At 38.7% G+C, this 66,632-nt stretch overlaps 5 protein-coding genes across 5 annotated transcripts; 3 read left to right on the forward strand and 2 right to left on the reverse strand.

Annotated features, from left to right (window-relative positions):
- Positions 1 to 6,153: 6,153 nt before the first annotated feature.
- Positions 6,154 to 7,606, reverse strand: LOC131011212 (probable F-box protein At4g22030). Its single transcript, XM_057939002.1, has one exon. The coding sequence runs from the start codon at positions 7,491 to 7,493 to the stop codon at positions 6,258 to 6,260; it is 1,236 nt and encodes a 411-aa protein (XP_057794985.1). The 5' UTR covers positions 7,494 to 7,606; the 3' UTR covers positions 6,154 to 6,257.
- A 26,119-nt stretch (positions 7,607 to 33,725) lies between these two features.
- LOC131011213 (probable F-box protein At4g22030) lies at positions 33,726 to 35,154 on the forward strand. The gene has a single exon (XM_057939003.1). It carries the CDS (start codon positions 33,815 to 33,817, stop codon positions 35,048 to 35,050), a length of 1,236 nt encoding a protein of 411 aa, XP_057794986.1. The 5' UTR covers positions 33,726 to 33,814; the 3' UTR covers positions 35,051 to 35,154.
- A 6,544-nt stretch (positions 35,155 to 41,698) lies between these two features.
- LOC131011214 (probable F-box protein At4g22030) lies at positions 41,699 to 43,127 on the forward strand. The gene has a single exon (XM_057939004.1). The coding sequence runs from the start codon at positions 41,779 to 41,781 to the stop codon at positions 43,012 to 43,014; it is 1,236 nt and encodes a 411-aa protein (XP_057794987.1). The 5' UTR covers positions 41,699 to 41,778; the 3' UTR covers positions 43,015 to 43,127.
- Positions 43,128 to 47,810: 4,683 nt separating this feature from the next.
- Positions 47,811 to 49,304, reverse strand: LOC131007996 (uncharacterized). The gene is made up of 5 exons (XM_057934903.1): positions 49,098 to 49,304; positions 48,741 to 49,016; positions 48,331 to 48,477; positions 47,893 to 48,199; positions 47,811 to 47,818 (listed from the first exon to the last, which is right to left on the reverse strand). Exons 1-5 carry the CDS (start codon positions 49,302 to 49,304, stop codon positions 47,811 to 47,813), a joined length of 945 nt encoding a protein of 314 aa, XP_057790886.1.
- A 4,575-nt stretch (positions 49,305 to 53,879) lies between these two features.
- On the forward strand, positions 53,880 to 55,314 carry LOC131011215 (probable F-box protein At4g22030). The gene has a single exon (XM_057939005.1). It carries the CDS (start codon positions 53,969 to 53,971, stop codon positions 55,199 to 55,201), a length of 1,233 nt encoding a protein of 410 aa, XP_057794988.1. The 5' UTR covers positions 53,880 to 53,968; the 3' UTR covers positions 55,202 to 55,314.
- Positions 55,315 to 66,632: the final 11,318 nt, after the last annotated feature.

The following is a 66,632-nucleotide window of genomic DNA, read 5'->3' on the forward strand; positions in this document are numbered from 1 at the left end:
CGACACTTCTCCGACGAATGGCCAGTAATCTTACAATGTGACAGAAAAATGGCATTGTCTCAAAGCCAAACTCAATATAAAAAGAAGTATTACCATCATCAATGTACATAGAGTTCAAAATCGGGCGAGCCATATCCACTTCGACAAGAATCCGGGCAAAATGCCCTACTTCGGCATTAGCCGAAGCATGATCAATGCGAATAGGAGTGCCCAACGCTCTTCCAATTCCTGAAATCACCTCCGGTTTCCAAAATTCCCAAGGCAGATAATATATACGGACCCATATTTGAGCTAACGACGATGATTCTTTATATGGGTCAAAATAGCGAACCCATTCACGGAGACGGATATGGCTCGTAGGCAACTCCTGAATCGGATTGTTTTTAACTCTAAGTTTATCCTCCATCGTCATGAATTTAACCGTGAAATAGCCCTTCGCCATAGGAACGAACTTACAGTTGTGGCAATCCCAGATACCCTGTAAATCGTGGGTAAATTCCGCAAACGGACGTGGTTTGCATCCCTTACGGAGTATAAGGCGACCAATGAGTACATATTTCTTGAAATCATCCAGTTGCTCCTGAGAAGAAGGAGGAACAGACAAAGTAACCACCTTACCCTCAATAGTTGGGTTCAGCGCCCGGAACCTGTGAGCTGGAACATCGGGCATCTTCACCCCAAAAGGCTTAACAGCTGCTGCATAATTAACAGCAGCGGCGCCAGCACCCGCTGGGTTATGTCCATCTACAGAACCAGCCGCTAACGCAACCGGCCCCGCGGCCATCGCATCTGAACGCGCAGGATTAGGAGGGAGGTATAAACCTCCCTGAACCTGATCAACTCCCTCTTTCGTGACAGGCGCCGAACCAGCCCCCTTAGCAGCCAACCCAGCAGCCTTGCCCAAGCCCGAAGCCGAACTATTCGAATGCTGTAACTCCTGAGAAGCAGCCTCCTTCTCGATTAAACCAGGGGAAAGCGCGTGATCCCGCTGTTGAGCAGCCCTCTCGAGTGAACGAGGAGAGAAATTGCTTGAAATCATGGGGAGATTTAGACCACCCCTATCAGACGGACCGAAAGGAGGAGTGCCGCCGGAAACCATCGACGACGGTGCAGGCGGCGCAGGGATTCTTAGCGCTAGGACGGCGCTAGGGTTTCTCCGCTCTCTCTCATATATGTCAATATTCTTTGTTTTTCATGGTTTCCATTATTTAGCAATCACTCACTCTTTTGGTTGAAGCGTGACAAATTTTTATGTAAGGGAAATTCTTGAAAAAATGTATTCATGTCTACATATGTTTGTGAATATTATGTGTAAATTGCAAAAAAATATTTTAAGGTTTTCTAGGCTATTGTTCGCAATAATCCAAAAAAAATGCTTGATCGAAGAATTTTTGCCTTTTCATGCTAAGATGCGCATTTTAATCTGTGTATGCTGTCAAACATAATTTGTTTATTTTTTAATACATATGTTAATTTTTTTAGGGAAAATTGCACCTAAATACACAAACTTTGCCAAAAATCCATATTTGACGCGAAGTTAGGATTTTACATTTTAATACACCAACTTTCGTTGTTGTCCAAATTTGACACGACTTAATTCTTAAAAATTCAAAAAACAACCCGTTTTTGTAAATAATTATACAAAGACCCACTTATGTTATAATTTGGGACATTTAAACCAAAACAAGATATTTCCTTATAATGTTTTCTTTTAAACCATTTTAGGCGCGGATCAAAGATTAAAAGAAAACATCATAAGGAAATATCTTGTTTTGGTTTAAATGTCCCAAATAATAACATAAGTGGGTCTTTGTATAATTATGTATAAAAAGGGGTTATTTTTTGAATTTTTAAGAATTAAGTCGTGTCAAATTTGGACAACAACGAAAGTTGATGTATTAAAATGTAAAATCCTAACTTTGCGTCAAATATGGATTTTTGACAAAGTTTGTGTATTTTCACGCAATTATCCCATTTTTTTAATACACAGTTTTTTAACGCATGTGTGGCTTCAATTTTGCTGGACGAAGATTTGATATAATGTTTGCTAGCTTATTGTATTTCTTTTTTCAGGTAAAAGACCTTACTAATAATTGAAGACCTTACTGGTTGATGTCCCCAAGGGGACACCAAGCGGTGCGACCTCCTGTGTGTGAACAGTGAGGTCCCGGGTTCAAACCCCACTGCTCCCCCTCCCCAACTTCCCCAAGTCAAAAAAAAAAAAAGACCTTACAGGTTGATGCAAACTTTATTCATTTTTCTTTATCTCCAGACTCCAAATAGAGAGGATTAAAATTGTGATAAAGTAATAAAATTTGATACTCCAAATAGAGAGGATTAAAATTGTGATAAAGTAATAAAATTTGATTTTTTCAATCTGAGCAACATGTTTCTGAGGAGTTACACAATGAAGATAGATTTATAGAGAAATGCATCAATATATAGTATAGAAGACTTAACAATTGAAATTATTCTTGAAAATATTTATTTAGGTATCCATATTAATCATATACTCCCTCCGTCCACGAAAGAACTTCATATCTTTCCTTTTTGGAACGTCCACAAAAAAACTTCCTACCTATTTTTGGACTATACCCCACCACTTATAACTACTCTTACTTTTCACTTTTCACAACTCCAAATATTAATTATAACACATTTTCACCACTCCCAATACACTCAACTACCTTTTATTCACTCTCAATACACTCAATGATATTTTTTTTCTTAAAACCCGTGTCACTCCCTCCTAGGAAGTTCTTTCATGGACGGAGGGAGTATATTTTACTATTATAGATAATGATAATATTTGTAAGTATCTTTTATGCGTTAAAGTATTTTTACAATTTTAAATTTATGGTCTTACATTGTGTATGATTGATTATATGTGTTGTATATAAAAAAGTAGTCTGTATTTTAAAATTCGTACAACTCTGTTTCTCTCATGCACAGAGAACGATATTGTTTTATTTCAATCCACGCTGGCAATGAGATGCCATGTCATCTTTTTGGCTGCTTGAAATATAAGTCGAAGCCCCAATTGTAAAAATTGAAAATAATGTGTACTTAGTTGCAAAGATTTAAAATTGTGTTGAAATTAAGACAAGAAGGGTTAAGTATCAATTTCACTCCTAACGTGGAGGCCCTTGGAACGTTTAGCACCCTATGGGCAGGGGTGTGTCAACTAAGCCCATGAAGTACCTATTTTCCTCCAATTAGGCCCTCCGACTTAAACGGAGAATTAACACTGTTAACTATTTTTTTTTGTTGGTGGTGGGACCCACACCTTCTTCTTCACCAAACTTGCTGGAAACGTAATCCACGGGGCTGATTAACTTGATTTCCGTAACCGCTCTCTTCATCAAACCCTAAATTCCCGAAATTCGAATGTCTTGGGCTCACATTCTTCCCATTCACCAGCTAGAAAACTACCATGTTCAGTCGAGTATGCAGCGGCGCGGAAAACCTCGCCGGCCCTCAATGGCAACGGAGGAGGCGGGCTTGGATAGTGGAAGCTAGGGCCCAGGCATTGATTGGTCGGGGTGGAGACCACTCCATTCGTGACCTTTCCGAGCTAGCTTGACACCTGATTTGTTGATCCACCGCCGGTCTTGGAAGGGAGATGAACTGTGGTGCCTAGTCCTAATTTCGTGAGATTCCGAGGACTCTTGTCTGCTTTGCAATCATGTACCTGCACATTTTCATTCAGAACAAAAAAGGAAAATCAAAACCCTCAAATTGATGGGAACAACCATGGAAATTTATTGATATTTATGAAATTGAGAATAAGGGTTGGGTGGGAGGATTTGTCTCAGAAGCAGGTGATTTGCGGGTCTGTGGATTTGATCTCGCGGCGTATCTCTCTGATTGCTTTGGCTATGAAGGCGGGCTCTGTACCCGGCTGGATGAGGCGTCGGGACGCGCTTGACAGGCCTACTTCATGGATTTGTAGGAAACCATAGAGAATTGTCTGGATTTACTAGGAGTTGTCGGAAATCGCTAGGCAACGCGGAAGATTCTCACGTGTCTCCAAATTTGGTCAACTCCTTTCGGTTTTACCCTTGTCGGAATCTGGGCTGGAGATTTCGTCGTGTCACAGAGAAAGGGGTGTTGCCGTAATCGGCGAAGACAGCGATCTTAACCGGCACCTGCACTGTTTGCGGCGGTGGCTTGTGCTATGATTGTTGGCGAAAACAGAGACAACAGAGCGAGGACGATGATAAAATAAAAATAAAAATAGTTAACAGTGTTAACTCCCGTTAAGTCGGAGGGCTTAATTGGAGGAAAATAGGTACTTCAGGGGGCTTAGTTGACACACCCCTACCCATAGAGTGCTAAACGTTCCAAGGGCCTTCACGTTAGGGGTGAAATTGATACTTAACCCATTAAAAAATGAGGCAAAGTTCTTGCTTTATTTTACTACAATTTACCCTTTCTGAGAGACTACACTTTATATAAAGTTGAAAGTTTATATATTTTCATATTTGAGTTATTTATCGAGTGATTGGTGTAGATTAATTTATTTATTTTTAAATATTTTACACTTGCTTATATTATAATTCTGTTTCATATTTATATTTATTTATTTATATATAGCATTCAATTGTCGGTACTCGCCGTGCATCGCACGGGCGGAAAATGAGGCAAAGTTCTTGCTTTATTTTACTACAATTTACCCTTTTTGAGAGACTGCACTTTATATAAAGTTGAAAGTTTATATATTTTCATATTTGAGTTATTTATCGAGTGATTGATGTAGATTAATTTATTTTTAAAAAATATTTTACACTTGCTTATATTATAATTCTATTTCATATTTATATTTATTTATAGGGTTAATTGCCGCTAAATTCAAAAGCTTTCTAAAATTTCGCGATTTTCTCACCAACTTCAAAATCGGCGTATGAATACACGAATTGAGAATCCGTTCTTAATGTTCCCAAAATTAAAAAATCCCCAAAATTTGAAGCTGACATGGATGACCGTAGTTACAGCGTGGCATAGTCGGCGGCGTAAGGAAACGACGTCGTTTTTAAAAATCAAAACGACGTCGTTTTGATTTCCAACAACATTAAAAAAAAAGAAAAAAAAATGCAGAATTCTCTCTCTCTCGAACACCACCACCGCCGCCGAGTTCTGGACTTCCAGCCATCGTCGCCGCCGAGTTCTGGACTTCCAGCCACCACCATCGCCGAGATCTGAACTTCCAACCACCAGACCACCACCGCCGCCGAGCTCTGGACTCCCACCGTCTCCCTTACTCATCTCTGCCAGAGTTCTGGACTTCCACCAGACCACCACCACCACCACCGCCCATCTCCGCCTGCTCTCAACTGTCAACAACAACACACACACTCACCTACAACTGCCGCCGGTCCATCTCTCTCTCGCCTTTCACCGCCGCTCTGCAAATCGCCTCACCAAATCGCGGCCTCCCTCCTTCAAATCGTCACCCCAAATCCCTCTGCAAATCGCAGCTCTGGGTGTTTGGGGATGGGGTAGATGGAGGAGTCGAAGGGTGAGAAAATCTGTGTACTGATTTGGGCGGCCTTCTTCTTCTCGCGGTGTTGGTCGGGGTGGCGCCGGGGGTTTGGGAGGTGGTGGACGGGGTGGCGCCGAGGGTTTGGATTTGGGAGGTGGTGGTCGGGGGGGTTGGGGAAGGGGGTGTTTGGGGTTGGGGGTAGGTATTTTCTATTTTTTTTTATAAATTCATTTATTAACATTTTATTAAAATAAGATTAATTAAAAAAATTAAAAAATGACATGTCATATCTATTTGGCATTTAATTGACATGTCACAGATGTTTTCCATGTCAACTCGCCGGATTTTTTAATTTTGGGAACATTAAGAACGAATTCTCAATTCGTGTATTTATACGCCGATTTTGAAGTTGGTGAGAAAATCGCGAAATTTTAGAAAGCTTTTGAATTTAGCGGCAATTAACCCTTATTTATATATGGCGTTCAATTGGCGGTACTCACCGTGCATCGCGCACGGGCGAACGTACGTACTAGTTGATTTATAATAGTTAGTTGTTTCGATTTCATATTTGTAAGAAAATTCAGAAAATTAAAAGAGTAAAAAGTTGGAGAATTTATTTGTGTGCAAAATGAAAAATAGTTAGTTAACTTGTGGTAGTATATGAAAATGAATAAAAGAATAATTGGTATATATTAACAGACGTAATTAACCCTAATCAATTAGGGAAGACTAGCTACGTTAACTTTACAAGAGTGGTACGTACGATGAAAATATATCAGAAAAGCTTGCTTGCAAACTCGTTAATGGCTTCCCCTTTGAGAGAAGAATCCTTTGCCAGATTTCTGAGGTCTGATAAACTCCTTCCCAACTGCAAAGCCACCTTCATTTCCAGCATTTCTCCATTCTCTCTTCGCTCAAAATCATCTTCGTCCAAGTTGGATTGGATGGATTCTTGCATGAGTTTAAAGAATCCGGCATTGCTTCTATACATCTCAAACACCATTCCCACTTGGCCTCCATGCTCGAAGGAGTTTGCGACGGTGGCCAAGGCACCGCCGCCAACGGCCAAGGCGGCAGCCCAACCACCGTGAGAATGCAGCGAAGAGGCAACGGCGGCCATAGCCGTGAGTAGAGGAGCGCTCTTGGCTAATAATTTGTTGAGGTTGAGTGCTTTTCCAGCCAACCTCAAGTAATCTTCCTCGTCTTTGAGCTTCATCACCTTTACTATTTCTCTCATTTCTTCCTCCAGCTTACCATTCCAGCCGTTGTAGCCTTGATTTGTAGTTTTGGGGTGGTGTTTTCTTATGTTTTGGGGCCACCAAACCGCGGGCTCTAGAGTGGCCGGGAATTTATCGAGCATGGACCCGCCGAGGAGAGGGAGCGGGAAGGCCTTGTCGAGCGCCAAGACTTTGTCGATGATTTGGTTGACATGAATGGGAGTTGGATTTCCAATAGATAGAATGGTTTGGATTTGAGTGTGGAGCTGTTTGAACAACCTGGTTGCGTTGCGTTGCTCTTCTGCAAGCTGAGATGGTTGGATCTTATTGACAATGGAAAGCATCCCCGTGGCTGCTACGTACATGGCTGTGGAAGAAATGGTCATGGCGGTGGCATCGCCGTGGCTGGTGGAGGCGATGCCGGCCATGGTGGCGGCGGCGAGAGTGAGAGCGTTGATAGATGAGAGAAGAAGACTGTTCCACTCTTTTCTCTGATCTCCAATATTCTTGTGCATTTCAACTCTATCTGCAACTGCTTCCATAATCGCGTGAAGCTTAGCTACCACTAATGCATCGCCATCGTCTTTTTCGATCAGAGCTTCCACATTAGGGCTCAGCTGCTTTTCGAGTTGTTCAAAACTAGTAGTGTTGCCTCTCAGCTGTGGGAGACTTATTTTTGTCACTCTTTTTGGGAGATTGATCATTGCCGCCTTTGTAATTCCTCCTCTTCCATGGGAACTCATCTTTATTGATGATGATTGTAATATTATGCTTGATGATTTCATCGCTGCCATTTTCTTTTTCTTTTTTCCCCCCTTTCTAAAGATTGTGAATGACTTATGAATTGGCTTGTCTGTTTTGGCGATATGTTTGGGTTTGTGTTTGTTGTGTATATTTCTGGTGTCAGTTGTGAAGATGAATGTATGAATCGTTGTTGGTTCTGAGTGTATATATATAGCCTTTGAGAGAGAGAGATGAGATGGTGTTGACCGCATGAATTGAAATTGTTTGAATGGAAAAATTCAACCGTTGATATTTTGAAGAGGTTATTAATGCGACTGTTTCAATGTCTGACACTTCAAATATGGTGGTGTACGTGGTTGGTATTTTAACATGATATAATACAATTCTCTTATCTCCTTCAAACAAGAGGGATATTATTATATTTTAGAAGAAAACAAAAAGTAGTATACTAATCTTCAAATTGAAATAATGAAAACAAGTATTATTCATCAAAATAAAAAAAATTAAATAACCACATTTACCATTCCACCCTTAATATTAAAAAAAAAATTATTCATTTATTCTTTTGTCGTGAATTCGAGTTTTTGAACTCGAATTCATAACTAAGATTATTCCTAGTTGCGAATTCTAATTTTAAAATTCGATTTCACAACTAAGAGAATTCCTAATTGTGAGTTGTAATTTTAAAATTTAAATTCACAATCAAGATTATTCCTAGTTGTGAATTCAAGTTTTAAAATTCGAATTCATAATCAAGATCATTTTGAGTTGTGAATTCTAACTTTAAAACTCGAATTCACAACCAACCTATTCGAGTTGTGAATTCTAGTATTAAAATTCGAATTCACAACTAATCAAGTTGTGCATTCATCGTTATTTTAAAACTACTTGTGAATTCAAAAACATTAGCCATACAAACACCAAAAAACTCTTAATTCAAAGCAGCAACGAGAGTAGTGAAGAAGAGACAGACTCCACTCGATCTGCAAGTAGATCAACCGCACCCTGATTGCCATGTAAATCACCAGAAAATATTGGTGCTCATAGTAGTAATTAATCGATGTCGAAGTCGATCAATGCGATTCCATTGCTAGCCAAGATCATCAAATCTAAAAAAACGAAGACGATCAGCCCGATTATATATGATCTCGACAGCTAGAGTGGTTGTGAGGGCGGCGATGAGCCCTACGAGACATTGAAGGTGTCGTAGGCAATCGAAGCAGCAACGAGAGTAGTGAAGAAGAGAGAGATAAGGGGAAAGATGAGCTGGGATGCTCCGACGACAAGAATTTGGTTGTCCGCAGTAGAAAAGATGGTTAGAAGTCGAGGCACACCTTCTGTCGGGCACAGAGAGAGAGAGAGAGAAGGAAAGTGCATTGAAAAATTAATGGTAAGGGCAAAATTGTCTTCTTACACAAAAATTGATAAATTTTTAAGTTTTTTATCTTAATAGACATTTTTTATTTTTGTTATATGAAAATGGATAGTTTTATATATTGCCTCTAAATGACTACATTTATTATTCTAAAGCTTTTTTATTTTTGTTATATAAAAATAGATATCTTTTATTATTCTTTTAGTGATTCACAATTCTTTAAATTCATTTTCTGGAAAAGTTGTATATGAATTAGTCAATTACTCTTTTCCTTTTTCATTTTGAGATCTTACAAAAGCACTTTATAATACCATAATTTTTAAATTTTAATTGATTTAAAGTGCATTAATAATTTCTAAATTATTTGTATATATATATTAGTGCATCTGTAGTGGAGAGTTCATATGAGCTCTTAAAAGTGATCCCCACCATTTAAGGGCACACCCTCCGTAGTGGGAGAGCCTCCACTCTAGCTCTTAAATTTTCCTTTTCTTTTTATCGTTATTTTAATATTGTTTTCAATTAATTTTAATATTAAATTTAACAACATAAAATTTAATACTCGATTGATTGAAAATTTAAATTTAAATCAATGTAGTGTGGAAAATAATTGTAGAAAATATTGGATAAGATGTAATTAAGTAATCAAGGATCAATCAAGATCCTTGATTATAGTAGTTTTATTCTTTCCTTGTATATTGTTTCTTCACCCTATAAAAGGGTGCTTTGTACACAATGAAGAATATCAAGAAAGACAATAAAAATCCCAATGTTTACAGCCCTACAAATATGAATTCTTTATACAAATGTTTACAGATCCTTGGAACTCGGAAAAAAAAATTCCTCATTATTCCATTACCTTTCCTCAACCTCTCTCGACCCAAATCAAGGCAGCCAACTGCCGTGTTTTTCCCTTCCTCCTTCCTGCAAAAATTAGGTCAAAATGTCGAGAGAAATACAAACCACAGAACCAAAAACAGATACAAACGAGGTAACCCAACAAATTTCCAATTTGATGCGAAACTCCGAAAACGTCGTGCTCGGATTCAAATTAGATGGCAACAATTATCCCCTATAGGCCCGCCTCATGAAGGTAGCCATAGGCAGCAGAGGCAGGTCCGGACACATCACCAGACAACCACCACCACCAAAAGCCACATATCCGAATTACTACAAATGGGAAGAAACAGATCTGGCCGTTTTTTCTTGGTTACTACAGAACATGGAAGGGAAACTAGTGATGAATTTCACCCAACATCAGACGGCTAAGGCCGTTTGGGACAGTTTAGCAGTGACATATGGGAGTGGAGCTACAGATCCGCTCCAAATTTATGACTTGGAGGTGAAAGCAAATAAGGTGAACCAAGGACAACTTACTCTAGAGGACTACTGGAATGAACTACAGGCCATATGGCTCAACATCGACAGATGGGAGCCGAATCCGCTGGGCTGCTGCGAAGAGGGCATCGCCAAATACCGAAAACTCATCGGAAGTCGGCGGCTATACCAGTTTCTCTCCGGGTTGGACTCAAAATATGACCACGTTCGACAGGATATCCTCAAGGAAATCCCGGCTCCCTTAGCGGAGTCGGTGTTCTCGAAAGTGAGAAGAGAGGCCGCCTGACTACAAATCTTACAGCCGGCAACCAACCATGCCGACATCAACGCCTCATCATCATCGGGAGGGGTCGGAGCCGGACTCGCCGCCGTCCACCGCCCTACTCAACGGCCGGAGGTCCGACCGCCACACACCGCCGCCGGCAGAAGCAACCCACCGCGCTCAGGGAACCCTCAAAATTGGAAAAATGAAGATAAATCAAAGCTCTACTGTACTCATTGTGGCATGAACAAACACACCAAAGAGATGTGCTTTCAACTCGTTGGTTACCCGGAGTGGTGGGAAGACAACCACAAAATCGCCAAAGGGAAAATGGCGAGTGGAAGTGGAGACAAATAGGAGCAGATCGGAGCGGCGGCGTTGGCCGCGAGGGCAGCGGCGGTGGCCGTGGACCGGTCGCCAGAGTTTGGGTAGAATGGAGGAGGCCGAATTGAGGAGGTGACTGGCGTGAATGGGGGAGGCGTGAATGAGGGAGGCGCCTATTCTCAAGATTCAGGTATAGAGTTTGGTGTTTTTACACCAAGCCCTCCTAATTTCGCCTATTTCCATAAAGAACCCCATGTCTTGCCCATAAGTCCCCCAAATTCTCGTTTATTACAAATGCCTCCCTTAAGTTGTTCTAAACTGCAAATATCACCCCATGTTATACAATCTGCCCCTCTAGATTCCCAAAAATTACATAAGTACCCTAGTTTTCTACACAATACTAAAAGCATCTCTCAATTATGTAGAAAGTCACTAAATACTTCCGCTGCATATCAAATCTCTAGTGATAAACAGGATAGAGATAAAAGGTGGATTTTTTTACTGTGGGGCTACTGATACTATGACTTTTGAGAAAATTGATATTCTTGAGTCGTCACCATCATACCGAACACATGTTCAAAGTGCAAACGGTAACTTGACCCGTGTTGAAGGAGCCGGAACTATAGAAATCTCCCCTACTCTTCGTCTTTCAAACTGTCTATATGTTCCATCTCTTTCTCATAAACTCTTGTCTATTAACCATGTTACAAAATATCTCAATTGTACCATGCTTAAGCATCCTCACTTCTGTCTTCTTCAGCATATCAGGACGGGGAAGATTATTGGGCGTGGCACTGAGTAGGATGGATTGTACTATGTGGATGAGATAGCTCAACAAGGCAAGGTGATGCTGGCTCACGGGTGTAAAAGATCTAGGCTATTACTTGTAATTTTCTGAAATTATAATGTGATTTGAAGGAATTTTGGATAAAAATCGATAGAACAGAGAAGTAGATAGAAATAGGAAGACGGAGAAAGAGAGAGAAAAGATAATTTCATTGCTTAGGTTTTTCATTTCATGCACGTACACTTTATATGCTAAGGTTTAAAGGTGGTGGGACCCTTGGGCTAAAGTTGCTAAATACAATAACATAAGTACTGAAAAACAAATAAAGATAAATGGTAACAATTGTGCCACATGTCACCAGATCTTGCATTTGGACCATTGACCTCTTAGCCACTTTTGATGTTCCCCCCTTCAGCCAAATCCTCCTCACACGAACCAATCTCTCTCCCTTGCATAGTCAAACTCAATTCTTCTTCTTCTTCCCTCTTCTCAATCTTCTCCGACTTTCCAACATTTTTCCGCTGCCGCCGTCTCTCTCTTCGACATCACAACTTTCCCAACTTCCATTTCCTCTCATTTAATCTCGAAATTTCCTAAGTTCAATACAATACTCCCCGGATTTTCAGATCCTTGACCGCAAGGATCGTCAACTTCGAATTTCCAGCGGAGAACCTTCAGATCCACCCATTCCGCCACATCTGCTCCTCCTTCGATCCACTGGACAAGGCCTTGCTGAACCTTCTTCCCGTCACGAGAGATAGAACGGTAATCAAGAACTAAAAAAGGTACCGCCTTGAAATGACCGTGGACATCGACTGCCGGAAGCGCAGTAGAAGGTATGATATTCTTACCCAAACATTTCTTAAGCAAAGATACGTGGAACACTGGATGAATCTTTGAGGAATCTGGCAATTGAAGTTTGTATGCCACTTCACCAATTTTCTCTTGAACCTTGTAGGGACCGTAATACTTGGCAGCGAGTTTCAGATTCTTCCTCAGGACCACCGAATTCTGTCTGTATGGCTGCAGCTTAAGGTAAACGAGATCCCCAACTTTAAAGATCATTTCAATGCGGTGCTTGTTAGCATATAATCTCATCATTTCCTAGGCCAATGTCAATTTTTTTTTCAACATATGGATCATATCCTGCCTTTGAGTAACCCATTCCTTCATTTCTTGATTAGGAGAGCTTAGATAAGCTCCTAATCCAGTGTGTGGGGGTGGAATTCCATATAGATCCTGATAGGGAGAACACTTCAAACTGTTGTGGAAGCTAGTATTGTACCAATATTCTGCTAAAGATAGCCACTTTACCCATTGTTTAGGAGTAGCTCCAGCCATACACCGCAAATAACCTTCCAAACATTGGTTGACCCTTTCTGATTGCCCATCCGACTGTGGGTGATATGCAGTGGTCATGTCTAGTCTAGTTCCTCCAAAACTGGCTGGTGAATACCTTATCCCTATCAGACACAATACTGACAGGTGGCCCATGAAGCTTATAGACATTGTCTAAGAACAGTTTGGCTACGGTCTGAGCAGTGAAGGGATGAGATAAGGCCAGAAAATGGGCATATTTACTGAGCCTATCAATCACCACCATAATCACGTCCTTTCCAAAAGATTTAGGTAACCCCTCTATAAAATCCATTGTAATATAAGTCCAAAACTTGTCAGGTATAGGCAGTGGTTGCAATAACCCGGGGTAAGGTACATGCTCAGATTTGTTTCTCTGGCAGACATCACACTGCTGCACTAGTTCTTCAACATCCTTCTTCATGTGTGGCCAGAAAAAGAAAGATTTCAGCCTAGCATAAGTACCCCACACTCCTGAGTGCCCACCAAAAGATGTATTGTGCACCTCTTCCAAAATAGTTTGCCGAAGGCCATTGCCTGAACCAACAACCACTCTTCCTTTATACTGAATAATTCCAGATACTACTGTGTAGTCTGCATAAGAAGTAGGATCAATAGGTTTAGAAAGTAGTACTTGTGAAAAATAAGCATCACCATCGTAGCTTTGTTTCACCCTTTTCATCCACAAGGGGGTGAATGTAGTGAGTGACTGACAATCCTCCTCAACTGTGGGATATCTTGATAAGGCATCAACAGCCTTGTTCTCAGCCCCCTTTTTATACTGTATCTCATAATCCAGTCCTAATAACTTTGTTATCCATTTCTGTTGCACAGGGTTCATGACCTTCTGATCCAGTAGATGCTTGAGAGCTTGTTGATCAGTTTTCATGAAGAACTTGTGCCCTTGTAAGTAAGATTTCCATCTTTGCACAGCTATGATTACAGCTAAAAACTCTCTTTCATAAACTGATAGTAATTGGTTCTTAGGGCAGAGGGCCTTACTCATAAATGCTATAGGTTTGTCATTCTGCATTAACACAGCTCCCACCCCAACACCACTTGCATCAGTCTCTACTGTGAAGGGTTGGTTAAAATCTGGTAGAGCCAAAACTGGAGCAGACACCATGGCATTTTTCAATTCTTCAAATGCCTTAGTAGCTTCCTCACCCCACTTGAAATTGTCCATTCTCAATAATTCAGTAAGGGGTCTGCTGATCAGCCCATAGTGTTTGATGAACTTCCTATAGTAGCCAGTCAACCCCTCAATTGCTTAATGTTCTTAGGAGTAGGCCATTCCCTCATACAAGCTACCTTTTGAGGATCAGTAGCCACACCATCTTTGGATATAATATGCCCCAAATATTCAATGTTCTGCACCCCAAACTGGCATTTGCTCATCTTAGCAAATAGAGTGTTGGCCCTTAAAACATCCAGTACTGCTCTCAAGTGAATTAAGTGGTCATTCCAGCTCTTACTATACACCAATATATCATCAAAGAATACTAGCACACTTTTTCTTAAATAAGGCTGAAAAACCTGATTCATCAGGGATTGGAATGTGGCAGGAGCATTGCACAATCCAAAAGGCATCACCAGGAATTCATAGTGTCCATAGTGAGTTCTAAAGGCTGTCAAATACCTGTCTTCCTCCTTCATAAGTATTTGAAAATAGCCTGACCTCAAATCCAGTTTGGAAAAATAACTTGCACCATATAGCTCATCCAACAGTTCTTCAATTAGGGGAATAGGGTAGTCATGCTTGACTGTGAGAGAATTTAGATACCTGTAATCTATGCACATTCGCCAAGAACCATCCTTCTTTTTAACCAGAATTGCTGGGGAGGCAAAATGGCTCCTGCTATATTGAATTGTGCCAGCTTCCAGCAATTCCTTAACAATTTTCTCTATTTCATCTTTATTCTTGTGTGTAGTTCTGTAGGGATATTGGTGCTTAGGCTCACTTCCAGCTTTAAGCACAATCTGATGCTCAATTCCCCTGATAGGTGGCAGGCCCAGAGGTTCTTCAAACACATCCTTGTACTCTTCCAACAAGGCTGGGATAGCTGAATTAGTGAGAATGGATACATCACTCTGCTGAGATTGAATCAGGTACAACTCAGCTACCTCATCTAAATGGTGATGGATTAGATGAAACAACCTGTGAACAGAAATCATTTAAAACTGAGTCTGGTCAGTTATGGCCCTCAACTTGACCCTCTTTCCCCTAGTAAATACAGTAAAAGTCATATTCTCATAATCCAAACTAATAAGGGTGGAAAACTTCAACCAGTCGCCCCCTAGAATCATATCATACCCTTCGTTCTTCAATATCCTAGGTGAGAAGGTGAACTGGTGGCCTTGGATTGTCCAAGTGAAGTCCTGAACTCTCCACTTACTTATCAGTTTATGTCCAGTAGCCCCCTTGACCATGATCGGTTTGTCCTTCTCTAGTGGAATATTCAATTCTGTTGCCAACCCTTCTCTTAAGAAGCTGAGGGTGCTTCCAGTGTCTAAAAGTATCTTCAACTCTCTTCCCCCAAACTCACCAATGACCCTCATCGTAGTGGAGTTAGGATTTCCTAGCAGTGATTCCATTGCCATGTAAACCTCATCCAGCTGTCCCCCATCCTCACATATCTGTTCAGCCTCTTCCTCATCTTGTTGGAGATGAGCCAACTCTTGCTCTTCATCCATGGCCATATAGAACACCCTGTGCTTGCATTTATGACCAAAGACATATTTCTCATCACAATTATAACACAGCCCCTTCTCTCTTCTTGCAACCATTTCAGCACCAGTCAAAAGCTTGATGGGGGTCTTGGCACTGTTAAGTGCATTTGGTTTGTAGGTCAAGGAAACATCAGGCCTTCTGGGATTATGAACTTGATTTGGGGAGGGCTTTGGAGGTGGCCGAACCCTCTTAGATAGGGCTTCTAAGGTAAACAACTGTTGCTTCCCTATTTCAATAGCCTCATGTAGTGTTTTAGGTTTAAACAATAACATAAGTCCCTGCATTTCCTCTGATAAACCACTTATAAAACTTGCCACAAAATATTCTTCAGAATAATTCATGCTGTTACTGAGTAGTAAGCAAGCTCTAAGTTCTTCAAACTTCTCAACATACTCCTCATAACTGCCAGCCTGTTTGAGATTTTTGAATTCCATAACCATTTTTCCCTCATTTAAGTCATCAAATTTCAAAGCTACTTCCTCCATAAACTGCTGCCAATTGATAGTAAATAAGTTTTCACAACCAAAGTTCTGCAACCAGTGTAATGCCTTACCTTCAAAATTATGCACAGCCAACTGCACCATATTTTCATCACTCATAGAAGCAGATAATTTAAAGTAGGTGTTGCATTTAATAATCCAGGCCCTAGGATTAGTGCCATCAAACTTAGGAAAATCAATCCTATGGTTTGAATATCCAGAATTTGAACCAGACTGCTGAGAATAGTCAGTGTTAAATCCAGGGGTGAAGGGAGAAACTCTAGAGCTGGAGTTACCTTCCTTCCTTGCAGTGAATGGGGACGGACCCAATAGAGATGAGCTTGTGTTTTCCTTGCCCTTACCAGATCCCATCATAAGTAGCTTAAGCTCCTCCACAGATTTTGCTAGCTGATCATATTTTGTATCAATTTTCTGATCCAAATTCTTGAATTGCTCATTGATCTGATTTTCTAACATAGATCTGTTTCTTGCTTCAGCAATTAGCTGCTGCTCCAACTTTTTGTGTGACTCCTGCAACTCCTTAGCTCGTGTGCCATCAGCCATTTCCACTCGGATCTTTGCCAGAAGGAAGCAAAAGAACCCAAGCTCTGAGATACCAATGTAATAGATCTAGGCTTGACAAACATGGTTTTCGTACCTCAATTCCACATGTTTTGTTGTCATTTCCCTTCATGTTTTGCTTGTGAATGCTTGTTTGTGCCCGAATATTTAGTTTTATGAAGATTTGATATCTTGGTGTAGTTTTGGAGTAATTTCAGGAACCATCAATGATTAATTGGAGGATTTTGAAGATATGAGATTGAAGTACGTCTCGAGAGGAATCCGTGAGCGCAAACGGCGACCAAATCCGAGTCCGGACGAGGGAGAACGGAGCAAAACGAGCGGCCTGCGCAATACGCCCAGTACCCCGCGGTCACCACCCGCGGCCGCGGGGTGGGACCGCGGGTCAGCTGCCCCGACTCCAGCAGACACCCGCGGTCACCACCCGCGGCCGCGGGGCGGGACCGCGGGTCCCCTGACTCTCCCCCACGTTTGAAGGCCGCGGACGCGGGCCGTGACCGCGGGAAAAGAGCGGAGCATCCCCAGGTGGGCCCCAATCGCGTTTTTCACCCCTTAAACCCCTTTCTTCCCCTTTTCCTCACATTATTCATCATCCCCAACATTCAACACACCCATTTCCATCTTCCCCAATTCCTCCACACCAAACCCTAGCCTCCATTACCACATCTTTTTACCAAGATTGAATGCATTGAAGAGGAGAGAAGATTGAAGAAAGCTCATTAATAGGATTTGTCACTTCTTACTCTCTCTTTCATTTATGTATTTCTTTGATTTAGGTTTGTTGTTTGTGAACATGTTTGAATAAATCCCCCATTGGTTTGGGGATTAGGCTAGTTGATTATGTGATGGATTGATTATTATGCTTAATATATGTCTTGATTATTTCCTTATTATTATCTTTTCAAGCCCTAGCTTTAATTCTTGTATGGATTGTTGGCCACTTTCTATGCATTTCTAATTTGTGATTTGAATTGGGAGAGGATAATCATAATAGATTAGGAGCTTGAAACATATTGACTCAATAAACCGGGAGGTTGAGAGTTGGGTGAGAGTTTACCGATCCTTTGTGCTTTTGGGAGTTATAGGTTAGAAGTTGACCGGGGACGGCAACTATGACCCGTAATCTACCGTTTTAGTCGTCCGGGAGGGGGCTAGAACTAGTGGGGAGATCACTCTAGATAAATAGGAATATCAAGACTAATATTGAGCTAATTTGAAGTCCATTGCTAATCCATCGATGCCTAATCCCTAAACCACCTTCATCACTTAATTAATCCACTTTGTTTGATTGTTCTTATTTTGTCTTTGAATTTGTTAGTTAATCAAACCACTCACCTCCTTGTTTAGTCTAAATAGCTCTAGCATAATGAATTAGGATAATCACTAGATTGAACTACTAATCCTTGTGGGATACGACCTTGCTTCCATATATTACAACTACCCGTATACTTGCGGCGTGGTGAAAATATTAGCGAACAAGTTTTTGGCGCCGTTGCCGGGGATTAGTTTAGTTTGATTACTTGTGATATTTTGAATCATTGTGTTTAACTACTTTAGACATTTTACTTGATTTATTTTTTGTTTTCTATCTTAAGATGTTTGTTTTGACCCGTTGTTTTTGTTGGTTGGTAGGGTGATGAAAAAGAAAATTATTACACAACACCAAAAATATTAAATGGATGATGGAAGGAATGAGTTGGTTGAGCAACTCGAACTACAATTGGCGATGATGCAACTTAAGTTGCGAGTTTTAGAAGCAAAAAGAAATTGTAGGCAACCATTCATCCAAGAAGCCTTCCAACCAACACCTTCCTATGGTGAGTATTATGACATGGGGTGCAATGCCATAGAGTGGCAATCGCCATTGGAGTATGAGGACCACTTCAATAGTTGGAATTATGAAAATTCTCATTTCACTCAAGAAGGCTTTCAAGGGAGAAATTGGTACTATCAAGAGGAGAATCCGAATGTTAGAGACGATCTTCTACAATGCTTCATAGCTACACAAGCTTGGATAGAAAAAAGTATAGCAAACTCGGATGTTATGCTAGAAGAGCAAAGAAGGTCTTTGGCTACCACTATGGAGAATCAAAAGCGAATTGATGATTTGTGCATGGCCATTAGCCTACAAAATGGAACCTTGTATGAGGAACCAATGTCAATGCTAAGTGAAGAGCCTCAAGAAGTTGAAGAAGAGTATGAAGAAGATGACGATCAATTCTCCAAATCCCTTGAAGTCGAGAGCCCAACTTTTCCAATGCAACCTCTACAATTCCAAAAAGATGAAGACTTCACAAGCTGTAAAGAATGCAAAGTCAAAAATTTTGTCGATCCTTACCTCGACACGGGCGATTCTATGAAGGCTTGCTTCTTTCACTTTTATTTATCTTCATCTTTTGATTTTCACTTTGATTTGTCTAATAAAGAATTGTTTGAGTGTGGTGGTACTCTAGATGGTGAACGAGATTACCATGACCCCCGGGATGTCTCAAAGATTGCTAAGCCACCATATTTTTGGGTGGCAACGGATGGAGCATACAAATTTGATGAAAAATGGCCACCGCCTAAGCCTCCACCTCGTTTGTGAGTACGAGACAAGTAACCATTTTCTCCTTCATCCAAACTTATTTCTCCTTTGTGTGAAATAAGTTTGGGGGGAGGGGAAAGATGGATTAGTGTCTCATCTATCTTTTGCTTTACTTGTTTTTGTTTGTTTTAGTATTGTTGTCTTGTTTTTGTTATTGTTGAATAAATGAAAGCTTGAGAGTTAGTTGGGTTGATATTTTTGTTTTTGTTTTGCTTGGGATAATTGTATCAAACTTTGTGATGTTGATTGAATGTCATTGGGCTTATGATATGAATTGTTTCTTGGAAAAATTGTGTGTATCACTTGTGGATTATGCATGAAAAGTTTGAACTTGTGACAAGTGAGTTAAATGTTTTGCCTCTAAGAACTTGATAATGAGCTTGTAAGATTTGAGCCATTGATTGTCATATTATCACAATCTCATTTCATTCTTGAGTGTAAATCAATTGAACATGTTCGTTAATCTCTAGAACTTGCCATAAGTCCTCTCTCAAAAAAATAAAAGTAGATGTGTTATGAATGTTGAGATGATTGAAGGCCATCTTTGCAAACCACTTAACCCAAATCTTGTCCAAATTCTCATATGATCATAGTTTACCCACTTTTGTGCCTTATAACTTTTCTTTGAATTAACCAATGATGGGTAGAACTTAGATTGTTAGTGATTGCTTTGATGAAAAGGTTTGGGAAATGATTGAAATTGCTTATCAAGCTTTGATTGAGTGAAAATCACTAGTCCCCTATGAGCTTAGAAAGAAAAAGAAATGAAAATGAATGTGAATAAAAGAGCATAAATGGGAGTGATTTGCCTTTTGAATCATATCATGATAAGTATCACTAAGAGTGAAAAGAAGAAATGTGGGGATTTTGGTTTTTGATTGATAAGAACAATGGTGAATATGACATATTCAATTTGGGAATTGTATGGGATATGAGTCACTTTGCCTATAAACACCTCACCTCACCAAAGAGCTCTCATTGCAACCTAAATAGAAGCCCTTTTTGATCTTTATTTGTAACACATTGAAGTATAGAGAGTTAGGATAAATGGCAAGCTTATGGTAGATTGCATATTTGTTTCAATTTGAGTGCAAACACGTCCATTCTAAACACTTGAGAGTTGAGTGCGTCATTGAAACATCCACTTTGTTAGGATTCAAGCTTGGAGGTTATAATATTGAACTCATTATCACTTGTGACTTCTTGGAATGCATTTCTACTTGTGATGCACTTTTGAAAGATTTTTTGTAAAATTTGAAGCCCTTGAAATGACACCAATTCATGCTCACATGTTTGTTTACTTTTATTTCTCTTCTCTTCGTCGTTTGGGGACAAACAACACTTTAAGTTTGGGGGGTTGACAAACATGGTTTTCGTACCTCAATTCCACATGTTTTGTTGTCATTTCCCTTCATGTTTTGCTTGTGAATGCTTGTTTGTGCCCGAATATTTAGTTTTATGAAGATTTGATATCTTGGTGTAGTTTTGGAGTAATTTCAGGAACCATCAATGATTAATTGGAGGATTTTGAAGATATGAGATTGAAGTACGTCTCGAGAGGAATCCGTGAGCGCAAACGGCGACCAAATCCGAGTCCGGACGAGGGAGAACGGAGCAAAACGAGCGGCCTGCGCAATACGCCCAGTACCCCGCGGTCACCACCCGCGGCCGCGGGGTGGGACCGCGGGTCAGCTGCCCCGACTCCAGCAGACACCCGCGGTCACCACCCGCGGCCGCGGGGCGGGACCGCGGGTCCCCTGACTCTCCCCCACGTTTGAAGGCCGCGGACGCGGGCCGTGACCGCGGGAAAAGAGCGGAGCATCCCCAGGTGGGCCCCAATCGCGTTTTTCACCCCTTAAACCCCTTTCTTCCCCTTTTCCTCACATTATTCATCATCCCCAACATTCAACACACCCATTTCCATCTTCCCCAATTCCTCCACACCAAACCCTAGCCTCCATTACCACATCTTTTTACCAAGATTGAATGCATTGAAGAGGAGAGAAGATTGAAGAAAGCTCATTAATAGGATTTGTCACTTCTTACTCTCTCTTTCATTTATGTATTTCTTTGATTTAGGTTTGTTGTTTGTGAACATGTTTGAATAAATCCCCCATTGGTTTGGGGATTAGGCTAGTTGATTATGTGATGGATTGATTATTATGCTTAATATATGTCTTGATTATTTCCTTATTATTATCTTTTCAAGCCCTAGCTTTAATTCTTGTATGGATTGTTGGCCACTTTCTATGCATTTCTAATTTGTGATTTGAATTGGGAGAGGATAATCATAATAGATTAGGAGCTTGAAACATATTGACTCAATAAACCGGGAGGTTGAGAGTTGGGTGAGAGTTTACCGATCCTTTGTGCTTTTGGGAGTTATAGGTTAGAAGTTGACCGGGGACGGCAACTATGACCCGTAATCTACCGTTTTAGTCGTCCGGGAGGGGGCTAGAACTAGTGGGGAGATCACTCTAGATAAATAGGAATATCAAGACTAATATTGAGCTAATTTGAAGTCCATTGCTAATCCATCGATGCCTAATCCCTAAACCACCTTCATCACTTAATTAATCCACTTTGTTTGATTGTTCTTATTTTGTCTTTGAATTTGTTAGTTAATCAAACCACTCACCTCCTTGTTTAGTCTAAATAGCTCTAGCATAATGAATTAGGATAATCACTAGATTGAACTACTAATCCTTGTGGGATACGACCTTGCTTCCATATATTACAACTACCCGTATACTTGCGGCGTGGTGAAAATATTAGCGAACAAGGCTATTACTTGTAATTTTCTGAAATTATAATGTGATTTGAAGGAATTTTGGATAAAAATCGATAGAACAGAGAAGTAGATAGAAATAGGAAGAATGAGAAAGAGAGAGAAAAGATAATTTCATTGCTTAGGTTTTTCATTTCATGCACGTACACTTTATATGCTAAGGTTTAAAGGTGGTGGGACCCTTGGGCTAAAGTTGCTAAATACAATAACATAAGTACTGAAAAGCAAATAAAGATAAATGGTAACAATTGTGCCACATGTCACCAGATCTTGCATTTGGACCACTGACCTCTTAGCCACTTTTGATGTTCCCCCCTTCAGCCAAATCCTCCCCACACGAACCAATCTCTCTCCCTTGCATAGTCAAACTCAATTCTTCTTCTTCCCTCTTCTCAATCTTCTCCGCCTTTCCAACATTCGCCGCTGCCGCCGTCTCTCTCTTCGACATCACAACTTTCCCAACTTCCATTCCCTCTCCTTTAATCTCGGAATTTCCTATGTTCATGACAACGGGACTACTGACCAGGAAGCTTGGCTTTGGCATCGTCGGTGAGGGCATCCATCCACGGGTTATCTTCAGATTTTGTTTCCCGAGTTAGTAAAAAATGAGTCATTATCATGTGAAACTTGTGTTTTGGCTAAGAGACACAAACAATCTTTTAAACCCAATAATTCTTGTGTTGACTCTATTTTTTCTTTAGTACATTCTGATGTTTGGGGACCGTCTCCTGTTTCGGGGGATCAAAGTTTTAAATATTTCATGTTTTTTTATTGATGACGTGGGTATACTTTCTCAAACATAAGTCTGAAGTTTTGAAAAATTTACCTATTTTTTTTGCCCTAGTTCAAACTCAATTTCAAAAACATATTTAGACCCTTAGCACCGATAATGGGGGGGGGGGGAATTTGTTAATCATTCTATGCAGAATTTTTGTCAACAAAAAGGGATAATTCATCGAACCACTTGCCCTCATACCCCCGAACAAAACGGCGCTGCTGAACGAAAAAATAGAATTCTCCTTGAAATGACCCGGGCTATGATGATTGAATCTAAGGTGCCCACTCATTTTTGGCCTGAAGCTGTTGCCACTTCAGTCTATCTCATAAATCGTCTTCCTACTAGAACTCTCCAGTTACAAACCCCTCTGCAAAAACTATCCACTTTGGCCTCTGTCCCTCCCGCACTTACTCTTCAACCTCGGGTATTCGAGTGTTCAGTCTTTGTTCATATCCCCAAGCATGAAAGAACTAAACTCTCTCCATGTGCCCTTAAGTGTGTCTTTGTAGGATATGGGGTTAACCAAAAAGGTTATAGGTGTTACAATCCAAAGACCCGTCAAGTCTTAACCACGATGAATTGTGATTTCCTTGAAACCGAATATTTTTATGATACCCACCTTAACAGTCAGGGAGAGAGTGAGGAAAAGAGTGAAATAGACGTGTTAAGCTGGTTACCAATGTCAAGTCCAGAAGCAGGCCCACCAGAGACTGTTAACCTCACCACCGAGCAGCTCTTATCCACTTCAGAATCAATCTCTTCTCCGCCTCAGCATCATCCCATATCTCCTCATCCAATATCTCTGGTAAGAAATTCAGAACCTACTGTACTTTCCGATTCAACTGATCATATTCCTCAGATTGGTGTAGAAGAACAGGAGAATACGACAGATGGTGATGCTGGGAGATACGTTTTGCCTCCTAGGAGTACTAGAGGTATTCCTCCCAAACGATACACTCCAGAAAAGTTTGGAAAGAATACTCGGTACTCTATTGGAAATTTTGCCAAGGGAAACTTGTCCAAAACCTCCACTGCTTATGAAGCAACCTTATATGATGATGAGATCCCACAATCAGCAGAACAAGCTCTCAAAATTGAGCATTGAAGGGCCGCCATGAAAAATGAGATCGGTGCTCTGGATCGTAATCATACTTGGGAAAAGTGTAGATTACCAAAGGGAAAGAAGACGGTTGGATGTAAATGGGTTTTCACAATCAAAAGAAAACTAGATGGATCGATTGAGCGATACAAAGCTCGACTGGTTGCCAAAGGATATACACAGATGTATGGGATTGACTATAAGGAGACTTTCTCACCTGTGGCAAAGATGAACACTGTCAGAGTTCTTCTATCCATAGCTGCCAACAGAGACTGGGATCTTCACCAGTTTGATGTTACAAATGCCTTCCTCCATGGAGAACTCGAGGAGGAAATGGAGGTTTACATGGATGTTCCTCAAGGTTTTTCAGATAACTTTGAAAAGGGTGAGGTGTGCAGATTGTAGAAGACTTTATATGACCTCAAACAGTCTCCCAGGGCCTGGTTTGGACGATTCACCGAAGATATGAAGAAGTTTGGGTACCAAAAAAGCAACGCAGACCACACCTTATTCTTAAAGAAGCGAGGTGATCTTATTTCTTGCTTAGTCATTTATGTTGATGATATGATCATAACAGGGGATGACTTAGAAGAAATTCAGAAGTTGAAAGAAAGCCTGTTCAAAGAGTTCGAGATGAAGGACTTAGGGAGACTGAAGTACTTGAAGTACTCAGATCAAAGAGAGGGATCTTCATCAATAAGAAGAAATACACTCTAGATCTTCTTGCAGAGACAAGAATGCTGGATTGCAAACCAGCAAAAACATCTATTGTGACAAATCTTGGGCTACAGATTGTGAAGGGAGAAGAGTTAACTGATCGTGGACAATATCAACGTCTGGTAGGGAAGCTCATCTATCTCCCCCATACCCGACCTGATATTGCCTACGCTGTTGGAGTTGTTAGCCAGTTCATGCACCAACCCCAGGTTAATCACTGGGAAGCAACACTTAGAATTGTGAGATATCTTAAAGGAACCTTTGATTATGGAGTACTATTCAAAAGAACTGGTCACTTGGAAATACAAGCCTATACAGATGCAGATTGGGCTGGGAACCCAATTGACAGAAAATCAACAGCAAGATATTTTGCCTTCATAGGAGGTAACCTCGTATCATGGAGAAGCAAGAAATAAAAGGTAGTGGCTCTCTCGAGTGCAGAAGCAGAATTCAGGGGAATCAAGAGTGGGCTGACTGAAGTTCTTTGGTTGAGAAGGCTACTAATGGAGTTAGGTCTTCATCCAACGAAAACATGCCAAATGTTCTGTGACAACAAAGCCACCATCAGCATATCTGAAAATCCGGTGCAACATAATAGAACTAAACATGTCGAAGTTTATAGGCATTTCATCAAAGAGAAGATCGAAGGAGGGATCGTGACCCTACCCTTTGTGAGATCCGAAGATCAACTCGCTGACATCCTAACCAAAGCTGTGAACTCCACGAGTTTTTCAGAAGTTCTTGGCAAATTGAATATCGGGAATCCCGTTACTCAACTTGAGGGGGAGTGTGGAAAATAATTGTGAAAAATATTGGACAAGATATAATTAAGTAATCAAGGATCAATCAAGATCCTTGATTATAGTAGTTTTATTCTTTCCTTGTTTATTGTTTCTTCACCCTATAAAACGGTGCTTTGTACACAATGAAGAATATCAAGAAAGATAATAAAAATCCCTATGTTTACAGCCCTACAAATATGAATTCTTTATACAAATATACCAATACCATGTTCAACATGTAGTGGGAGTACTACATTGATTGAAAATTAAAATTGCATTACAATAAAAATAAAATTCTAAATTAATTCAAATTAAAAAACATAAAAATATCTACAACAGAAAAATTTAAAGATCATTGCATTTTTTTATTTCCTCCACCTTCTTCAGGTGAAACGCCAACTCGTTGGGATTCATTTGGTAGGTGTCCTTGCCCAGGATGATGCCATCCGCAAGGTCCTGTTGGGTTTGGAAGAAAATTCTCATGACCTTGACCAAGTTTTCGATGGCCTTCACGGCTCGTATTTGCTCCGACAACGATTCTGCCTTCTTCTTGCCTTTTTCTTTGTCACTTTTCGTCGCCTTTTGGCCTTGGGGCCTAGCTAGTAGTGATGCTTGGCTCGCTAGACGTCGTCATTTAGCCTCCGCATGAGCCCTTTGAACATTGGTTGGAGTTGATATCCTCGCTAATAGATGCGAATTTCTGACTTTCACTGAGCACCTTCCAAACATATGGATATTTGAAAAAACCACCATGCTCGGCCGCGTACAGCTGTTACGCTTGAGCGGTGGTTTGCTCATCGCTCATGCTGGACATACCTTCACATTCTTTTTAACACATTAGAAGTGCGACTTGATTTGTTTCACGGTGCATGGAATGGTGCTTTGGGGCCGTTGCTCATTGTATTTGGTGACAATATGGAACCCCAATATATGCTAGTTGGTCAGTGCCTTTGACGGAGTCGAGTGTAGCTTCTGCATATAAGGCATATGAGCATCGTCTCGGCCGGAGTGTAGGCACCTATTTAATATTCCCTCCGTCCCACTAGAATTGGCACACTTGCCTTTTTTGTTTGTCCCACTAGAATTAACACTTTCTTAAAATGGTATGTGGTCCATACATTCTCTACACACATAAAATAAGTGAACCTTACCTACTTTACACTCTTAACCCTTTATTCTTAATCTCCGTGCCCAACTCAAAAGTATCAATTCTAGTGGGACGGAGGGAGTAGTATGGTGGTTGCCGACATGGCCGCTATCTCCTCCACCTCGGGCTTCGCTGCTGCTGCAAAATTGGCGTTCAAATTAATTCCTTCAAGACTCGCTGTTGGAGCAATGTTTTTATTCTTGAGAGAATGGCAAAAATGCTTAGTCGGACGAATTTGGTTTGTCCGGAGAGGGATTTTGGGGGTGGTTACTCCACCAATTTCCTCGATTTTTCTAGCACAACGTCTATGAAACGAAGAAAAACTAGATAGAAAAAGAAGAAGAAGATCAAAATGAAGATGAATGTTGTGTGAAATTTAAAGGGAAGATGATAGTATTTATAGAAGAAAAAAAGGAATAAAAAATTTAAAAAATAAATAAAAAGGAAACAACTGCTGAACGACACTCTGTAATTAACAAAAAAAGAATATTGGTTTAAATTCAACATTTTAGTCGTTTACATTTTTTTTCTTTTGAATGGCATGTAATTTTCTGTACTGATTGGGTTGCGCAGTGCACACGCCCAATCAAAACTCAAGGGACTCAGTATTGGAGGGAGGTGCTAATTTATTTTAGGATAAGAAATAACTTTAATAGTTTCTGGACCTAATTCCAACGAATTTTTGCAATGATGTGACATGCGCTATATGGATACGGTTTGAAAACTCGTGATTTTCACCCTCAATTCTGGAGCGGCAAATCTCAATTGTGATTTGTGAAGAGTATCTGACTTAACATAGAAATTTAAGTCTAACATCAATGTAAGTCTCTATTTAAACTTCGAGTGATACAAGTCATAGTGTTCAGTTGTCCCATGAATGGCATTCAGAGGTAGAATTGAGTGTTCTTTTTCTCTACCAAAATTTTGAGGGGAAAAATATATAAAGCTAGAATTGAGTCCGACCAATTCTTTTATTTAGAAAGTGTACTGGTGGTGTAAAAAATAATTAAACATAATTGAATTGGTGAGTTTTGGTTAATTATTTTAAAATTATGCTAAATATAATAAATTAAAATTAAAGGAAAAATTAAATAAAAACTATTAAATTAAATTTGATAATGAGATACAAAGTGGGATAGATGATCCACGTACATATATACATTAATATATGGTTCCGATTAAATCGATCTAATTTGTGGTAACCCAAATCCAGGCTAATTGTCATAGGAATTTTCTTCTCTATCTCAACTCAAATTTCTTTAAGAAAAAAGAACTGTTCATAGTGTTATATATTTTGAGTTTTTTCGGTGTAGCTAGACTGCGAAAACACCAGTCTAATCTTTTTGTGGCAACCCAAATCTTAAGCCACTTGCCATATAGTACATATTTATATCTCAAGTTAGGTTTTTGTATGATAAAAAAATTGAATATTATGTTAATTAAGTTTTCTTTTTATGTTGACTGCGGAAACATAGCCTATTCTTTTATGGAGGTAGGCAGGTAGCATGAGGAATAGTCAAATCATGGGAGCTACAATATAATTTTTCATGGTACACACTATTTGAGGGCGACGAGAAAGAGCCTAGTTGGTTGCGAATCTTCTGCTGTGGAAGAAATTACAACATAGAGTATTGTGTATTCAGACGCAGCGTTCTAATTTTAAATACACAAAAACTTTGATACAATCGGGGTTGATCCGTACATAAAATAGTGTTATTTATAAGGTTCGTGTCAGGATACGGTTTCAAATCAAGGTGCGGATCAGGGTCTAAGTGAGGGTGCAATCCGATTGTACCCAAGACCACCTCAAATAAATATATCTTTGAATTGATCTAACTTGATAGAGAATGGAGGATGATGAACGATCCTAATACGAAGATGCTTGCATGGAGTTGTGGAAGATTTGAGATGGTTGGATTAATGTTGTCGTGTTGTGAAAATGAATAATGTTATTGATATAAAAAATAGTTCCAACGTATTATATTTTCAAAAATTAAGACTTAATCTCTTCACTTCCTGGTAGTAGCTTTGATTCATCTACTTGTCCTTCTAGGACAAGTCTTAAAGATGTAGGGATGACAATAATACATGCGTGTTCGGATACCCACCCCTAATGAGTCGGGTATGCCGGTGAAATTTTGGGGGCACTTATGCCCGGATCGGGTTCGGGTCGGGCTCGAGGGAATATGTACCTGCCCCGAACCTGCCCCAATTGTACTTTTATATGTTTCATAGAATTTGTGTTAGAAGATATATTTGAGTTTTAATTGTGAAATTTATAATTTGTTTATGATTGAATAATACTATTTATTTATTTTGAGTTTTTATATGTTTGATGGAATGAATAAAATGCTTGTTGTATAAGAAAATTTTGCAAAATAAATAAATAAATTAGTGGATACCGGACGGCCCCGCCCCGAACTGTCCCGATTTAAATGGGCATGGAGGCGGGTATGGGGGTGAAAAAGCAATCCCTACCATCGCTATAAAGATGTCTTCTTCTTCAGGTTCTGGGTTCTTCATCTTTTGATTACTGATTATTTGAATCCGCCAATCTTTAGTTTCTACTAGTCTTTAGTCTTTCCATCTGCGTGTTGACTTTACTACTTCTTGATCTTCAGTGATTGGGTAATCAATAAGTAAAGCGGCATTTGATCTTCTTTTTCTTTGACGTGTTCCCCCTGAAATATCTATTACAATGAAAGTTGATCTCCCTAATACACAAGTTTCTCGTAATAATGTTGGAACTCATTACATCATCAATTGCATAAAAGGGTATGAAATCAAAATCTAACATAATTTTCCTACAATTGTCTTGCAATAAAATGTTTTATGATTTATGTATGTTATCTATTTATTTTGAATAATCGAATATAGATCCTAATTAAGCTAGACTAGTGTTAATAAGGATTAATGAGGTGTTTGGCCAGTCAATTGTTTCTGGAAGAACGCCTCATCTCTGACACCTAAGAATAGGTATTATACTTACATAGAAGAACTTAGATTGTGCAAGCAAACTTTAGATTACAAGATCTATTTTGTATGGATAAGCTTTTCATATAAAACCCTTATGCTTTACAATTAAGATGACATGACAATTTATGATTTTTTTTTAAGTAACATATTATGTTTTAGCATATATTCATCGAGTGCTTTTGTTCTCAGCCTTGTGTGTTTTCCCTGCATACATATTGTGTTGTGATGGATGATGGTACCACGCTGAGCAGAGCCTCTTGTTAGCATAGCTAAGACTTTGAACACGAGTTTATGTCTTAATACATAAACCTAATACGTCTTTCTTCTATCAAACTTTGATTATTTTAATGTATATATTTTATGAATCACTATGTTCGCTATTTATTTTTGCTACGTCACAAGTGTACGGTGTATTTGCAATATAAGGAAGCAAGGTCGTATTCCACAAGGATTAGTGGTTGAATTCTAGTGATTATCCTAATTCATTGTACTAATTAAGTCTATTTAGACTAAACAACAAGGTGATTGGGTTGTTTATCTAATTACCTAACAATTTCAAAGACAGATAAGATTGAAAGCAAAGTGGATTAATTAAGTGATAAAAGTGGATTAATTAAGTGATAAAAGTGATTTAGGGACTAGGCTTCAATGGATAAGCAATGGACTTCAACTTATAGCTCAATATGAATCTCGATATTCCTATTTATCTAGAGTGATCTCCCCACTAGTTCTAGCCCCCTCCCGGACGACTAAAACGGTTGATTACGGGTCATAGTTGTCGTCCCCGGTCAACTTCTAACCTATAACTCCTAAAAGCACAAAGGATCGATAAACTCTGACCCAACTCTCAACCTCCCAGTTTATTGAGCCGATATGTTTCAAGCTCCTAATCTATTATGATTATTGTTGGGAAATGAAAGATATATTCAACCCTTGTGTTTTGATGATACCAAAACTGTTATTAGAAGGCACATTCTAGCTAGAGGTTATCTTTCTAGACTTAAATGTTTTAGTCCTCCTAGTAGCTAGATCAAAGACCGAGGTCTTGAAGACTGAAGATGACAAATCAACTGAAGAACAGTTCGACTGAAAGTTTCTTTGTACATCGGAGTTGCAGATCCAACTGAAATCCTGACTGATGGAATATACACTGAAAACACCTGAAGAATCCATGAGTCATAGCAAGCAGTTCAACTGAAGACTATGACGGACTGAAGAAAGAAATGATGTCTTACTACCTACAGCCACGTGGATAGATTCCAAGACACGTCACATTTAATGCTCATGTCAAAGCATTAACTTTAAAAGGACATAATTTCTTTTTTCGTGTAAAAGCCTGCAACACCTTTTCTGAAGGACAAGAAGACCAAATCTCCACACATCAAAGGAGAATGAAGACAAAAGAACCTGAGCAGATTTGGACTATATCTCACAACGGTAGAATTTGAAGTAGGGATCTCCCCCAACGGATCTATTATTCAGAGCTGCCTATAAATAGCTCAGGAAAATACCCCAATAAGGGGGGAGGAAAGAGAAAGAGAACCCGATTCAATCATCAATGCCAAAGCTACATCGAAAGATCAACTCGAGCTTAATCTCCATATACATTGAATCGAAGAAGAGAGCAACCAGAGATAACACAATCAGTGCAACTGATTACATAAACTCTCTTTGAATATCTAGGCAATTAAACAAGATATATCCTTAGCCTAGTTTTTGATTACTTGAGAGTCTGTTCTCAGTATTCTTAGTTGGTTTATTACATAACCTTTTCTTTAGAGAGAGAAGAGCGATTGTAATCGAGTTCGAAACTGAGACCGAATTCAGTGGTTGTTTAGTACCAATAAACTAAACAGTTAGGTTCCTTGGCACCCGCAAGCTAAGGGAATTCAGACCAGTGTTCTGACTCAGAGATCTTAGCCAAGCGCTACAAAGACATTTGTGTATCTTAGCGTGCTAAGAGCGAGTGAGAAATCCAGCCCAGTGTGTTGGTACTGAAAATTTGATTTTCAATTGTAAGGTTTGTTGTACACCCGTAAGCATTAGCCCAGAGTGATTGTTAGATTGATCATCTGACCGTGGACGTAGGTCTTTATTTTTCGAACTACGTAAAAATCCTTGTGTTATTTATCAGCTTTCAGTTATTCCTTATCTGCATTAAACTTATTTTACAACTGAACTGGCTTAACTGAAAAGTGTAACTAAAGATTTTATTAAATGACAAACTGTCTAAAGGCTATTTGAATTAAGTTTAAATTTCCGCTGCTGAGTTATTAGTTTAACTGATCAATCAATTGATAGTCAGTAAGATTTGTAACTCTACTTTGTTTGACAAGCTCTAGACTGAAGTCTTACGTGGATATCAGTTAAAGCTTTGTGTTTGACTGAAATCAAAATACTGAAGTTACTTCAGTATCAGTCTACAACCACTTTACAACAAAAGTTTGGTTTGTTTGTTTTCGATTTAAAAAATAGCTTACAGGTGTATCTCCCCCCCTCCATACACCTGTTCAGTTAACCCTCCGGGACCCAACAATTATCCTCTCCCGATTCAAATCACAAATTATAAATGCATAAAGAGTGGCCCATACTTCATACAAGAGATAAACCTATGGCTTGAAAAGATAATGACAATGAAATAATCAAGACATATATTCAGCATAATAATCAAGTCATTATGACATCCATCTAGCCTAATCCCCAAATCAAAGGGGGATTTAGCCTACCTTGTTCATAACAACATACTAATATCAAATGGATATATAAATGAAAGAGAGAGTAAAGTGACAAATCCTATTTTAAGGTTGTTTTCTTCCTTCTCTCCTCTTCAATGCCTCTTCAAAATGATAGGTGTGAGTATTAATGGAGGTTAGGATTTTGGTGTGGAGGATTGGGGATGTTGGAATGGTGTGTGTGTTGAAAGATTGTGAAAATGAGGGGGGAAAAGGTGTTAAAAGTTTGAATTGAAAATCGCGTCTGGGCCCACCAAGGGGAGGAAGCCCGCCTTTTCCCTGCGGTTGTGGCATGAATCGCGGACGAAAACGCGGCCGAAAAGAGAGAAGCCCACGGTCGGGGACCGCGAGCGCAGCCCGAACCGCGGGGGATTGCCAAAACCCTTCTGTACTGGATATTCAAGGAGCCGCGGTCATCCCCACGGCCGCGGTTGGGACCACGGTCCGTTGCTCCTCAGCCGCGGCCGTGGGGTCCTGCGCAGCCGGCTTTGGTGGCTCCATTCTCCCTCGTCTGAGCTCCGATTCTGGTGTCGTTTGTGCTCACGTACTCCTCCCGAGATGTACTTTAATCTAATGTCCTCGCAATCCTCCAATTGACACTTGATTTTTCCTGAAATCACTCCAAAAACTACACCAAACATCAATTCTCAACAAAACTCAAAATTAATTGAGATACAAATACATATTAATGATCAATTCGTAGGGGGAAATGACAACAATTCATGCGAAAATGAGGTACGAAAATGATCATGTTCGTCACACTACATGCAATGTTTACTAACTTGGCATCGCTAACATACAATGTTTATTCGTACGTCGCCACTCTAAAATAGAAGAGAGAGAGAGAGAGAGAGAGAGAGAGAGAGAGGAAATATGAGCCAATTTCGTATAAGTCAAATTAAGGGTCATTTTGTCCTTTTAACTAAAAGATGATTAAAAATTATTCAAATTAAGTGTCATTGATTGGACAATTCGCATAATTAATCCTAATTAATATACACATTATTTTATTATTTAGTTTCTAACATTCATGGTCTTTATTTGCTAAAAGCCGCAGCAAGAAGGTGAAGACGTAAAATTAAATTGACCCTTTTTTTTCAACAGGGGAAAAAATTGAATTGACTTGGCTGGGGATATAATTAGCTCTCTATCTAGTTTCAACTTTCCAAATAGTACCAAATAAAATTTGTGCAAGTTATTTACTAGTCGAAATTGATAGTCAAATCTAAACTAAATAAAAATACCAACATAAACACCATAATAGAAATAAATTGAAGTATGAGATGTTGAAGCAGTCGCATTCATCAACCGCTTATCAATCGTTGAAAATTTCAATTCAAACAATTTCAATTCGTGCGGTCAACATGACAATCTCATCTCATCTCAAAGTATATATATATATATGTAAAGACATCCAACTCTAACAATTCAAACCACAAACATAAACCCAAAAGCATCGCCAAAGAAACTAGCAACTTCATCACCTACCCACTATACAAATCTTTAGAAAGGGGGGAAAAAGAAAAAGAAAATGGCAGCGATGAAATCATCAAGCATAATATTACAATCATCATCAATAAAGATGAGTTCCCATGGAAGAGGAGGAAGTACAAAGGCGGCAATGATCAATCTCCCAAAAAGAGTGACAAAAATAAGTCTCCCACAGCTGAGAGGCAACACTACTAGTTTTGAACAACTCGAAAAGCAGCTGAGCCCTAATGTGGAAGCTCTGATCGAAAAAGACGATGGCGATGCATTAGTGGTAGCTAAGCTTCACGCGATTATGGAAGCAGTTGCAGATAGAGTTGAAATGCACAAGAATATTGGAGATCAGAGAAAAGAGTGGAACAGTCTTCTTCTCTCATCTATCAACGCTCTCACTCTCGCCGCCGCCACCATGGCCGGCATCGCCTCCACCAGCCACGGCGATGCCACCGCCATGACCATTTCTTCCACAGCCATGTACGTAGCAGCCACGGGGATGCTTTCCATTGTCAATAAGATCCAACCATCTCAGCTTGCAGAAGAGCAACGCAACGCAACCAGGTTGTTCAAACAGCTCCACACTCAAATCCAAACCATTCTATCTATTGGAAATCCAACTCCCATTCATGTCAACCAAATCATCGAAAAAGTCTTGGCGCTCGACAAGGCCTTTCCGCTCCCTCTCCTCGGCGGCGCCATGCTCGATAAATTCCCGGCCACTCTAGAGCCCGCGGTTTGGTGGCCCCAAAACATAAGAAAACACCACCCCAAAACTACAAATCAAGGCTACAACGGCTGGAATGGTAAGCTGGAGGAAGAAATGAGAGAAATAGTAAAGGTGATGAAGCTCAAAGACGAGGAAGATTACTTGAGGTTGGCTGGAAAAGCACTCAACCTCAACAAATTATTAGCCAAGAGCGCTCCTCTACTCACGGCTATGGCCGCCGTTGCCTCTTCGCTGCATTCTCACGGTGGTTGGGCTGCCGCCTTGGCCGTTGGCGGCGGTGCCTTGGCCACCGTCGCAAACTCCTTCGAGCATGGAGGCCAAGTGGGAATGGTGTTTGAGATGTATAGAAGCAATGCCGGATTCTTTAAACTCATGCAAGAATCCATCCAATCCAACTTGGACGAAGATGATTTTGAGCGAAGAGAGAATGGAGAAATGCTGGAAATGAAGGTGGCTTTGCAGTTGGGAAGGAGTTTATCAGACCTCAGAAATCTGGCAAAGGATTCTTCTCTCAAAGGGGAAGCCATTAACGAGTTTGCAAGCAAGCTTTTCTGATATATTTTCATCGTACGTACCACTCTTGTAAAGTTAACGTAGCTAGTCTTCCCTAATTGATTAGGGTTAATTACGTCTGTTAATATATACCAATTATTCTTTTATTCATTTTCATATACTACCACAAGTTAACTAACTATTTTTCATTTTGCACACAAATAAATTCTCCAACTTTTTACTCTTTTTCTGAATTTTCTTACAAATATGAAATCGAAACAACTAATTATTATAAATCAACTAGCACGTACGTCAGCCCGTGCGATGCACGGCGAGTACCGCCAATTGAACGCCATATATAAATAAATATAAAATATGAAATAGAATCATAATATAAGCAAGTTTAAAATATTTTTTTATAAATAAATTAATCTACATCAATCACTCGATAAATAACACAAATATGAAAATATATAAACTTTCAACTTTATATAGAGTGCAGTCTCTCAAAAAGGGATAAATTGTAGTAAAATAAAGCAGGAACTTTGCCTCATTTTTTAATTTCAACACAATTTTAAAGCTTTGCAAATGGAATGAATGAGGAGTATTCCGAAGAGGGCGGATCAAGTAGGAGATCTTCTCAGCACAGAAACGGAGGCGAGTATTAGCAGTAACATGCGCCGAAAATTCGAGATGAGACGTGAGCTTGGGGCCATCCTATGATTTGTATTGTTAATCAATCAACAAATGCAAAGCACTTCTCTTCACTACTTAAAATGAGGTCAGAGCATAAAATAAAATTCATGTGAAATGATTGATCCGAAATAAATTAGACAATTTCCATCCTCAGACAAAACAAGGCAGATCCAATTAAGCATCACACTTTTTTCATATTCTTTTTCAAATCAGTATACCTAGAGAAGGTCAATTTAAGACAAAAATGAAGCTAGGAAGCAAGCATAATCAATAGTCCAAATGGAACTGGGGATTGTTTGGCTAGATCCTAAAAGCTTGATGCACAAACGAGTTAAGGTCATCAAGTCATAATCAATTTGTCTGGCCTCATTCCTTCCAAGGGCCAGCTGACCACATTTCCAGCATCCAGATATGAAAACAACACTTGGATATGTGGGGTTTCATTACCGCCTTGTGCCTCGGGCGACGGACTACGCCCGTCACACTCGTCCGGGCAAGGGAAGAGGCAGTGCATGGCCGCAGGGCATTTCCGACGAGTTTGGCGAAGAAAAAATGGTGGAATTTGCATATTAAATGTGGTGGGTCCCACCACTTACGAAAAACATAAAATAAGGAACGACGTCAAACGGACGTTTAGGGAAGTGTTTAATTGCACCGAAATTGAGACATCGGGGACTTGATTGATCTAATGTCGAGTATAGGGGGCTAGCGCCATAGGGGTGTCTATGTTAGGAGTGTAATTGCTACTTAACCATTTAATAAATCAATACATCATTTGTTTAAATCGATTGGGAGCTAGATCATGTTTTGAGTTCAAATAAACCATATGTCTACGAGTTTAATTCTAATGGTTTAGAAGATGTGCACACTTCTGAATTCTTGAGTGGACTCCTAACCATTAATTGTTATTGAAAGTTGGTATACATGTTATGATGTTGAGAAATATTGATAATGCAAATGGGTTGTGCAATGGCACAAGATTGGTCATTACAAAATTGGGTACTCATGTTTTGGAAGGGGATTGTGACCGGCTGTACGTAATGCTGCTAGCAAAGTTTTGGTTCATAGGATGTTACTTATTCCATTGAATTCAAGGTTTCCTTTGACCTAATGGTTAAAATAGGATCGTAACTTTCAGGATTTTCATAAAAAAAGGATTATATATTATGGAGTTTGAAAATGAAGACTATAACTTGTTTTTTTTTTTTTTTTTTTAACATTTACACTGTTGTTTTGGGCCCAAAATCAATTATTCGGGCTTTTGGTGCCACCTAGAGCCCGTTGCTGACGTGACCGAGCCATGTCAACTTTTTGGCAATTTTTGAAATAGGAGTGTAAATGTAAAAAATGAAAGTTATAGTCCTCATTTTCAAATTCCGTAACGTATAGTCATCTTTCTAAAAACACTGAAGATTACGGTCATGTTTTAACAATTAACAATTATATTTGTTTTATCTTAATTAATTTAATATCATAAAGGAAAGCTACATATATGAGTTCATTATAATATTGAAAGACATGTAATTAATCTTCTTCCTATCAATTTAATTTCTCGCTTGATGATTATTATGTATGCACGGCTGCTTCAGTACAACACGAGCTAATTAAAAGAATAATTATGTTTAAAACAAATCTCCATCACGAGTTGAGAACTTCTTCGACTCCACTAAATTAATTTAACTAGCATGCATGAAAAGCCTTTCAAAAAACAACATGCATGACATAATAATGATTGATGATATAATTTGAGAAATGATCCAATAGCATGACAAAAAAAATGGCCAAAAGTGCCATTCAAAAAAGGCTTCGCAGAACCATGACAGCAAAATGGCTTATAGTGCCATTCCAAAAGTGCCCAAATATTTCAAGTTTTCTTCATAAAAAATGTCTTTAAACTGCTTAATTGCTCAATTCTTCCTTGCTTGCAAATCTGCCATACTACAAAATCTCTTCTCACTATTCAAAATAAGAGGTCCTTGTCTCTTGAATTTCTCACCCATCAATTGTTGAAACATTGTATGACCTGGAATTTGAGTCAGTTGGGTAATTGATTCAGTTGGAATGAAGTTCATCTCATCATTCATGTCATCAATTTCTTGGGTTTGTGGACCATTGTTGCTTGCTGCTTTTTTTCCACTTTTCTGATTCACCTAGATATAGTAAAAGATTAATTTAAAGAAATAAAATATAAAACAAAAAAAATGCTAATAGCATAGATGTCCATACCTTTTATCTTTCCACGGCCTTTGGCATTATTCCCTCCGATTCCACACTTGCTACAGGTCACTGTGTATTGTCTCCTCCTAAGTTTGGTTTTTTTCTTATGTTTCTTCTCAGCTGCCTCATCAGGTGTCTTCCTTCTGGCCATTGATTGCTTACCTTTTCCTTTCTCCATTCTTGGAGGTAGAGGTGGAATGTACATGCTATCATTCCACAATTGGGGACCACTCACACCAATTATACTAGCAACATATATCTTCTTAAATGTCTCCATACTGTAGCACTCATGAAAAATCATCTCTCTTCTGCCTCTGATAGTTTATTGCAGATATTGCATGCTTGTAGGGAATTCCACTTAAATCCAATTCTCTGCAACTACAAGTCTTTTTTCCTAAATCAACTGAATACTGAGAACTATCATGACATCTAATCTCATAATGATTATTGTTTGACTACAGTGGCATACAACCTGATACCTTTCCAATATTATTATGAAGTAGTTTTTTGATCCTAGGGCAAATTCTCCATCTCCATTTGGGAGTTGAAATGTCTCTGCTTGTCTGAAACTTGACCACCATACCATGTTTCCTATCCATTCTAGCATAATCAATATTGGCATTTCTCTTGCATCAAGTATTGCATAATTGAATGTGTAGTTCAATAGCATATCACACTTACTATTGTCACTGAAGTGAGATTTACTCCATTATTTTGGTGGCTTGGCATCTAGGTTTAGATAAGCTTTTCACCTTAGACATTATTTGCTTTCATTCCTCTAAAGTAGTAGCTTCGGCAGCTCTCCATAAAGCAATCCTGAATGTATCTCCTCTGAACCTAGCTAACTTAAAGTTCTCATGCAGATGTCTAACACAGAACCTATGTATACATCATTTGGAAACACAAAAGACATTGCTTGGATTAAGCCTTTTTTCTTGTCAGACATAAATGTGTACTCACTATCATCTTCAATCCCTAAATCTTGTTTCAAAACCACTAAAATCCATTGCCAATTAAGTATCTTTGCACTCACTACTCACCACACCCCAAGCAATAGGATATATGCCATTGTTTGCATCCATTCCAACAGCAGTTAACATTATGCCATGGTAAGGACCTTTTAGATGGCACCCGTCAACTCCAATAACAGGCTTACAAAACTTGAAGCCCTTTTTAGCAGCATCAAAACAAATATATAGTCATTCAAATTTTCTATCACCATGCTCGTCATCTCCAGCTCCTACAATTACTGTGGACCCAAGATTTGTCCTCCTTATCTCTTTAGAGTACTCCCACAACTTAGCATATTGCATATCACTATTTCCTTCAAGATTTTGCAGAGCGACTTTCTTAGCTCTATGGGCTTGATTAACATTTATCTCACAGCCCAAGTCAACCATCATATCCCTCCTAAAAATACTAACTTTTCTATTGCGATCAGTCATAATCTGACCCATGTAGTTCTTACCCAACCATATGAGCTCGCACTTCTTCCGGAGGGAAGAATTCGTTGAAGCATCTATAAGTATCACTCTGGATGTTCTTGATAATCCTTTTGATATCGAAGGGTTCGTCCTCAAAGATGACTTGGTTGCGGGCAAACCAAAGGTGATTAACTGTGATAGCTAATGCCACCGGCTTAGCTTTTTGCATTATTGCGGATCCTTATTTTTTTGTCGTGAGGTGTTTGATAACACTAGGGATCATTTATAATAAAGCTATTAAGACCTTTTTGTCTAGATAGGAGAGTTGTAAGTCAAACTATCTATTACTTGAAATATCCTCATGTCCTTATTTTCCCTATCTAATATCACTCTCATCTTGCCTTCTTACTCAAAATATGAGCGCAACATGTGACCCTTGCTACTTTCCTTGTCTATGTAGGATTGTTCTAGGTTTGCCCGCATATTTTTTCTTTCTCCAACAAAACTGTCTTTATCTCTTACACGTGTATTTACGTAAGAACACATACATAGGAGACCTACAAACCTCAAATTGTTTCTATTATTGTGGTAATACTTATACCTGTATATAGTCTTTATCATGCATTTGGATTTGGTTAGATCTATTTGTACTATTATAGTGGCTTATCTTAAACATGAATAAATAGTGATTTTCACATAATTCATACATTTGAATTAAATCATGTAGGATTATTTGAAAACACATGTTGATTTCAAAAATATATTTTAGAATTAATTATTTTAGAATCGAATAATTATTCTTTATGTATAAGCTTTTCATATAAAACCCTTATGCTTTACAATTAAGATGACATGACAATTTATAGTTTTTTAAGTAATATATTATGTTTTGACATGTGCCCATTGAGTATTTTTGTACTCAGCCTTGTATGTGTTTTTCCCACGTACAAGTTGTGTTGTGATGGTACCATGCTGAGTATAGTAGAGCCTCTTGTTAACTTAGCTAAGACTTAGAACATAAGTTTATGTCTTCATAAATGAACCTAATACTCCATTCGTCCCAATTAAATAGGATACCTCTCTCTTCTTTCACTTTAAAAATAATATTTTCATTTCTCTCTTCTACTTTTTCACATATTTACCCTAAAAAAAAAGCTACTATTTTATTATGAACTATTCATTTCTTAATATCTATGCTTAGGCCTTGTGGCCTATTAAATGAGTTCTAGGGTTTTTTAGGACAATAACTTAGATTGATTTGGAAATTAGGACAATAACTTTCGGACTTGTAAAAATAGGACACTAATTATTTTTTAGAGTAAAATAGGACACTAATTAATAAGTGTTGCATCCGCAGGACATTTTTTAGCCAATTATCGACTGAAAAATGTCCTATTTTTACGACGCTTATTAATTAGTATCATATTTTACTCTAAAAAATAATTAGTGTCCTATTTTTACAAGTCCGAAAGTTATTGTCCTAATTTCCAAATCAATCTAAGTTACTGTCCTAAAAAATCCCCTGACTTCCTATTAAATTGGGACGGATGGAGTATGTCTTTCTGCTGCCAAACTTTGATTATTTTTATGTATATATTTTATGAATCACTACATGTAATGTTTCTTCGTAATTGGTGCTAACTTGGCATCGCCAACAGGTACTAGATTTATTCGTATGTCGGCACGCCGAAATAGAAGAGAGGGAGAAAACAGGAAGGGGAGAGAGAGAGAGAGAGAGAGGAGCGAGAAAGAAGAAACATGAGCCAATTTCGTAAAAATTAAATTAAGGGTAATTTGGTCCCTTTAGCTAAAAGTTGATTAAAAATTATTCAAATTAAGTTGAAAAACAACTGTTGATTTTGAGTTCACCGATTGGAGTCATTGGACAATTCGCATAATTAACCCTAATTAATACATATTTTATTTTATTATTTAGTTTCTAAAATGCATGGTCTTTATTTGCTAAAAGCCGCAGCTAGAACGTGAAGACGAAAAATTGAATTGACTTTTTTTTCAACAGGGGAAAAAAATTGAATTGACTTGGCTGGGGATATAATTAGCTCTCTATCTAGTTTCGATTTTCCAAATAGTACCAAATAAAATTTGTGCAATTTATTTACTAGTCGAAATTGATGGTCAAATCTAAACGCCCTCAAATAAAAATGCCAACATAAACACCATAATAGAAATAAATTGAAGTATGAGATGTTGAAGCAGTCGCATTCATCAACCGCTTCAAACTATCAATCGTTGAAAATTTCAATTCAAACAATTTCAATTCGTGCGGTCAACATGACAATCTCATCTCATCTCAAAGTATATATATATATATGTAAAGACATCCAACTCTAACAATTCAAACCACAAACATAAACCCAAAAGCGAAAGAAACTACCAACTTCATCACCTACCCACTATACAAATCTTTAGAAAGGGGAAAAAAAGAAAAAGAAAATGGCAGCGATGAAATCATCAAGCATAATATTACAATCATCATCAATAAAGATGAGTTCCCATGGAAGAGGAGGAAGTACAAAGGCGGCAATGATCAATCTCCCAAAAAGAGTGACAAAAATAAGTCTCCCACAGCTGAGAGGCAACACTACTAGTTTTGAACAACTCGAAAAGCAGCTGAGCCCTAATGTGGAAGCTCTGATCGAAAAAGACGATGGCGATGCATTAGTGGTAGCTAAGCTTCACGCGATTATGGAAGCAGTTGCAGATAGAGTTGAAATGCACAAGAATATTGGAGATCAGAGAAAAGAGTGGAACAGTCTTCTTCTCTCATCTATCAACGCTCTCACTCTCGCCGCCGCCACCATGGCCGGCATCGCCTCCACCAGCCACGGCGATGCCACCGCCATGACCATTTCTTCCACAGCCATGTACGTAGCAGCCACGGGGATGCTTTCCATTGTCAATAAGATCCAACCATCTCAGCTTGCAGAAGAGCAACGCAACGCAACCAGGTTGTTCAAACAGCTCCACACTCAAATCCAAACCATTCTATCTATTGGAAATCCAACTCCCATTCATGTCAACCAAATCATCCAAAAAGTCTTGGCGCTCGACAAGGCCTTTCCGCTCCCTCTCCTCGGCGGCGCCATGCTCGATAAATTCCCGGCCACTCTAGAGCCCGCGGTTTGGTGGCCCCAAAATACAACAAAACACCACCCCAAAACTACAAATCAAGGCTACAACGGCTGGAATGGTAAGCTGGAGGAAGAAATGAGAGAAATAGTAAAGGTGATGAAGCTCAAAGACGAGGAAGATTACTTGAGGTTGGCTGGAAAAGCACTCAACCTCAACAAATTATTAGCCAAGAGCGCTCCTCTACTCACGGCTATGGCCGCCGTTGCCTCTTCGCTGCATTCTCACGGTGGTTGGGCTGCCGCCTTGGCCGTTGGCGGCGGTGCCTTGGCCACCGTCGCAAACTCCTTCGAGCATGGAGGCCAAGTGGGAATGGTGTTTGAGATGTATAGAAGCAATGCCGGATTCTTTAAACTCATGCAAGAATCCATCCAATCCAACTTGGACGAAGATGATTTTGGGCGAAGAGAGAATGGAGAAATGCTGGAAATGAAGGTGGCTTTGCAGTTGGGAAGGAGTTTATCAGACCTCAGAAATCTGGCAAAGGATTCTTCTCTCAAAGGGGAAGCCATTAACGAGTTTGCAAGCAAGCTTTTCTGATATATTTTCATCGTACGTGCCACTCTTGTAAAGTTAACGTAGCTAGTCTTCCCTATTGATTAGGGTTAATTACGTCTGTTAATATATACCAATTATTCTTTTATTCATTTTCATATACTACCACAAGGTAACTAACTATTTTTCATTTTGCACACAAATAAATTCTCCAACTTTTTACTCTTTTCCTGAATTTTCTTACAAATATGAAATCGAAACAACTAACTATTATAAATCAACTAGTATGTACGTTCGCCCGTGCGATGCACGGCGAGTACCGTCAATTGAACGCCATATATAAATAAATATAAATATGAAATAGAATTATAATATAAGCAAGTGTAAAATATTTTTTAAAAAATAAATTAGTCTACATCAATCACTCGATAAATAACACAAATATGGAAATATATAAACTTTCAACTTCATATAAAGTGCAGTCTCTCAAAAAGGGGTAAATTGTAGTAAAATTAGTGTTGCCAAGGGCCGACCGGAACCGGCGGTTCGACCCTGAACCGGCCCGCCGGTCAACGGTTCCGGCCCGGACCGTTGACCAACGGGCCGGTTCGGGGCCGAACCGCCATTTATCCGGGCCGGTTAAGGTTCATAGGGTTGCCAACCCAGAACCGCCGGTCCGGCCCGCCGGTTCAGCCCTGAACCGCCGGGCCCGGTCAATTTTTTATTTTTTTTTAATTTTATATTCAAATCCTAATAATTTTAACTAAATGTAGTTTCACTATTTATAGTGTACTACACATGGTAGAAAATCCTACATTTTTCAATGTGGGATAATGTAGCTTCACTATTTATAGTGTACTACACATGGTAGAGAATCCTACATTTTTCAATGTGGGATAATGTAGCTTCACTATTTATAGTGTACTACACATGGTAGAGAATCCTACATTTTTCAATGTGGGATAATGTAGCTTCAGTATCTATAATGTACTACGCATTATAAAGAATCCTACATTTTTCAATGTGGGATCACTCAACCTAACTTATAAATATATAACTTATATTCATGTAATAACTTATAACTTCTAAATATATAACTTATAAATATGTAACTTATAACTTATAAGGTCTAGGGATCAATTAGTTAGTATTAGTTAGTTTACTTATTCAATTTTAAAGATTATGTAATTTGTATCCTTGTAATATTCTTTTGGTACGTAGAATAAATTCAATAAAGATATCTATTTTTATGAATTCATTTGAATTTTTGGTTCTCAATGTGTTAATTATTTTTCCTTTATTTTATTTCAATTCAATTCTCATGTAATATATTATAACTTATAAATATATAACTTATAACTTATAATTTATAAATATATAACTTATAACTTATAACTTAGAAATATACCTGGCACCATCAATTGACATATGTATGCCTTTGATAACGTGCCTTAGTTATATACTTATATCAAACATTTGAAAACATATATTTTTTGTAATAGAGAGTCAATTGATTAATTTTATGTTACTTTTCATCGTTGATTCTTGACTCCCTTTTATGAACACTCTATAGAAAAATTAATTAATCATTAATTGAGGGCCTAAAAAAATATTAATTGATTTTGATTACTAATATTTTTTTGAAAGCCATACCTGACGGTTCATTTGATGGGTTTTCTCCCATAATTTAATGTTAGTCCAACAATTTGATTGAGAGAAGAGGGGTTTCAAAATTAGTAAAAGTAATTATGTCAAATCTACTAAAAAACACATTATTTTAAATAAGTGTGCCATGATACATCCATTCGAATAAAAATTCGATATATTAATAAAGAGGCCTTGAATTCATTTCCCCCATCTCCCAATTCAAATAAAAAAATGTAAGCATTATACCTTCACGCCATTAGACAAATTAAAAAGACCAATGAATGATTAAGAATGAAAGTCTATATATGCTATAGATAATTTAAGTTGAGTGATCTCACATTGAAAAATATAGGATTATTTACAATGTGTACTACAATATAAATAGTGAAGCTACATTAAGTTAAAATTATCCCACATTGAAAAATGTAGGATTCTCTACAATGTGTAGTACACTATAAATAAGAAGCTACATTAAGTTGAAATTGTCCCACATTGAAAAATGTAGGATTCTCTACAATGTGTAGTACACTATAAATAGTGAAGCTACATTAAGTTGAAATTATCCCACATTGAAAAATGTAGGATTCTCTACAATGTGTAGTACACTATAAATAGAGAACCTACATTTGATTAAAATTAAAATATTATTTAAGTTAGGTAATTTCAAAATTTTTCAAAAAAAAAAAAAAAAGAGGAAAAGCCCAAGAACCGTCGGTTTTCAGCCCGGAACCGCCGGTTTTCGGCCCGGCCCAGAACCGCCGGTTCAGGGTCCGAAAACCGGCCCTTCAAATTTTAGGCGGGCCGGTTCAGGTTCATGAATTTTTCGAACCTGAACCACCGGTTCAGGCCTGGAACCGGCGGTTCCTGAACCGGTGGCAGCCCTAAGTAAAATAAAGCAGGAACTTTGCCTCATTTTTTAATTTCAACACAATTTTAAAGCTTTGCAAATGGAATGAATGCGGAGTATTCCGAAGAGGGCGGATCAAGTAGGAGATCTTCTCAGCACAGAAACGGAGGCGAGTATTAGCAGTAACATGCGCCGAAAATTCGAGATGAGACGTGAGCTTGGGGCCATCCTATGATTTGTATTGTTAATCAATCAACAAATGCAGAGCACTTCTCTTCACTACTTAAAATGACGTCAGAGCATAAAATAAAATTCATGTGAAATGATTGATCCGAAATAAATTAGACAATTTCCATCCTCAGACAAAACAAGGCAGATCCAATTAAGCGTCACACACTTTTTTCATATTCTTTTTCAAATCAGTATACCTAGAGAAGGTCAATTTAAGACAAAAATGAAGCTAGGAAGCAAGCATCATCAATAGTCCAAATGGAACTTGGGATTGTTTGGCTAGATCCTAAAAGCTTGATGCACAAACGAGTTAAGGTCATCAAGTCATAATCAACTTGTCTGGCCTCATTCCTTCCAAGGGCCAGCTGACCACATTTCCAGCATCCAGATATGAAAACAACACTTGGATATGCGGGGTTTCATTACCGCCTTGCGCTTTGGGGAACGGACGACGCCCGTTACACTCCTCCGGGCAAGGGAAGAGGCAGTGCATGGCCGCAGGGTATTTCCGACGAGTTTGGCGAAGAAGAAATGGTGGAATTTGCATATTTAATGTGGTGGGTCCCACCACTTACGAAAAACATAAAATAAGGAACGACATCAAACGGCCGTTTAGGGTAGGGTTTAATTGCACCGAAATTGGGACATCGGGAGCTTGATTGATCCAATGTCAAGTATAGGGGGCTAACGCCATAGGGGTGTCTATGTTAGGAGTGTAATTGCTAGTTAACCATTTAATAAATCAATACATCATTTCTTTAAATCGGTTGGGAGCAAGATCATGTTTTGAATTCAAATAAACCATATGTCTACGAGTCTAATTCTAATGGTTTAGAAGATGTGCACACTTCTGAATTCTTGAGTGGACTCCTAACCATTAATTGTTATTGAAAGTTGGTATACATGTTATGATGTTGAGAAATATTGATAATGCAAATGGGTTGTGCAATGGCACAAGATTGGTCATTACAAAATTGGGTACTCATGTTTTGGAAGGGGATTGTGATCGGCTGTAATGCTGCTAGCAAAGTTTTGGTTCATAGGATGTTACTTATTCCATTGAATTCAAGGTTTCCTTTGACCTAATGGTTAAAATAGGATCGTAACTTTCAGGATTTTCAGAAAAAAAGGATTATATATTATGGAATTTGAAAATGAAGACTATAACTTTTTTTTAAACATTTACACTTCTGTTTTGGGCCGAAAATCAATTATTCGGGCTTTTAGTGCCACCTAGAGCCCGTTGCTGACGTGACCGAGCCATGTCAACTTTTTGGCAATTTTTGAAATAGGAGTGTAAATGTAAAAAATGGAAGTTATAGTCCTCATTTTCAAATTCCGTAACGTATAGTCATCTTTCTAAAAACACTGAAGATTACAGTCATGTTTTAACAATTAACAATTATATTTGTTTTATCTTAATTAATTTAATATCCTAAAGGAAAGCTACATATATGAGTTCATTATAATATTGAAAGACATGAAATTAATCTTCTTCCTATCAATTTAATTTCTTGCTTGATCATTGTTATGTATGCATGGCTGCTTCAGATTACAACACGAGCTAATTAAAAGAATAATTATGTTTAAAATAAATCTCCATCACGAGTTGAGAACTTCTTCGACTCCAGTAAATTAATTTAACTAGCATGCATGAAAAACCTTTCAAAAAACATGCATGACATAATAATGATTGATGATATAATTTGAGAAATGATCCAATAGCATGACAAAAAAAAAAAAGGCCAAAAGTGCCATTCAAACAAGGCTTCGCATAACCATGACAGCAAAATGGCTTATAGTGCCATTCCAAAAGTGCCTAAATATTTCAGGTTTTCTTCATAAAAAAATGTCTTTAAACTGCTTAATTACTCAATTCTTCCTTGCTTGCAAATCTGCCATACTACAAAATCTCTTCTCACTATTCAAAATAAGAGGTCCTCGTCTCTTGAATTTCTCAACCATCAATTGTTGAAACATTGTAGGACTTGGAATTTGAGTCAGTTGGGTAATTGATTCAGTTGGAACGAAGTTCATCTCATCATTCCTGTCATCAATTTCTTGGGTTTGTGGACCATTGTTGCTTGCTGCTTTTTTTTTTTTTTTCCCTCTTTTCCTATTCACCTAGATATAGTAAAAGATTAATTTAAAGAAATAAAATATAAAACAAAAAATGCTAATAGCAGAGACATCCATACCTTTTTTCTTTCCACGACCTTTGGCATTATTCCCTCCGATTCCACACTTGCTACAGGTCACTGTGTATTGTCTCCTCCTAAGTTTGGTTTTTTTCTTGTGTTTCTTCTCAGCTGCCTCATCAGGTGTCTTCCTTCTGGCCATTGATTGCTTACCTTTTCCTTTCTCCATTCTTGGAGGTAGAGGTGGAATGTACATGCTATCATTCCATAATTGAGGACCACTCACACCAATTATACTAGCAGCATATATCTTCTTAAATGTCTCCACACTGTAGCACTCATGAACAAAATCATCTCTCTTCTGCCTCTAATTGTTTATTGTAGATATTGCATGCTTACAGGGAATTCCACTTAAATCCAATTCTCTGCAACTACAAGTCTTTTTCCCTAAATCAACTAAATACTGAGAACTAACTGCAGTGGCATACAACCTGATACCTTTCCAACATTATTCTCAAGTAGTTGTTTGATCCTAGGGCAAATTCTCCATCTCCATTTGGTAGTTGAAATTTCTCTGCTTGTCTGAAACCTAACCATTATACCATGTTTCCTATCCATTCTAGCATAATCAATATTAACATTTCTCTTGCATCAAGTATTGCATAATTGAATGTGTAGTTCAATAGCATATCACACTTACTATTGTCACTGAAGTGAGATTTACTCCATTGTTTTGGTGGCTTGGCATCTAGGTTCAGATAAGATTTTCACCTCAGACATTCTTTGCGTTCATTCCCCTAAAGTAGTAGCTTCGACAGCTCTCCATACAACAGTCTTGAATGTATCTCCTCTGAACCCAACTAACTTAAAGTTCTCATGCAAATGCCTAACACAGAACCTATGTATACAGCATTTGGAAACACAAAAGACATTGCTTGGATTAAGCATTTTTGCTTGTCAGACATAAATGTGTACTCACTATCATCTTCAATCCCTAAATCTTGTTTCAAAACCACTAAAAACCATCCCCAAGTATCTTTGCACTCATTACTCACCACACCTTTAGCAATAGGATAGATGCCATTGTTTGCATCCATTCCGACAGCAGTTAACATTATGCCATGGTAAGGACCTTTTAGATGGCACCCATCAATTCCAATAATAGGCCTGCAAAACTTGAAGGCCTTTTTCGCAGCATCAAAACAAATATATAGTCATTCAAATCTGCTATCACCATGCTCGTCATCTCCAGCTCCTACAATTACTGTGGACCCAGGATTTGTCCTCCTTATCTCTTTAGAGTACTCCCACAACTTAGCATATTGCATATCACTATTTCCTTCAAGATTTTGCAGAGCGACTTTCTTAGCTCTATGGGCTTGATTAACATTTATCTCACAGCCCAGGTCAACCATCATATCCCTCCTAAAAATACTAGCTTTTCTATTGCGATCAGTCACAATCTGACCCATGTAGTTCTTACCCAACCATATGAGCTCGCACTTCTTCCGGAGGGAAGATTTGGTTGAGGCATCTATAAGTATCACTCTGGATGTTCTTGATAATCCTTTTGATATCGAAGGGTTCGTCCTCAAAGATGACTTGGTTGCGGGCAAACCAAAGGTGATTGACTGTGATAGCTAATGCCACCGGCTTAGCTTTTTGCATTATTGCGGATCCTTATTTTTTTGTCGTGAGGTGTTTGATAACACTAGGGATCATTTATAATAAAGCAATTAAGACCTTTTTGTCTAGATAGGAGAGTTGTAAGTCAAACTATCTATTACTTGAAATATCCTCATGTCCTTATTTTCCCTATCCAAAGATCACTCTCATCTTGCCTTCTTACTCAAAATATGAGTGCAACATGTGACTCTTGCTACTTCCCTTGTCTATGTAGGATTGTTCTAGGTTTGCCCGCATATCTTTTCTTTCTCCAACAAAATTGTCTTTATCTCTTACACATGTATTTACATAAGAACGCATACATAGGAGACCTACAAACCTCAAATTGTATCTATTATTGTGGTAATACTTATACCTGTATATGGTCTTTATCATGCATTTGGATTTGGTTAGATCTATTTGTACTATTATAGTGGCTTATGTTAAACATGAATAAATAGTGATTTTCACATAATTCATACAATTGAATTAAATCATGTAGGATTATTTGAAAACACATGTTGATTTCAAAAATATATTTTAGAATTAATTATTTTAGAATCGAATAATTATTCTGTATGTATAAGCTTTTCATATAAAACCCTTATGCTTTACAATTAAGATGACATAACAATTTATAGTTTTTTAAGTAATATATTATGTTTTGACATGTGTCCATTGAGTATTTTTGTACTCAGCCTGTTTTTCCCAAGAACCAAGGGGCTTAGCCCACTGGCCACCGGGTCCTCACTTAAGTGAAGTGACCCGGGTTCGATCCCTCTTGGGAGCGAATTGGAGATTGGAGATATAAGGTGGATTTGGTGAATGGAGAGATAAGGTGGTTCTTGGAGTGGATGGGGGGACTAATTACTAACATCTAACATGACTTTGCTCGATCAAAAAAAAAAAAAAAAACAAGTTGTGCTGTGATGGTACCATGCTGAGTAGAGCCTCTTGTTGACTTAGCTAAGACTTAGAACACGAGTTTATGTCTTCATAAATGAACCTAATACTCCCTTCGTCCCAATTCAATAGGATATCTCTCTCTTCTTTCACTTTAAAAATAATATCTTCATTTCTCTCTTCTACTTTTTCGCATATATTTACCCTAAAAAAAGTTGCTATTTTATTATAAACTATTCATTTCTTAATATCTATGCTTAGGCCTTGTTCTTAATATCTATGCTTAGGCCTTGTGGCCTACTAAATTGGGACGGATGGAGTATGTCTTTCTGCTGCCAAACTTTGATTATTTTTATGTATATATTTTATGAATCACTACGTGTAATGTTTCTTCGTAATTGGTGTTAACTTGGCATAGCCAATAGTCTACAGTACTAGATTTATTCGTACGTCACTACAAAAAAATGCGAAAATAGCGGCAAAATTAGCGACGGCGAAGCCGCCGCCGGCAATTACCGACGGCACGGCGGCGGCAAAAACGGCGACCCGCCTTTTGCCTATTACCGGCGCATTACCGACGGCAAAACAACCGCCGCTAATTAGCGGCGGTTGTGCCGTCGGTAATTTAAATATATGTTAATTTAAATACAAATTATTTATTACCGACGGCGTTGCCGTCGCTATTTACCGGCGGCAAGAGGCCGCTGCTAATCACCACCGCCGGTGACATCCGGCGATAGCACAACCGCCGTCCGGCCAAAATTAGCGACGACATTTTTCCGCCTCTAATTACCGACGGCAAATTCCAATTACCGACGGCAAACGCCGTCGGTAATTTTTTTATTTTTTTTTATTTTTTTTTATTTTTTTTATTTATTTTTTATTTTTTTTTTCATTTATCATCTAATAAATTGGTCAAAGATAATAATACACAAATATTAAAATTAAATATATATTGAAATACAAGTGAAAATTTAAACATTGATTATTACTAATCAAAGATTATTACTAAGAATTCAAGATTCCTAGTAAGAAACTTATAATTATAACGTAAGAATGTTAATTTGATTAGTGATCCACTCATCAATCATCACTAATCTATTATTATTACTAAGCATTCAAGATTATTAGTAATAACTTATAATTAAAACTTAATAATGTTAATTTGATTAGTGATTCACACATCACTCATCACTAATGTAAGATATTACTTAAGAATTCAAGATTCTTAGTAGGAATCTTATAATTATAACTTAAGAGTGTTAATTTGATTAGTGATTCACTCATCAATCATCACTACTCTAATATTATTGCTAAGCATTCAAAATTGTTAGTGAGAAACTTATAATTATAACTTAATAATGTTAATTTGATTAATGATTTACTCATCACTCATCACTAATCTAAGATTATTACTAAGAATCTAAGAAGCTTATAATTATAACTTAATAATGTTAATTTCATTAGTGATTTACTCATCAATCAACACTAATCTAATATTATTACTAAGAATTCAAGATTCTTGGTAAAAATCTTATAATTATAACTTAAGAATGTTAATTTGATTAGTGATTCACTCATCAATCATCACTAATCTAATATTATTACTAAGAATTCAAGATTCTTGGTAAAAATCTTATAATTATAACTTAAGAATGTTAATTTGATTAGTGATTCACTCATCAATCATCGCTAATCTCATATTATTACTAAGAATTGAAGATTCTTAGTAAAAATCTTGTAATTATAACTTAAGATTGTTAATTTGATTAGTGATTCACTCATCAATCATCAATCATCACTAATCTAATATTATTACTAAGAATTCAAGATTCTTACTAGTAAGTAACTTATAATTATAACTTAAGAATGTTAATTTGATTAGTGATTCACTCATCAATCAACACTAAGGTTATGAATGGTGTATAAACTAGATTGATAAAAAAAAAAAAATCAAAAATTAATAATAAATTAATTAATAAATATTTTTTCGACATAAAAATAAGAACGGAAACGAGCCCAATCCGTAATTAACAATATTTTTTGTATATCATCTCGACATATTCTAAGGTTATGAATATATATGATATTGTATATTGAAGTAGACTTTAAATGAATTAATAGATACTATATATATCAATAATACGAGTGTTCTGTACTGGTGACCATTCGAAAAGAACTTGAAGGTTAAGCGTGCTTGACTTAGAGCACAACTAAGATGGGTGACCGACTGGGAAGTTCGTCTAAATTATGCAATACTGTATAAATACCGAAATAAATTGTGGATATACAATAAAATAAATAAATAAATAAAATAAATAAATAAAATAAAATAAAATAAAAAAAATAAATTAAAAAATATTACCGAGGGCAAATGCCGTCGGTAATTACCGACGGCATTTTGCCCTCGGTAATACCTTGAACAACTCCGGCGTGTGCGCCACCACCGTCCGGTGGAAATTACCGACGGTGATCTCGCCGCCGCTAATTACCGACGGCATTTGCCGTCGGTAATTTTCCGGCAACTCTCCGCCGTTTAACGGCGGTATTTAACGGCGGAAATACCGGCGGCTTCGCCGCCGTTAATTGCCGGCGGCAGCCGATCGCCGTCGGTAATGGCGTTACCGACGAGCCGGTTAGCGACGGCGAGTTGCCGCCGGTAACGCCGCCGGTAACCTTTATCACCGGCGGCCGTGCCTTATTACCGACGGCATTTTGCCGCCGGTAATCTCCAGTTTTTTTGTAGTGCGTCGGCACGCCGAAATAGAAGAGAGGGAGAAAGCAGGAAGGGGAGAGAGAGAGAGAGAGAGAGAGAGAGAGGATGAACATAGGGAGAAGAGAGAAAAAGAAAGCAGAGAAAAGAGCGAGAGAGAAGAAACATGAGCTAATTTCGTAAAAATTAAATTAAGGGTAATTTGGTCCCTTTAGCTAAAACTTGATTAAAATTTATTCAAATTAAGTTAAAAAACAACGGTTGATTTTGAGTTCACTGATTGGACAATTCGCATAATTAATCCTAATTAATATACATTTTATTTTATTATTTAGTTTCTAACATTCATGGTCTTTATTTGCTAAAAGCCGCAGCAAGAAGGTGAAGACGTAAAATTAAATTGACCCTTTTTTTTCAACAGGGGAAAAAATTGAATTGACTTGGCTGGGGATATAATTAGCTCTCTATCTAGTTTCAATTTTCCAAATAGTACCAAATAAAATTTGTGCAAGTTATTTACTAGTCGAAATTGATGGTCAAATCTAAACGCCCTCAAATAAAAATGCCAACATAAACACCATAATAGAAATAAATTGAAGTATGAGATGTTGAAGCAGTCGCATTCATCAACCGCTTATCAATCGTTGAAAATTTCAATTCAAACAATTTCAATTCGTGCGGTCAACATGACAATCTCATCTCATCTCAAAGTATATATATATATATATGTAAAGACATCCAACTCTAACAATTCAAACCACAAACATAAACCCAAAAGCATCGCCAAAGAAACTAGCAACTTCATCACCTACCCACTATACAAATCTTTAGAAAGGGGGGAAAAAGAAAAAGAAAATGGCAGCGATGAAATCATCAAGCATAATATTACAATCATCATCAATAAAGATGAGTTCCCATGGAAGAGGAGGAAGTACAAAGGCGGCAATGATCAATCTCCCAAAAAGAGTGACAAAAATAAGTCTCCCACAGCTGAGAGGCAACACTACTAGTTTTGAACAACTCGAAAAGCAGCTGAGCCCTAATGTGGAAGCTCTGATCGAAAAAGACGATGGCGATGCATTAGTGGTAGCTAAGCTTCACGCGATTATGGAACCAGTTGCAGATAGAGTTGAAATGCACAAGAATATTGGAGATCAGAGAAAAGAGTGGAACAGTCTTCTTCTCTCATCTATCAACGCTCTCACTCTCGCCGCCGCCACCATGGCCGGCATCGCCTCCACCAGCCACGGCGATGCCACCGCCATGACCATTTCTTCCACAGCCATGTACGTAGCCACGGGGATGCTTTCCATTGTCAATAAGATCCAACCATCTCAGCTTGCAGAAGAGCAACGCAACGCAACCAGGTTGTTCAAACAGCTCCACACTCAAATCCAAACCATTCTATCTATTGGAAATCCAACTCCCATTCATGTCAACCAAATCATCCAAAAAGTCTTGGCGCTCGACAAGGCCTTTCCGCTCCCTCTCCTCGGCGGCGCCATGCTCGATAAATTCCCGGCCACTCTAGAGCCCGCGGTTTGGTGGCCCCAAAATACAACAAAACACCACCCCAAAACTACAAATCAAGGCTACAACGGCTGGAATGGTAAGCTGGAGGAAGAAATGAGAGAAATAGTAAAGGTGATGAAGCTCAAAGACGAGGAAGATTACTTGAGGTTGGCTGGAAAAGCACTCAACCTCAACAAATTATTAGCCAAGAGCGCTCCTCTACTCACGGCTATGGCCGCCGTTGCCTCTTCGCTGCATTCTCACGGTGGTTGGGCTGCCGCCTTGGCCGTTGGCGGCGGTGCCTTGGCCACCGTCGCAAACTCCTTCGAGCATGGAGGCCAAGTGGGAATGGTGTTTGAGATGTATAGAAGCAATGCCGGATTCTTTAAACTCATGCAAGAATCCATCCAATCCAACTTGGACGAAGATGATTTTGGGCGAAGAGAGAATGGAGAAATGCTGGAAATGAAGGTGGCTTTGCAGTTGGGAAGGAGTTTATCAGACCTCAGAAATCTGGCAAAGGATTCTTCTCTCAAAGGGGAAGCCATTAACGAGTTTGCAAGCAAGCTTTTCTGATATATTTTCATCGTACGTGCCACTCTTGTAAAGTTAACGTAGCTAGTCTTCCCTATTGATTAGGGTTAATTACGTCTGTTAATATATACCAATTATTCTTTTATTCATTTTCATATACTACCACAAGTTAACTAACTATTTTTCATTTTGCACACAAATAAATTCTCCAACTTTTTACTCTTTTCCTGAATTTTCTTACAAATATGAAATCGAAACAACTAACTATTATAAATCAACTAGTATGTATGTTCGCCCGTGCGATGCACGGCGAGTACCGCCAATTGAACGCCATATATAATTAAATATAAATATGAAATAGAATTATAATATAAGCAAGTGTAAAATATTTTTTAAATAATAAATTAATCTACATCAATCACTCGATAAATAACACAAATATGAAAATATATATACTTTCAATTTATATAAAGTGGAGTCCCTCAAAAAGGGGTAAATTGTAGTAAAATAAAGCAGGAACTTTGCCTCATTTTTTAATTTCAACACAATTTTAAAGCTTTGCAAATGGAATGAATGAGGAGTATTCCGAAGAGGGCGGATCAAGTAGGAGATCTTCTCAGCACAGAAACGGAGGCGAGTATTAGCAGTAACATGTGCCGAAAATTCGAGATGTTATGCCTAATTGTTCGTATTTTAGGGGTTTGCATGTGCTTATTTTAAGTTAAATATCCTGGAAATTGGTGCGTTTATGAGTTTGTTTTATGCTTCGCAGGAGATTTTGATTTTATAGATGGAAAAGTGTGATGTTGGAGATTTTGGGTTAAAATTGCGTACTTAGGCGCAAACTGGTGTGCAGAGCTGAAAAACCAGCGCCAGAGCAGAGCTAAAAATTCTGTGCCAGAGTCAGAGCGGACTTCTATAGTCTGAGGTGACCATCTCCAGAGCTGAACTTCACTATCAGAGCTGAAATCTCCAGAGCAGAACAAACTTGTCAGAGCAGAGCTAAACTCGACAGAACTGACTTACGCGCCAGAGTAAACACATACCAGAGCTGGGAAGAATCAACAAAGCTGACTATTCTCCATAGTCAACATATTTTTCCAGAGCTGAAGGAGCCGATGAAGAGTGTAGTAGATATCGAGTCGATCCTTGAGTATCAGTTATCGAAGATGATAAAATGATAAACGATAAGGATGATGAGAAGGAGCCGATGGAGGCTAGAGTCGATAAGGATGATGAGAAGAAGCCGATGGAGGCTAGAGTTGATTAGGATGAGAAGAGAAATCGATGTAGGCTAGAGCTAAAAATGATCTTGAGAGTGTGGCAGTACACCCTTGTGGTTGTTTAGTTTTAGTTACATTGCGATGTATATAACTTACTTAGGAGATACTGGTATTTGTGCTTTTGACATGCTGATAGAGAAGCATATGAATATAGTACCCTACTGATGTTAGATAGATGAATGTTCCTAGTGTGCTAAAGTAGCAACTAGATGAGTTAACTGGTAGCAATTACCGTAGGAGGTCCAGACCGAGATATAGTACTATTAATGGTGTTGGCTTAGAAAGGACATCACGATAGATACTATGGTTTTCGTAGGGTTTATATGACCCCATTATGTAAGTCCTCTAAGAAGAGGCACTCTACTGAGGGATATATTTGGTGGACCAGAGTGGTGTTTATGTTGGCAATTCGTGCGTGCTTATTGCCTTATTGATAAATGTAAAGGTGACCGTGAGGGTTTCCTAGAGTTGAGTTAGTGAGTTGAACTTGAGTTTCGAGGACGCTTAGAGTGATGGTTGAGTTGAGGGTTTCGAAGACCCGAAGATGAAGCTTTTAGCTTGCTGTTGCGAACATAAGTTTTCTTATGTATAGTATGTTGAGGGTTTCGAAGACCCAGAATTTTCAAGTTCGGGATAGCATTTTCTGTGTGACTGGGGAGTGATTATGTTGGACTTGGCTAGTCCACATGATCCAAATCTCAGTAGATGTCCTTTGGGTTTATAAACCCACGTGTTTCAACTTTCGGTTGAAAAAGGTCAGATAGGTTCTTACTCTAGGTCATTTTTGTTCGACCTGGTAGTTACTTCTTTCTACCCTCTGGTCATTCATTTGAGTCTCTTGAGCAAATTTGTTTGCAACAATTTGTTTTGATGTCATTCTAGGGTTGAACCCTTACAACTTTTGAGTTGTCCTAGTACATTCTTTTGATGTATAAGACTAGTGAGAGGCACGTCAGAAGACTTTGACACCCGAGCAACTGGTAAACTACACCTGAGAACATTTCAAGGCTACTCTTTTTGAGAGGTATGTACCGAGGAGTACCGTAAGCAATGAAAGGCTTAATTTCGAAGTTGGATGCAAGGAAAGAAATCGGTTATAGAGTATAACCGACAATTCTGTGATCTATCACGTTTTGCTCATCAGAAGATGAATACTGATGAGGAGATGTATGAGTTTTATGAAGGAATATTAAACTGAATTAACGTTCCACTTTGCCCGATGATCGTTTCTTGGATTATTATTAATTTATCATACAACGATTAATCCTAACATGCTCCTATGAATTTAACAGCTGCACGTTGGAGTTCAGAAATACCTGAAGAATTCAGAAGAATTCGCAGATTCGCATATGAACAGACCAGTCAGCTTCAAGCCTTCGTTTGAAGCCTCAAACGTCCTCAAATCGTATTTCGCCCAGAAATACGACTTCTTCGTCTTCGAGAGAGCTTTCCGTGGCCGCCTGATTCGTCTGAATCGGAGTTCTGTGGAGGAAGTTATGGCCGTTTTACGGAGACTGCCAGAACATGGTTTCCTGCGAAAATCTGACTCCAGCTCTGATCTTCTCGACTGTATCCCGCTCAGCTTTCACCGTTGGATGGACAACGATCTATGAAAGTCCCAAGAGAGAAATAAGTCCCACACGTTTTTCTTCCCTGCGCCCCACAGCTCTCAAAACCCTAATATTTTATCAGTGTGTTTTCCTGAGAGCTGACAGCTGTATTTAATTAAAATTAAATACGTGTGGGCACAGAATTAGTGTAGGAGGCGTTTTTCTCTCCTTCTAGGGCTAGGAGACATTGGGCCAGTCCAGGGACCAGATACAAGGAATAAAGATGGGCCTCAAATAAATTAATTTATCTATGGTCAGCCCAGACCATAATTAATTTATAAATATCAGTTCATTCCACTAGAGAACCGATACTGACTTACCCCTTTATTGCCGGTGATGAGTCGGGGCTTGTATTTAGACTTATTAAATCTCCGTATTTAAAATATCCGACATCCATTAATTAATTAGAGCTCTGACACCTTAAATTAATTAATCTCTTAATAATTCCTTAAGCAGTACCACCCAAACTTTATTATTACGCCTGAACTTAATCAACCTGCAGGGTTTAGCGTAATAAACCTTATTGAGCTCCTTAAGGGGATGTCATTATCCTATACCGGATACGGGTACTAATACAGATAATCAAATATCATATATTAACCGCTATCACCCAAGATACAGAGTACTCGAGTTAGTATATAACTTTCACCCATAGTAAGTCAAAGTGATATACGAATTAACATATATATCTGAATACTTATTAGTATTAAGATCTTATAAGTCACCGAGATCTTGATTCTTCACTTAAGTCAGATAGAAGAATACATCTCAACTGTGGTCCTATCAATACGTAATGACGTACCAGTATAGACAAGTAGCCAAGACAAACTACTTCCATCTATACTGCAGCCTAAACCAATAACTTGTCCTAGAGTTATTTCGGCTGTGATCATATTATATCTCTTAAGGTTATTCCAATTATATGGTCTTCTGTGATCTACAACACACCATATAATCTACTTATATAGAGTTAAAGAACATACATATGCAATCATGAACACAATCAGATAGGAGATTAGATAGTGAACTTAGGAAACATTGTATACAAGCATAAAACGTTCTTGCTTTCAGTATACAAATCCAACAATCTCCCACTTATACTAAAGCAAACTTTTAGTATACAATGCGTCTATTTACCAATCACTTAACACTTCTCCCACTTATACTTAAAGTTTCCTAAGTGGGTGGCATCAATCTGGCATCAATCGCATTCCCATCTTTCAATGACCATTTGCGATAAGCCTTTTGTGAAAAGATCAGTAGGTTTCTCCAATATGTGAGAATTTATTCTTTGAGCACATAACCTCGATTTACGAATAATCGTATAACTTGGTACTTACTCTCCATGTGTTTGACCCCTTGTGGTTCTTGGATTCCTTAGAGTTCGCAACTGCACTTGAGGTATCACGAAAGTGATGCTCTCACGCAAACTAGGAATCACCCTTAGATCCTGGAGATAGTGGTCAAACCAAAAGGTTTTACCTCCCAAGAAAAACACATAGCTCGAGGTAATTATTCTTTGTTCCGGTCAGCCTGGAAATCCGAAATCATATAATCCAAAAAGGAACTAAACTGTCTAACTGGTAAACTATCCTTATTCTCTAGTCAGGGACTTGAGAATATAATTTACCACAATTCAGTGTCCTTAACTAGGACTATATTGATATCTTACAATCATGCTAACTGCATAGCAAATATAAGATCTCGTATATAGCAATCCATACATGAAGCTATCTACTGCGGAAATGTAGAAAACTGCCTTCATTTCCTCAACCTCAATAGGCATCTTAAGACATAGTCTTTAGATCAAGGAACGCCATATCTAAAAGGTAGCAATCCTTTCTTGGCGGTATTCATACTAAAACGAGTATTCTCAGTATCAGTGTAAGACACTCGAGATAAGCCCAACATCTTTTTCTAGTGATCCCTTATAACCTTGATCACAAAGATGTATACTATACCTCCTTAGTCTTTCATCTGAAACTGTTCGGATAACCATTACTTTATGTCCTGACAATAGCTCCATATTGTCGCCAATTAGGAGGATATTATCTACATAAAATGCAAGATAAACCACATCATCGATGACACGAGAGCGATTGACACGAGATGCTTCTCTCCCTCCCTCACGTAACCTTCAGGTTGTTGCACATGGATGTCCTTCCCTCTTTCAAGGAAATATATATGACATCCATTTGCCAGACCTCGATGGTTTAAGTGAACTGCTATGGGTAAAATGATCCGAATGTTCTGAGCATGGTACTGGCGAAAATATCATCATAACCTATACCCTCACACTGGGCATAACCTTTCGCCACCAGTCTAGCTTTAAAAGCTACGACCTTGCTCATTCGGGCTTATCATTCTCTTGTATACTCACTTGCAACCTATGGCTTTACGGCATTCTGGTAGCAAGATTCTCTTAGTATACAACCATATTCTTAATGGATTGCTCCATTGAGGTGTGCCAGGAATCTACATTCTCGTCTTCCACTAATTCCAAGTAGATATCTGGGTCGATTCTCTTATATTCACTACCAGAGACTGAATCCAAAGATTCTCGTCCCAAGAATATAAATCGATCGGGTTGTCCCACAACCATCCCACTACAATGGATCTGTGGTGGCACATGTGTGTCAACAGTGCGTGCAGTGTCTTGTGGTACAAAACTCTTGCACACTTGGCTTGGGTGATGGAATCGCCTGTCTAATGTCTTCAATTTCTTGAAGCACACTATCTGACTTGGATTAGTGATTACTCCCATAGTCCACTTCTAAGAATCGTGTGTCATTGCTAATAACCACCTTCTGATTCTTTAGGACTAATTGCAAAGATACATAACTCATCATCGAACATATTTTTCCAAGAGTGACCTATTTCTTCTCTCCACCACACCATTTTATATAGGGATTACACAGTGTAGTAAACTGGGTTGGAATCCCAAACACTGACAATGAATCAGAAAAGATCATTCCTAACACATTATTGGCCCTTTATCCCCTTTGTCATGAATGACCTGGTCTCCATCTTTTCCTCTATACAGGATTCGCAGGTTCGAAATAGTACAACCTGGATTGAATCCAATGTACTTATTTAGACACGAGCCTTTGGATCCTATTAAGATAGATGTGACCTATTTCTAGGGTATCAATATATGTGTAAGATCCTCATGAGAGATTAGCCTTAACTTTTCTCTTTCTTTTGTTCGATGATGTAAATGCAATATAAAGGTATTTTGTAGACAAGTTATAGTATGAAGAGAGATGTTCAAAATACCAGAATAGACAACTTTGTCATTTCTTTTGATAGAAACACCACTATTAAAAATGACATAAGATCCATCTATTCAAAATTTTGGAACATGATAAGGAACTCTCAAAAACTAAACTATGTCTTTAGAACTTAAAGACAAGGCTTCAATTGCAACAACTGCGACTCTAGTCACGTTGCCTATGAAGACAATCATCTCATCACTTCTCAGTTTCCTTGTCAGCTTAAAAGGCCATGCAAGGTGTAACAATCATTATCAGTTCTCTCGTTATCCACTACTCACAACTGAGTAGAAAATGAGCTGATATGTCTCAGTTACTATAGCAAGTGAAGTACCTTAACCCTTTGCCTTGAGTATTGAAAGAAAAAATCTTCAATACTCAATCTTATCACACCACTACTCCCACTATTTCCCTTGTCTTTCTTGCCCCTTGGACCCTTCTTCTTCCCGTCATTCGACGAAGAAGATGGCTCTCCTTTGGCAATAACAAGTGCTTGCACATCTCTTTCCCACAACTTCCTTAGCCGTAACTAGAGCATTCAACAACTCAAAAAGAGTATTATCTTTCTTGCTCATAACAGCGTTGAGGCAGAAGTTCTTAATTAAAAGACTTGGGAAGAGAGTTCAGGATAATATCGACTTTTGCCTCACCGTCGATACTTCCACAGAGCAAGTCAAATCCGTCAAAAATTTGCATGACATGCACGTGCACTGAGCTGTGCTCACTCATAAAAATAACGAGATTACTCTCATCAAATTTAAATGAACAGCTCAGTCCAACTCTTCGAACACTTTCTTGAGATTCAGCATGATGCTAATAGCATCGTCCATGCCCTGATGTTGTAGCTACAAGGTTTGTGTCATTATACTCATAATATAGCATATAGCCACATTATTCGTCTTATGCCACCTTTTATGTAATTCCTTTTTCTCATCAGTTGACTCATTGTTCGGACCATAAGAACGTGGAGTAGTAAGCAACACAAAGAAAACTTGTGTTAATTTGTGATAAAGATAAAAATCCAAAACTGCGTTTCCATTTTATATATGTGGACCGGTTAAAAGACTTTGTGTAAGAATAAAAACAATAAGAGACATAGACATATCTGAAAGTAACGAACATAAAGCACATAATTCGTAACAATAATATTGTAACCTTTTGATAAAACAATATTAATGAAACCTCCAACCGCTCAAAGAATCCCATGTGCAAGCCACGTTGGGTGGACGTTTACACACGAACTCCTCAACCAGACTATTTACCTAGTCATTTAATTTCCATCCATGTCAACTTAACCTTTTGACAAAGGAAATTAATAGTTGGCACCTTAACTAGACCATATCATTATCAAGAAGGGACTCCTTTGGGAGTTGTACATTGTACTTGGTATGATATCTAAGCAATGACCACATTTTAACCTTGAAAATTAAATTCTCGAAATTAGCATACTCACTCGGACCATGCCGCTTTCAATTTAACTTTCTTGGTTATCTTATTTAATTCCATTCTCCAAAGTACTTGTGAAAATTACACAAGTAAGCCACGTTGGGTGGACGTTTACTGCATAACTCCCACTACTTCAATGGATTAAATATTTTTATAGAAACCTCTTCTGACAAACTTATGAGAAACAAATATGAAGTAAGCCACGTTGGGTGGACGTTTACTCACATTGCTAATCACTTTGTCTAGAGACCGCATGTGGAGGTCTACATAATTTTAAGAATAAAAATTAATTAGAAATAACCACAATTTAACTTTGAGATTAAATTCTCGAATTTTGACATACTCACTCGGACCATGCCGCATTCAATTTAATTTCTTAGTTATCTTATTTAAATCCATCATCTAAAGTACTCGTGAAAAATTATACGAGTAAGCCACGTGGGGTGGACGTTTACTGCATAACTCCTACTACTTTAATGGATTTAAATATTTTTATAGAAATCTCATCTGACAAACTTATGAAAGAACAAACATGAAGTAAGCCACGTGGGGTGGACGTTTACTCACATCGTCAATCATTTTGTCTAGAGACCGCATGTGGAAAACTAAATAATTTTTAATCATCTATAAAATTATCAATACAGCTTAGTCATTTTTTCTTTCAAAAGGTTTGATCATGCTCAACACATAATCCTAAACATGCTCATCTAGAACGCAACATGTAAAACATGCTCGCAGAATTCTAAAACATGCTTAAGAAAACGATAAACCTAGCATGCTTGTCTAAGCGCAGTTAATAAACACATATTAACAAGCAGAGACAAAAACAGCATGCAAAGAGCATAAAAGATTAACACCACGACATGCAAAGAACAGAATAAAAAAGATAAAGTTCTTCGTGACCCATTCGTGGAATCCCAAATCTAATCTATTACATTTAAAACAGAAAAGAAAAGGCTCAAAAACGTAAAACTCGGCCCAAACAGCTTCATCAGGCCCGTCTTTGAAAATAGGGTTTGGGCCCCCTAGGGTTTGAAAAACGGCCACCTAGGGTTTGGAAATCGGCCACCTAGGGTTTGGAACCCTAGGCGCCGCCGCCTCCCTTTCTCGACAGCCGCTGGACAGCGCCACCGCAGCAGCTCCCGGCGTGCATCGCAGCACCCCGACGCGCATCCCGGCACGAGCAGCAGCCCGGCGCGAGAAGCAGCCCGGCGCGGCACCCGCCTAGCTCGGCAGCAGCTCTCCAGCACAAGCAGCAGCAGCGGCACAGCAGCAAGGCTCGGCAGCCTTGGCTCCTGGTCTCGGCAGCCTCGGCAGATCCGGCACGAAGGCAGCAGACTCGGCAGCAGCGGCCGTGCGACACCTGCTGGGCGCGCAACGCGCAAAGCGCTCACGCGCAGCCCTCGGTGCGCACAGCCCCTCCTCGCCGATTGTCCTCCCTCGCCCTACCTGGCTTGACCAGCCTCGGCGGCCCCCGGCGTGCAGCAGAACAAGAGCAGCAGCGGTGGCACGGCAGCGCTCGACCGGGCGCACAGCGCTCAGCGCGCAAGCGCGCGCGCACGCGCTGCCCTCGGCGTGCACAGCCACCGTTTCGCCCTAGTTTAACCGCAGCCATCCAACCCGTCCTCCGTTTAAACCAGTCTGATCGTCGTCGTCTTCGTCTCGTTTTTCCACAATTACAGATTACAACCGAAAAACAAAAACAATTGAAATTCTAATCTAACCACGGATTTTCTCGTGGTGGAAAAACGATTACAACGTCAAAACGACGTATCCCACGAATCAACAGACCACGAAGAACAACAGTAGTAAAAACAACGCACATTATTAATCGTACATAAATTAATAATAGAGCCAAGAAATTAATCCTGGGCTCTGATACCAATTGAAGGAATATTAAACTGAATTAACGTTCCACTTTGCCCGATGATCGTTTCTTGGATTATTATTAATTTATCATACAACGATTAATCCTAACATGCTCCTATGAATTTAACAGCTGCACGTTGGAGTTCAGAAATACCTGAAGAATTCAGAAGAATTCGCAGATTCGCATATGAACAGACCAGTCAGCTTCAAGCCTTCGTTTGAAGCCTCAAACGTCCTCAAATCGTATTTCGCCCAGAAATACGACTTCTTCGTCTTCGAGAGAGCTTTCCGTGGCCGCCTGATTCGTCTGAATCGGAGTTCTGTGGAGGAAGTTATGGCCGTTTTACGGAGACTGCCAGAACATGGTTTCCTGCGAAAATCTGACTCCAGCTCTGATCTTCTCGACTGTATCCCGCTCAGCTTTCACCGTTGGATGGACAACGATCTATGAAAGTCCCAAGAGAGAAATAAGTCCCACACGTTTTTCTTCCCTGCGCCCCACAGCTCTCAAAACCCTAATATTTTATCAGTGTGTTTTCCTGAGAGCTGACAGCTGTATTTAATTAAAATTAAATACGTGTGGGCACAGAATTAGTGTAGGAGGCGTTTTTCTCTCCTTCTAGGGCTAGGAGACATTGGGCCAGTCCAGGGACCAGATACAAGGAATAAAGATGGGCCTCAAATAAATTAATTTATCTATGGTCAGCCCAGACCATAATTAATTTATAAATATCAGTTCATTCCACTAGAGAACCGATACTGACTTACCCCTTTATTGCCGGTGATGAGTCGGGGCTTGTATTTAGACTTATTAAATCTCCGTATTTAAAATATCCGACATCCATTAATTAATTAGAGCTCTGACACCTTAAATTAATTAATCTCTTAATAATTCCTTAAGCAGTACCACCCAAACTTTATTATTACGCCTGAACTTAATCAACCTGCAGGGTTTAGCGTAATAAACCTTATTGAGCTCCTTAAGGGGATGTCATTATCCTATACCGGATACGGGTACTAATACAGATAATCAAATATCATATATTAACCGCTATCACCCAAGATACAGAGTACTCGAGTTAGTATATAACTTTCACCCATAGTAAGTCAAAGTGATATACGAATTAACATATATATCTGAATACTTATTAGTATTAAGATCTTATAAGTCACCGAGATCTTGATTCTTCACTTAAGTCAGATAGAAGAATACATCTCAACTGTGGTCCTATCAATACGTAATGACGTACCAGTATAGACAAGTAGCCAAGACAAACTACTTCCATTTATACTGCAGCCTAAACCAATAACTTGTCCTAGAGTTATTTCGGCTGTGATCATATTATATCTCTTAAGGTTATTCCAATTATATGGTCTTCTGTGATCTACAACACACCATATAATCTACTTATATAGAGTTAAAGAACATACATATGCAATCATGAACACAATCAGATAGGAGATTAGATAGTGAACTTAGGAAACATTGTATACAAGCATAAAACGTTCTTGCTTTCAGTATACAAATCCAACATTTTATGTGCCGGTTTAAGGCAGGACTTTAAAGTAGTATTGGCAAGTCAGAGTGCATTGTCATACACCGAGGCTTTGAATCGAGCCTTAGATATGGAGTTGGCTATACAGTCAAAGAAAATACTGCAGTCACCCACACTGCCGTTGACTCAGATAAAAACACCTGGAGGACAATAGATTGTGCCTCAAGGACATAACGGAAGGAGAAAGTGGGAGGACAGAGACAGGGCAACAAAATGCCGTGGCAAGGACAAGGCCAGCAACAACAGGGTAAACAACAATATCCTGGACAGTTATCAGGACAACAGAGGACGCCGCCGTGCGCCAAGTGCAACAAGATGCACTTGGGGGTTTGCAAAGCTGGGACTAATAGTTTCTTCAACTGTGGACAAGCTGGTCACTACTCGTCACACTGCCCGGGTAGACAACAAGAAATGGTGGGAGGGAAGCCTAATCAGAA

Source organism: Salvia miltiorrhiza, chromosome 2, assembly GCF_028751815.1.
Source record: "Salvia miltiorrhiza cultivar Shanhuang (shh) chromosome 2, IMPLAD_Smil_shh, whole genome shotgun sequence".
In the NCBI taxonomy this organism is placed as follows: domain Eukaryota; kingdom Viridiplantae; phylum Streptophyta; class Magnoliopsida; order Lamiales; family Lamiaceae; genus Salvia; species Salvia miltiorrhiza.

Coding starts and splice junctions, on each gene's coding strand:
- LOC131011212 (XM_057939002.1), bottom strand. CDS start 7,493: ATGGCAGCGATGAAATCATCAAGCATAATATTACAATCATCATCAATA.
- LOC131011213 (XM_057939003.1), top strand. CDS start 33,815: ATGGCAGCGATGAAATCATCAAGCATAATATTACAATCATCATCAATA.
- LOC131011214 (XM_057939004.1), top strand. CDS start 41,779: ATGGCAGCGATGAAATCATCAAGCATAATATTACAATCATCATCAATA.
- LOC131007996 (XM_057934903.1), bottom strand. CDS start 49,304: ATGGGTCAGATTGTGACTGATCGCAATAGAAAAGCTAGTATTTTTAGG. Junction 49,017..49,097: donor GGACAAATCCTGGGTCCACA/GTAATTGTAGGA, acceptor GCTGCGAAAAAG/GCCTTCAAGTTTTGCAGGCC. Junction 48,200..48,330: donor TTGAGAATAATGTTGGAAAG/GTATCAGGTTGT, acceptor ATAAACAATTAG/AGGCAGAAGAGAGATGATTT.
- LOC131011215 (XM_057939005.1), top strand. CDS start 53,969: ATGGCAGCGATGAAATCATCAAGCATAATATTACAATCATCATCAATA.